Source organism: Pelobates fuscus, chromosome 5, assembly GCF_036172605.1.
Source record: "Pelobates fuscus isolate aPelFus1 chromosome 5, aPelFus1.pri, whole genome shotgun sequence".
NCBI classification, from domain to species: domain Eukaryota; kingdom Metazoa; phylum Chordata; class Amphibia; order Anura; family Pelobatidae; genus Pelobates; species Pelobates fuscus.
The window spans coordinates 3,692,837-3,764,925 of NC_086321.1; the positions used below are offsets into that span (position 1 = coordinate 3,692,837).

At 45.9% G+C, this 72,089-nt stretch overlaps 2 protein-coding genes across 3 annotated transcripts; both read right to left on the reverse strand.

The window, feature by feature from the left end:
• Nucleotides 1–6,327: 6,327 nt before the first annotated feature.
• On the reverse strand, nucleotides 6,328–26,079 carry LOC134612342 (macrophage mannose receptor 1-like). Of its 2 annotated transcripts, none has more exons than XM_063456679.1 (3): nucleotides 25,723–26,079; nucleotides 11,068–11,241; nucleotides 6,328–6,731 (listed from the first exon to the last, which is right to left on the reverse strand). In XM_063456679.1, the coding sequence occupies exons 1-3, from the start codon at nucleotides 26,048–26,050 to the stop codon at nucleotides 6,373–6,375; spliced, it is 861 nt and encodes a 286-aa protein (XP_063312749.1). In that variant the 5' UTR covers nucleotides 26,051–26,079; the 3' UTR covers nucleotides 6,328–6,372. The 2 variants fall into 2 exon arrangements, with proteins under 2 accessions (XP_063312749.1, XP_063312751.1); XM_063456681.1 differs by lacking the exon at nucleotides 6,328–6,731 and adding an exon at nucleotides 7,404–7,493.
• On the reverse strand, nucleotides 26,067–49,849 carry LOC134610517 (IgGFc-binding protein-like). The gene is made up of 3 exons (XM_063453484.1): nucleotides 49,799–49,849; nucleotides 26,129–26,931; nucleotides 26,067–26,087 (listed from the first exon to the last, which is right to left on the reverse strand). The coding sequence occupies exons 2-3, from the start codon at nucleotides 26,879–26,881 to the stop codon at nucleotides 26,067–26,069; spliced, it is 774 nt and encodes a 257-aa protein (XP_063309554.1). The 5' UTR covers nucleotides 26,882–26,931; nucleotides 49,799–49,849.
• Between the last annotated feature and the right edge of the window lie 22,240 nt (nucleotides 49,850–72,089).

Here is a 72,089-nt window from a genome sequence, read left to right on the forward strand (position 1 = left end):
GAAAGACTTGATTAGCATATATCACATGTGGCATAGTCTTGTTAAACAATGATTTTAAACAATGATTTTTATTTGAGCAGTAACATGCCCCTGTAAATCTAAGATTCTCCTTAATAGTAAAAAAGTGTGGCAAGTCTACTGCGAGGATAGAGAACCTAGTCACATTGCATCAGACATCATAGTAGCTGCAGTTGTGAGCTGTGAGAGTGCCTCACTGGGATAAAACCCAGTTTAGACGATAATCCCCTTTACCATAGACCAGCAGCTACTGTAAGCACCAATTTCCCGAACTCCAAACTGCACGTATTCACCGACTCTCGAACAGCAGACACACAAACCCTGGAAGCAGCCGAACAGGAAAAGCTTACACTCCTGGCAGTCGACTGCCAGGAGTGTAAGCTTTTCCTGTTCGGCTGCTTCCAGGGTTCGTGTGTCTGCTGTTCGAGAGTCGGTGAATACGTGCAGTTTGGAGTTCGGGAAATTGGTGCTTACAGTAGCTGCTGGTCTATGGTAAAGGGGATTATCGCCTAAACTGGGTTTTATCCCCTTTTGAGCAAAACGGTCCGTTACAACCCCTAAACTAGTACATAGCATCAATATTAGGGTACCGCCAGGTAGCCCTGATCTGGGTGAAGAATATATCCAAAATTCACCCAGATCGGACCAGGGGTTCGGTAGTTAGGTGGAGGGTGAAGTTTGAACGACCGCACACGAGGTCTCCGTTCGGCAGTAAAAACATACAGTAATCCTAGTCATCCACGCTTAAATTCACCTGTATTATAGTTCTCTCGTTCGGTACTTTGTTTCTACCGAATGGGGATTTGTTAGGTCCCTCCGTTCGGTAGTTACGGAGCTCTGGAGGTCTCAGCGGTGTTCGGTTGGCTGAGTGTCTGATTTGAGTTCCAGACACTCGACGACCAAACACCGCTGAGATTTTGATGCGTAAGATGGCCTCCGCACGTGGTTCGTATACCGAACAGCGACCACCCAGGCATCAGTAACTACAATTCAAGTTGCGGTTTTGTGAGAAGTGTGAACGCCTAACGAGGCGCACACTTCTCACTGGGGTGGTCCAATGGTTCGGTAGTTTAATTCCCATGAAACTACCGAACCCACATACGAAAGCATACAGAAACACATGAATACAATAAACGAATAGAGTCAAATATGCAGGTTATGGGACAGACTTAATACATTCCGCTACATAAAGTAACCCAGAATAACAATAAATCAGATGGCCTTAGGTTCTCCTGCAAAATGTCTTGATAAACTTGGGAATTCATTTTCCCTTCGATGATAGCAATCCGTCCAGGCCCTGATGCAGCAAAGCAGCCCCAAACCATGATGCCCCCACCACCATACTTCACAGTTGGGATGAGGTTTTGATGTTGGTGTGCTGTGCCTCTTTTTCGCCACACATAGTGTTGTGTGTTTCTTCCAAACAACTCAACTTTGGTTTCATCTGTCCACAGAATAATTTGCCAGTACTGCTGTGGAACATCCAGGTGCTCTTGTGCAAACCGTAAACTTGCAGCAATGTTTTGTTTGGACAGCAGTGGCTTCTTCTGTGGTATCCTCCCATGAAATCCATTCTTGTTTAGTGTTTTACGTATTGTAGATTTGCTAACAGGGTGTTAGCATTTGCCAGTGACTTTTGTAAGTCTTTAGCTGACACTCTAGCACTCGCTGGTCCACTAGTCTCCTTACCTTCTTACTAGCAGGCAGAAGTTCCTGGTATACAGTCTCGGACAGAGTAAAGGTGTATGTAGTGAATGTAGTGAGTGTAGAAGAAAGAGGACATGCCACAGTGTTAGAGAGACCAATGTCTGCATTACCTAAACTAATTTTATTGTCAGCCAGTCCACACAAGTTTTGTTCCCATACATCCCTCTTAAGCTTCCAAACTTAAAGGGACACTATAGTCACCAGAACAACTACAGCTTATTGTATTTGTTCTGGTAAGTAGAATCATTCCATTCAGGCTTTTTGGAGTAAACACTGTCTTTTCAGAGAAAATAACTCCACTGGCCGCTCCTTAGATGGCTGTTAGAGGTGCTTCCTGGAGCAGTACTGCCTAGTGTGCAGCACTGCCATTCAGTGTCTTCATCCTCTGCATGCAGACACTGAACTTTCCTCATAGAGATGCATTGATTCAATTTATCTTTATGAGGAGATGTTATTGGCCAGGGCTATGTTGGACTTGTGCTGGCTCTGCCCCTGATCTGCCTAGTTGACAGTCTCAGCCAATCGTATGGGGAAATATTGTAATTTGCTCAGACCACCACTTCTGATGATGTCAGCAGACAGTCAGTTCAGAGGCAGAGCCAGCAGCTGCAGACTTGAATACAAGTAATATTTTACTATATTTAGGGAGGCAAGAAGGAGCCAGGGGGAGATACATGATTGTGTTCCTGACCCTATAGTGCTCCTTTAAGCAAGAGTATGTGAAGAGTAGTTAAGGGTGCCACCTTTCTTAGAAAAAAATACCAGCCTTAATCATTTGTATAATTAATTAGTTATGCGTGACATCACATGATGTAAATCACAAGGAGTGACATCAGAGAAAATTCTGTAAAATCACCAACAAACTACTCACAGTTTGATTCTACTGTATAGATGGATTGCTCCCAGTGTCTCCCTGTCTCCCAGTGTCTCAGTCCCGCAAGTCACCCAGTGTCTCAGTATCCCTATGTATCACAGTGTCAATGTCCCCATGTCGCCCAGTCCCCTAGTCTCCCAGTGTCTCAGTGTCCACATTTCTCCCAGTGTCCCAATGTCTCAGTGTGTCCCCATGTCACTAGGATACTGGGGACACAGTGAGACCCGGGGACACTGAGAGACATGGGGACACTGAGACATTTAGGGAAACAGGGAGAAATGGGGACACTGAGACACTAGGGACACAGAAACTGGGAGTGTGACGAGAGCAATCTCGCCACATTGCATTGGAGAAGTCTGGTTGCCCGCCTGCTGCCTTTGGACTATGGACCGGCAGTTAAACAGTTAATTTTACTGTGCAGAAAGGTTTGTTCATGCCTTTCTGCACAGCCGTTCGGTAGATTCTGTCTAGCGCACGAACTGCCTTCTGTTAGCCTCCCCAGAGCCGTGGGGAGCCGGCAGGCGCTGTTAATTGGCCACCTAGAAGCTAGCGTGTGCCTTCAATCTACCTCCCTGAAGTCGCGGTTAACCGCAGCTTAATTGACTGTTACTGGGTGGCCGCAATTACACTTAGCGGCCGCTAGGTGGCGGTGTTATGGAGCTTCCCGGACGGCCAGCGGTGCTCAGCTCGGAATCAGTGCACTAAAAGCGGATACTTTTACGTGCAGGCACCGCTGAGCCTCCAGCCCCCTGGTTCCTATTCGTGCGATTTAGCCGAACACCGGTTAATTCGGTAGTTTGTATATGTGAATGTGTTAACCCAGATAGCTATGCCATGGAGCCAATTCGTGTAATTAAAGACTCTGGCTCCATGGCAATTGAACTGTGTGAATAGGATCTGAGCGCTATTCGGTAGTTTTGTGCGCTCAGATCCCAGCTATCTGGGGATATGTGACATGTCTGTGTTTTATGTATAAAATTTAATATTATATGTTTTAATGTATTTTACTGTATTTGGGTCCCCACGTGTATAATGGAGTTTGCCTCTGTCCTGGGAGATAATTGAATTACTTCTCAATTATCTCCAGGATAGAGGGAGGGAAATTAGGATGCATTGTGGGGATGTCGTACTTCTGTGTGTTTGAAATGTGATAACTGTCTGTCTGTGTTACAGTCTTCCATCTGGTCCCCTAGGGGAGTGTCCACCAGGTGGGAGACCTGCATAAATAGTGGGCGAGTAGCCCTGAATAAACCAGACCACTGCTTGACCCTCAACACGGAGCCTTGTCTTGTTCTTGGGGGGAATTACTGTATGCTGATAGAGACTGCTTGCCAGGAGTGTAAGCCGCTTGGCAGCTTTTCCTGTTTGTCTGCTAGCAGCTATTCGTGAGGCTTCAGTTCGGGAGTTTGGAGTGCTACCTTATTCCCTTGTATGCAGTTCGGGAGTTTGGTGCATTCACTTGTATTCAATTCGGGAGTTTGGTGTTCTACAGTAGCTGCCTTTATATCTGAAAGGGGAATATCGCCTAAACGGATTTTAACCCCTTGTCTGCTGAAACGGTCCGTTACAGGGAGACATGGGGACACTGAAACATTTGGGGACAGTAAGACACTAGGGACACAGAGACTTGGGAACACAGACACTGGCAGACTAGGGGACACTGGGAGACATGGGGACAGTTGTGGACATAGACATGGGGACTCTGGGACATACAGGGACACTGGGAGACATGGGGACACTAGGCACACTGAGACACTAGGAACACAGACACTGAGAGACATGGGGACACTGAAACATTTGGGGACACTAAGACACTAGGGACACAGAGACATAGGAACACAGACACTGGGAGACTAGGGGACACTGGGAGACTAGGGGACACTGGGAGACTAGGGGACACTGACTGGGAGACAGACACTTGGGGACACTGGGAGACATGGGGACAGTTGTGGACATAGACATGGGGACACTGGGACATATAGGGACACTGGGACACATGGGGTCACTAGGCACACTGAGAGACATGGGACACAGACACTGGGAGACTTGGGGACACTGAGACACTAGGGACACTGGCTGGGGGACATGGGGACACTGGGAGACATGGGACATAGTGTCTCCGTGTCCCAATGTCTCAGTGTCTCCCAATGTCCCTATGTCTCACAGCGTTCCCATGTGTCTCAGCATCCCCATGTGTCCCAGTGTCCCCTAATGTCTCGGTGTCCCCAGGTCTCCCAGTGTCTGTGTCCCCATGTGTCTCAGTGTCTGTGTCCCGTAGTGTCTCAGTGTCCCCATATGTCCCCTAGTGTCTCAGTGTCCCCTAGTTTCTCGGTGTCCCCATGTTTTCCAGTGTCCCCAAGTGTCTCAGTGTTCCCAGGTCTCCCAGTATCTGTGTCTCAGTGTCTTCATGTGTCCCTGCTGCCTTTCCCCCCATCCCTCACTTACCTGAGCTGTAGAGCTGCTGTCTGGACTCTGTGCTGTGTTGCTGCTCCCCCACCGATCAGTGAGCAGTAGAGAGAGGCAAGGATATGCTTTAACTTCCTATCCCTGTCTCCACACAAAGTGACCCCTACTTCCCGGTGCTGGTATTGCAGAGTAATCTCCATTTATTCTGAGAAAAATATCTGCATTTGTATTGCTGGTATTACTGCAATACCAGCACGGCCAGGCAGCCTCAAATACCGGCTGTGGCCGTAAAATACCAGTCAGGTGGCAAACCTAAGAGTAGTGTGTAAAAAAAAAAAAAAAAAAAAAATGTTTTTTTTTTTTTTTTAATGGGCCTATTCCATGGGCCTGGGCCTGGAGCTGCAGTTCCATCAGCCCCTATGTTAATACGGCCCTGGACATGGTGACGGTTAATGTAAGATTGATATCGGTAAGGGATACAGTGATGGTTAAGGTAAGATGTATAATGTAAGATTTATTTTGCGAAGTGATATGGTGACGGTTAAGGTAAGATTTATATCGGTAAGTGATACGGTGATGGTTTATGTAAGATTTATATTGATGACAGATATGGTGATGGTCAATGTCAGATTAATATCGGTAATGGGTACTGTTACAAACTGCCATTCATAACTGGCCCTTTAAATGACAAATTGCCCTGCTTCCCTGGGTTGTGGAGAAGCCTATTTGCCAGCCTCCTTCCTCATGACTATGGCCCCTGGAAGATTGTACCCTTGAAAACTGATGGACTTTTATTTAAGAACCGGCTGGGGACATATTGTGACTTTGCTGAACAATACCCCTTTAAGACTATGTCCCCAGACCTGTAAAATAACTTGTTCCTGGCTTTCTCCCACTTGGTTCAGTAAATAGGGCTTACTGAACCAAGTACCACACAGGCGGACCACCCAGAAGCTAAAGTGTGCAGGCAATTTACCTCCCAGTCTGCTGACATCATCAGAAGTGGTAGCCTGATCCAATCACAGTGCTTCCCCATAGGATTGGCTAAGACTGACAAAGAGGCAGATCAGGGGCAAAGCCAGCATGATTCAAACACAGCCCTGGCCAATCAGCATCTCCTCATAGAGATGAATTGAATCAATGTATCTCTATGAGGAAAGTTCAGTGTCTGCATGCAGAGGGAGGAGATACTGAATGTTTGGATGCATTTTAGGCAGCCATGACCCAGGAAGGATCTCTAACAGCCATCTGAGGAGTGGCCAGTGAAGTTATCACTAGGCTGTAGTTGTTCTGGTGACTATAGTGGCTCTTTAATATAAGATTAATATCGGTAACAGATAGAGGGGCAGTTATCGTATACAGTTATATTAATAACAGATAAAACCGAATTTCGTGTCACAGCAGGCATCGTTCCATGTGAAGTTGTTTGTTTGTGACATTATTGTACACATGTCTGACACAGGGTCACTGGGCTCCCCATCCCCCCAGTTTATGTAGCTTACAGCCTCCCCATCTGTCCAGTAGAGGTACCCCCACACTTGATGCCGACGGAGTCCAATCCACAGTCCCTGGGCAGTTATATTTCTAGAGACTCTGGCTGCTAACTCTTGGGTCTTGCTGTTCGGGATGCTGAGTAAGTCGCTGTAATTATGGCGGCAATAATGCAGAGCATCCCACCAGCTTAATGGCGTCATCACCAGATGGATATCATCCTGGTCACCCGGCACTAAAACAGAGCAATATTAATAACATTAAATCCGAGATCCCAAGGCATCAGATAAAACCTAGCTCACATGTCCTAATCCCATTTCCCAGAATGCCTTGCTAATGCTTTGATGGATGGTGGAAGCATCAACATCTATTTTAGTCATAAAACAATAGAGCCTACCTAAAGATAGCACGGCCAGTTACACTTATATCCTGAAGTAAGTCTCCACGTAACATGATGACTTGTGTATTAATGTTGTCAGACATATTATGAAAGAAATATTAGAATTATTGTATTATTCACACTGCAGACACCAACTAAGAAAAAACGTATCATAGTCACTTCTGTAGCCGTTGAAACAAAATAGTGGACAATGTTTTTGTGACATTGAAAAGAGCTGAGGAAGCAGTTATAACCTGAATGCTTTATTAGACAATGGTCTAATTCTATTTACAACTTAAAACACTTTAACTAAGACAGTAAACAAATATATTTAGTTGACTCTGCCCAGTTACAAAAGTAGCATGTGTTAACTCGAACAATAGAGAGACTTCTAACTCATATAACAAGACCTCTGGTCAGAAATATAAAAAGGCGATTTAATATTGAATTGTCTGACTGATTAAATCAGAAGGATATAGATTTCAAAGTATATCTGCAAAATATTAGTTTTAATATTCTGCCCCACCAATTATTTCTACAATGTAATCTCCTGTGTCGCTGACCGAGGAGATAACCTTTTAGGGGGAAGTGGAGATGACTCATCCGACATGGTCCACACTGCAAAAAAAAACAAATAGCGAGCTAAAAGTTAGCTGTTGGTTGTGCTAAACTAATTTTAACATTCTTTATAGTTTATTTTAATTTAGTTTGTATGCTTTGCCAGTCAAATCCTTTCAAAGTTTTCAATATATAGTGGAACCTCAGTTTAAAAACGCCTCGGTTAACATAATTTTTGGTTTACAAATGAAAATCCATTGAAAATAATGCCTCGGTTTACAATTTTTTTTCGCAATACAGAGCACGTTTCCCCAGGATGCATTGCACCTGAGAGGTTTATACCACCGCCCCCTGCATGCTGGAGCCCGTGGGTAGCATGTGACGTCGAGTGTGGATGTGTTGGAGCGGCTTTTGCATTGAGTTTTGGAGCCATTCTGGAAATTGTTTGCAGTTGTTTTGGGACTTTTCGGTGCATTTTCTCAAAAAGTTCATGTTACCTTCCCAGCATAATTTGGCAAACTGTGTTTGCACGATTTGGTGCCCACACTGCTTCTGGTCTTTTTGGAACTGGAGAAGCTGGCTATCAGTTTTGGTTAGTTCAATTTGTTCGTTGCTCAGCCTTTGCTATCAGCCAGTGAATGGACAACCACATGGGAGTCTGGCCAGACTCAGGTAATGGTCAAACCGAGCTAAAACAGTTTGACCGATTATGCTGGGACTGCAGCCCCATGGAGACTAATAGGCAGAGGAGGGTCTTGAGAGTTAGTACTGAGCAAGGCAGTAGGGATTGGTAGAGAGGGTGAGGGTGAGGGTTAGTAGAATGAAGGGTATATAGGGGCTGGGGACCCCTTACACAGCAGCCATTTTATTGTTAAATCTGTCAATCTATCTCTTTTGATCTGTTCTTTTCTGTTTTGTTTTCTTGTTGTATCTGTCTTCTGTGCTGTCCCACTTGGTTCCTTTCTGTCTCTCTTTTTCTTGGTATCTTAGTCCTCTCTATGTGTGTTCTCTGTCCCCTTGTTGTGTGGCTCTTGTCCTCCCTGAAATATATTTTGTGACAGACCCTCTGTCCCTGAATTATAAACTTTCAAACTCTTTGTTCGTCTAACAGTTCGCCTGGAAAAGATTCATATTTATTTTACTAATGGCCGTTCGAATAACAAATTATCTACCGAACAACTGACCACCCAGACCGAAGCGTGGTGCTTGTTAACCTCAATGCCGTTATTAACACCTCTAAACCACGAACATCCCTAACATTCTAAGTGATCAACTGGGTGGTCGGCGTTCGGATGCACGAACACGTGGCAGCGGACATCTTGGGATACGAATGCGGTCAGCTGTGTTTTGTCATCGAGTGTATGGAACTTAAATCGGAAACTCGACAGTACGAACACCGCTGAGACTTCCAATCCTCGTTATGTTCGACAGTTATTGCGCGAACAGAGCGCCGTTCGTTAGATACAATGTACCGAACCAGTTATATCCAATGCTCATGTGCCCGAACAGCCACATTCGACTATATTAATGGATTTTGACTGTATGAAAGAGACCGACCACACAGCCTAATCCTCTTTAACTATTTTGAGCATGAAAACATGCGTGCGATCGATCAAAAGAGACTTCCACCTAACTCTTGAACCCCTGAATTGATCTGGGTGATTTTGCAATATGTTGTTCCCCAATATAAGGGCTATCAGGGGATATGTGTTTTATGAGTTTCCCATATGTTTTAGGGGTGTTTGCAAAATTGGGTAAAAACTTGTATTTTTCATTTGGAGATAATTGAGTTGATACAGTAATTAACTCCCAAACAGAGGGGAGGGCTTGTGTACAGTATCTGGGAATGTTTAAGTGTAAAACTGTGTTTTCATTGGATTCTGAATTTCATGTCCTGTGCCCCACAAGGTCCACCTGGGTGGTAACCTTGTGGGGAAAAACTGTATAAAAGACCAGATGTGCCATTACACCTTCAGTTCTTACTTTACCCTCAATCTAGAGTCTTGTCTCTTATTGGGGGAAACTGCTATAAAGCTATCACAGTAGCTCTTGTAAGAGCTTCTCTACTGGATTACTGCTGGAATGCTGTGAATACCCCTCACACTTGGGAGAAGGACACCCTCTAGCAGTGGAAACCCCTCTACTCATCGGGCTTACCGCTACATATTTAATGTAGGATTTAATCTTTGTAATATGAATATTATAATTTTTGTATTAGTTGAAATTAAAGGGAAACTATAGTCACCTGAACAACTTCAGCGCTCTGAGAAAATACAGTGTTTACATTAAAAGCTAGGAACACCTCCAGTTGCAGTCACCCAGAGTGACTTCAGAGTTGATGGAGGCATAATATGCCTCCATCCATTCAGATCTGCTCTCAGCAGAGCACAGGGCAGCACTGTGCACAGCATCCTGTGATTCAGTATCTCCTCCCTCTGCATGCAGACACTGGACTTTCCTCATAGAGATACATTGATTCAATTCATCTCTATGAGGAGATGCTGATTGGCCAGGGCTGTGTTTGAATCATGCTGGCTCTGCCCCTGATCTGCCTCTTTGTCAGTCTCAGCCAATCCTATGGGGAAGCACTGTGATTGGATCAGGCTACCACATGTCAGCAGACTGCTTGTTTTTCTGAGTCTAACAGCATGCAGATTTACAGCTTCAGGTTTGAATACAGTAAGTTTTTTTTACTATATTTATGGAGGCATGAGTGGTCCGGGGGGGGGCTAGGTGGTGGTTTTAACACTATAGGGTCAGGAATACATGTTTGTAACTGCTGATGGTGTCTGGTGGAGTGCTTGGAGGCCTCGGTGAGCACTAGGAGCATTCCTCGGCGGAGGTACCCAACCAGGGTAAATGAAGCTCTGTTAGGAAACTGAAGGGGATAGTGGTAAGGCATCGCCCACTAGAGGGCGACAGGACCGGCATACGTGCTGCCGATGTGGTAAACTTGTTAGGTCTTGTTTGGGACTTACAGGAAGGGGTAGAAAATGCCTTGTTTTTGAAAGGTGGGGGAGCCCGAGCAGAGTAAGGGGTCATCTGCTAGGGCAGTGGTAGAAGCTTGCTCCTTGGATGGTCGATGGCCTCACAATGAGGATTTGGTGATAGCCTAATCTAGGCTTGGTGAGAGATTGTGAGCCAGAAGAGGGGCTCGCAGCCTATTTGGGGGCTGGGCAGGAGGTTCTGTCCCAGCAGTTGGAGCGGTTTTAACATAAGGGAACCTGGGAGCAAGCTGGGTGCTGGAAAAGGTTAAATTGTTATGTTAATTGTGTTAATTATTGTATGCAAGTTATTCATGGTTATGTTAACCCTGTGGTGGTCATTGCCTAGGTTATTAAAGGTTCAATGTATATGTAATGTTATCTGAGCAAATTTTGCAAATTCAATAATTAAATAAATAAAATGGCTGTGGCCTTTTCTACCCACTATGTCTGTGCCATGTGGTTTGATTTATGGTAGATACAGCCTGGTAGTAGAAGCTACTACTGTCAAGCATGACAGCCCTTCCTTGTTACCAAGAGAGGATTGGAACCGTACAGTGATTGATTTTTATTTTTTAATTCTCAACACTCTATTTAAAGCATAATCTTCTTAAAGTATTGATAGTATTACATGGTATCAGACACCTTACCGGTTGTTGATGTCACATTAGAGATCGGTTTAGAGATTGAGGTCTTGGAAGTTGTAAAGACAGAGCTTGTGGTGATGTAGTTTGTGCTTATTAAACCGCAGGAACAGTCAGAATGTATTCCAAAAAAGGACAATGAGTTATTTCCAGCTATTTGTGAAGAATTCATCATGTTGCCTGTGAAAGGTAGAGGATTACAATCACCAAACACAGAGTAAATTAAAATCTACCACCTGTAAAACATATAGCTAGCCATGGATATTTAATTTTATATAATATATTTACCACTTCTTACCTCGTGTATTTCAACCCCAATACGTCACCTTATAGTCACCACTTCTTATATCTCAACCTCAATACCTTGTCCTATCTCAGGTAAGAAGCTAAATCCAGCCGCTTACATCTCAAAAACATAGCTTGCATCGGCCCGCAGCTAAGGTGCTGGTCCATGCCGTTGTTCTCTCTCGCCTTGATTACTGCATTCCCCTTCGCAGTAGTCTTGCGTGTTCCCTGATTGTACTGCTGCAATCTATAATTAATGCAGTAGCAAAGCTCAATTTCCTGTCCACCCGCACCTCCACACCTCCCGCCTCTGTCAGTCCCTACATTGCCTTCCAGTTAGATATAGGGCTAAATTTAGGATTCTGGTGCTTGCTTACAAGTCCCTACATAATGCTGCTCCAACATATCTATCCTCCCTAATATACAAGTATGTCCCGTCGATACCCCTCCCCTCTGCCGAACACCCATGTTTATCTGTCCGTACTCCCACATCTGATGCTAACCTTCAAGACTTCTCAAGGGCTGCACCTTTTCTGTGGAACTCCCTTTCCTTCTCCGTTAGACTTTCACCCAGTCTCCACTCCTTCAAAAAAATCCTTCAAGCTATCTCTTTAAATTTTACCGCAACCTTTTTTGAAGTTTCCGGCCGCGGTGTTGGAAGCGTGGAGAGAATATTGGTGTGCAGATTGGTGTGCTCTCCCAGCCCAGCACGGTTCGATATGAACAGGGTCCATTCAGGGGCGTACCTAGAGCATTTGGCACCCGGGGCGGGTCCTATTTTTGGCACCCCCCTGCCCCCCCCCAAATTTAAATATAAAAACAACCAATTTTTTTTAAATGTATTTAGCACTAAGCAGTGTTTGTGTGTTTGAATGTATGCATGTTTTTGTATGGAGTATATGTTAGTGAATGTAGCGGTGTGTTTGTATGTAGTGTTGGCGTTTGAATGCAAGCATGCATTTGTGTGTTGTGTGGTATTTGAATGCAGTGGTATGGTTATATATAATGGTGGGGTGTGTATGTAGTTTTGACGTTGAAATGCATGAGTGTATTTGTGTGTAGTGTTGGCGAGATTGTTAGATGTCTGCACATATACACATATACGGACATACCCACATGCAGATACATATACACACAAACACAGTCACACACAGATACACATTGACACACATGCAGACATCGTGGCGACTCTAGGAACAATATATATGGGGGGGCACATAAGATACCACAGTCAAAACAGGAGGGGGAGGGGGAGCAGTAAAACTTCTCACTAGGGGATGGGGTAATATGCTGCCATTGGCTGTCTGATGCCAGCATGCTGTGTTCTGCATGCTGGCATCTGACTACACATTTGCATATTATTCACATTAGCCACCCAGATTTCTTGTTGTGGGCTGGCTGACAACTCTTAATTTCAATCTTTGTTTAGCAGATAACTCCTATTTGCTATCCTTTGTGGGATTGCCATATTTAAGGACACCAAATAAGGTGCTATCTGCTAAACTGCACCCTCATTTAGTATCTTTAAATATGGAAATCTCACATACGGGCACCAATTCAGGGAATGATCTACTAAACAGATAAAGGATAAAAAAATGCCCTTTTCTTATTTTCAGTTGTTTAGCAGATAAATCCCTTATTTGTTATCCTTATGTGGGATTGCAATATTTAAGGACAGGAAATAAGGGAGCTATCTACTAAACACATACGCAGAGATACACACAATCACACATAATCACAGATTTACACAAACACAATCACTGACCCACAATCACATACACACACACAAATATTACATACATACACACATTTAATCATTAAGAGGTCCACCCAGCCTCCCTACCTTGCTCTAGAAGGGCTGGAGTGGATCCTCAGTCCCTGGTGGTCAGTGGTTGCTGCTGGGATCTCTGTGCTCTTTCTGCACAGGTCCATCGCACGCCCTGTAATGATGCAGAGGCCGCGATGACATCATATCCTGGCTGCCGGCTCACTGCAGGGCGAAGACCGTCAGACACAGTCACTCACACACAGTTACAGGCAGACAGTCAAACACGCAGGCAATCACACAGGCAGACAGTCACACATACACACACAGATTCACAGACAGTCACACCCACAATCACAGGCAGACAGTCACACATACACACAACATAATCACAGACAGTCACACACACATAATCAAAGACGGTCACAATCACAGTTACACACTCACACACAGTCAAAGACAGTCACAATCACACTTACACACTCACACACAGTCAAAGACAGTCACAATTACACACTCACACACAGTCAAAGACAGTCACAATCACAGTTACACACTCACACACAGTCAAAGACAGTCACAATCACAGTTACACACAGCACACACAGTCAAAGACAGTCACAATCACAGTTACACACAGCACACACAGTCAAAGACAGTCACAATCACAGTTACACACAGCACACACAGTCAAAGACAGTCACAATCACAGTTACACACAGCACACACAGTCAAAGACAGTCACAATCACAGTTACACACTCACACACAGTCAAAGACAGTCACAATCACAGTTACACACAGCACACACAGTCAAAGACAGTCACAATCACAGTTACACACTCACACAGTCAGACAGTCACAATCACAGTTACACACAGCACACACAGTCAAAGACAGTCACAATCACACTTACACACTCACACACAGTCAAAGACAGTCACAATTACACACTCACACACAGTCAAAGACAGTCACAATCACAGTTACACACTCACACACAGTCAAAGACAGTCACAATCACAGTTACACACAGCACACACAGTCAAAGACAGTCACAATCACAGTTACACACTCACACACAGTCAGACAGTCACAATCACAGTTACACACAGCACACACAGTCAAAGACAGTCACAATCACAGTTACACACTCACACACAGTCAGACAGTCACAATCACAGTTACACACAGCACACACAGTCAAAGACAGTCACAATCACAGTTACACACAGCACACACAGTCAAAGACAGTCACAATCACAGTTACACACTCACACACAGTCAAAGACAGTCACAATCACAGTTACACACAGCACACACAGTCAAAGACAGTCACAATCACAGTTACACACAGCACACACAGTCAAAGACAGTCACAATCACAGTTACACACTTACACACAGTCAGACAGTCACAATCACAGTTACACACAGCACACACAGTCAAAGACAGTCACAATCACAGTTACACACTCACACACAGTCAGACAGTCACAATCACAGTTACACACAGCACACACAGTCAAAGACAGTCACAATCACAGTTACACACAGCACACACAGTCAAAGACAGTCACAATCACAGTTACACACTCACACACAGTCAAAGACAGTCACAATCACAGTTACACACAGCACACACAGTCAAAGACAGTCACAATCACAGTTACACACTCACACACAGTCAGACAGTCACAATCACAGTTACACACAGTCAAAGACAGTCACAATCACACTTACACACTCACACACAGTCAAAGACAGTCACAATTACACACTCACACACAGTCAAAGACAGTCACAATCACAGTTACACACTTACACACAGTCAGACAGTCACAATCACAGTTACACACAGCACACACAGTCAAAGACAGTCACAATCACAGTTACACACAGCACACACAGTCAAAGGCAGTCACAATCACAGTTACACACAGCACACACAGTCAAAGACAGTCACAATCACAGTTACACACAGCACACACAGTCAAAGACAGTCACAATCACAGTTACACACTCACACACAGTCAAAGACAGTCACAATCACAGTTACACACAGCACACACAGTCAAAGACAGTCACAATCACAGTTACACACTCACACACAGTCAGACAGTCACAATCACAGTTACACACAGCACACACAGTCAAAGACAGTCACAATCACAGTTACACACTCACACACAGTCAGACAGTCACAATCACAGTTACACACAGCACACACAGTCAAAGACAGTCACAATCACAGTTACACACAGCACACACAGTCAAAGACAGTCACAATCACAGTTACACACTCACACACAGTCAAAGACAGTCACAATCACAGTTACACACAGCACACACAGTCAAAGACAGTCACAATCACAGTTACACACAGCACACACAGTCAAAGACAGTCACAATCACAGTTACACACTTACACACAGTCAGACAGTCACAATCACAGTTACACACAGCACACACAGTCAAAGACAGTCACAATCACAGTTACACACTCACACACAGTCAGACAGTCACAATCACAGTTACACACAGCACACACAGTCAAAGACAGTCACAATCACAGTTACACACAGCACACACAGTCAAAGACAGTCACAATCACAGTTACACACTCACACACAGTCAAAGACAGTCACAATCACAGTTACACACAGCACACACAGTCAAAGACAGTCACAATCACAGTTACACACTCACACACAGTCAGACAGTCACAATCACAGTTACACACAGTCAAAGACAGTCACAATCACACTTACACACTCACACACAGTCAAAGACAGTCACAATTACACACTCACACACAGTCAAAGACAGTCACAATCACAGTTACACACTTACACACAGTCAGACAGTCACAATCACAGTTACACACAGCACACACAGTCAAAGACAGTCACAATCACAGTTACACACAGCACACACAGTCAAAGACAGTCACAATCACAGTTACACACAGCACACACAGTCAAAGACAGTCACAATCACAGTTACACACAGCACACACAGTCAAAGACAGTCACAATCACAGTTACACACAGCACACACAGTCAAAGACAGTCACAATCACAGTTACACACTCACACACAGTCAAAGACAGTCACAATCACAGTTACACACAGCACACACAGTCAAAGACAGTCACAATCACAGTTACACACTCACACACAGTCAGACAGTCACAATCACAGTTACACACAGCACACACAGTCAAAGACAGTCACAATCACAGTTACACACTCACACACAGTCAGACAGTCACAATCACAGTTACACACAACACACACAGTCAAAGACAGTCACAATCACAGTTACACACAGCACACACAGTCAAAGACAGTCACAATCACAGTTACACACTCACACACAGTCAAAGACAGTCACAATCACAGTTACACACAGCACACACAGTCAAAGACAGTCACAATCACAGTTACACACAGCACACACAGTCAAAGACAGTCACAATCACAGTTACACACTTACACACAGTCAGACAGTCACAATCACAGTTACACACAGCACACACAGTCAAAGACAGTCACAATCACAGTTACACACTCACACACAGTCAGACAGTCACAATCACAGTTACACACAGCACACACAGTCAAAGACAGTCACAATCACAGTTACACACAGCACACACAGTCAAAGACAGTCACAATCACAGTTACACACTCACACACAGTCAAAGACAGTCACAATCACAGTTACACACAGCACACACAGTCAAAGACAGTCACAATCACAGTTACACACTCACACACAGTCAGACAGTCACAATCACAGTTACACACAGTCAAAGACAGTCACAATCACAGTTACACACTCACACACAGTCAGACAGTCACAATCACAGTTACACACAGCACACACAGTCAAAGACAGTCACAATCACAGTTACACACAGCACACACAGTCAAAGACAGTCACAATCACAGTTACACACAGCACACACAGTCAAAGACAGTCACAATCACAGTTACACACAGCACACACAGTCAAAGACAGTCACAATCACAGTTACACACAGCACACACAGTCAAAGACAGTCACAATCACAGTTACACACTCACACACAGTCAAAGACAGTCACAATCACAGTTACACACAGCACACACAGTCAAAGACAGTCACAATCACAGTTACACACAGCACACACAGTCAGACAGTCACAATCACAGTTACACACAGCACACACAGTCAAAGACAGTCACAATCACAGTTACACACAGCACACACAGTCAAAGACAGTCACAATCACAGTTACACACAGCACACACAGTCAAAGACAGTCACAATCACAGTTACACACTCACACACAGTCAAAGACAGTCACAATCACAGTTACACACAGCACACACAGTCAGACAGTCACAATCACAGTTACACACTCACACACAGTCAGACAGTCACAATCACAGTTACACACAGCACACACAGTCAGACAGTCACAATCACAGTTACACACAGCACACACAGTCAAAGACAGTCACAATCACAGTTACACACAGCACACACAGTCAAAGACAGTCACAATCACAGTTACACACAGCACACACAGTCAAAGACAGTCACAATCACAGTTACACACTCACACACAGTCAAAGACAGTCACAATCACAGTTACACACAGCACACACAGTCAGACAGTCACAATCACAGTTACACACTCACACACAGTCAGACAGTCACAATCACAGTTACACACAGCACACACAGTCAGACAGTCACAATCACAGTTACACACAGCACACACAGTCAGACAGTCACAATCACAGTTACACACAGCACACACAGTCAGACAGTCACAATCACAGTTACACACAGCACACACAGTCAGACAGTCACAATCACAGTTACACACAGCACACACAGTCAGACAGTCACAATCACAGTTACACACAGCACACACAGTCAGACAGTCACAATCACAGTTACACACAGCACACACAGTCAGACAGTCACAATCACAGTTACACACAGCACACACAGTCAGACAGTCACAATCACAGTTACACACAGCACACACAGTCAGACAGTCACAATCACAGTTACACACAGCACACACAGTCAGACAGTCACAATCACAGTTACACACAGCACACACAGTCAGACAGTCACAATCACAGTTACACACAGCACACACAGTCAGACAGTCACAATCACAGTTACACACAGCACACACTCTCTCTCTCTCTCACTTACAGTAAGCTTGGGCTGGAGTAGGAGTGGATCCAGTCCCTCCTGTGCTGTAGTTGGGGAAGCAGGGACTCCTTCCTGCTTCCCCTCTGTGTGATCAGTAAGTAGCTCCGCCCCCGCATCCGGCTTGGCTCCGCCCCCACGGCCGTTTTAGCTCCGCCCCCAAATCTCCGTGCAGGTTTCCTGCTTCCAGCCCCTGCGTGTGAGCTGTGTCGGCTGCCCGGCGCCCTGCTGCTATGGCACCCGGTGCAGCCACACAGCTCACAGAATAGCAAGCCTGGCCAGCCCTGGTGGCACCCCCCTGCCTGATGGCACCCGGGGCGGACCGCCCCCCCCGCCCCCCCCTTAGTACGCCACTGGGTCCATTGTCTGTGCCACTAGCCTCCCTCCCATACAAGAGGTTTGGCTGCGGCAGATTCTCTGTCTCTGTTGGAGTCCCCCAAGGCTCCGTCCTTGGTCCCCTTCTATTTTCTCTTTATACTGCCTCTCTTGGCAAACGTATTACCTCTTTTGGATTACACTACCACCTGTGCGCTGATGACCCTCAGATATACCTCTCCTCCCCGGACCTCTCCCCTGCCGACCTGCAACGTGTCACTGCTTGCCTTTCTTCCATCTCTGACTGGATGTCCTCCCGCTTTTTGAAACGTAGTCTCTCTAAAACTGAGCTCCTTGTCTTTCCTCCTTCTAATACTGATTCACTTCCTTCACTCTCCCTTCAAGTTAGTGGCACCCACATCAGTCCATCCTTGCAAGCGCGCTGTCTTTGTGTTACATAGTTACATAGTTACATAGTTAGATAGCTGAAAAGAGACTTGCGTCCATCAAGTTCAGCCTTCCTCACATTTGTTTTTTTGCTGTTGATCCAAAAGTAGGCAAAAAAAAACAGTTTGAAGCACAATTTTGCAACAAGCTAGGAAAAAAATTCCTTCTTGACCCCAGAATGGCAGTCAGATTTATCCTTGGATCAAGCAGTTATTACCCTACATTGAAAGATTATATCCTTGAATATTCTGTTTTTGCAAGTATGCATCTAGTAGCCGTTTGAACATCTTTATGGACTCTGATAAAACCACTTCTTCAGGCAGAGAATTCCACATCCTGATTGTTCTTACAGTAAAAAAACATTTCCTTTGCCTTAGACAAAATCTTTTTTCTTCCAGTCTAAACGCATGGCCTCGTGTCCTATGTAAAGTCCGGTTTGTGAATAGTTCCACACAATGGTTTGTATTGGCCCTGAATATATTTGTATAATGTTATCATATCCCCTCTCAGAGACGTTTTTCTAAACTAAATAGGTTTAAATTTGTTAACCTTTCTTCATTGCTGATATGTTCCATTCCTTTTATTAATTTTGTAGCCCGCCTCTGCACTTTTTCTAGTTACATAATATCCTTCTTTAGAACAGGTGCCCAAAATTGCACAGCATATTCAATATGTGGTCTTACCAGTGATTTATAGAGAGGCAAAATGATATTCTCGTCCCGAGAATGAATGCCCTTTTTCATGCATGACGATACCTTACTGGCCTTGGCCACTGCTGATTGACATTGCGCATTGTTGCATAGTTTGTTGTCTATAACAATTCCCAAGTCCTTTTCGTGTGTTGTTATTCCTAATTCGCTTCCATTAAGGGTATATGTTGCTTGTGTATTCTTTACGCCGAAGTGCATAACTTTGTATTTTTCAACATTAAATTTCATCTGCCATTTTAGTGCCCTGTCCCTAGTCTAAATCCCTCTGCAGCAAAGTAATATCTTGCTCACATTGTAAGTTATGTGCAAGTGTCATGTGCAAACACTGAAACATGACTTTCAATGCTGTCTTCAAGATCATTTATAAACTTGATTCTGGCCTCACATTTGAGCCTCCCATCCAGTCTGTTAACAAATCCTGTAGATTCCACCTTCCAATATAGCCCACATCCGCCCCTTTCTTACGCAAGATGCTACTAAGGAGCTTGTCCATGCTCTAGTAATCTCTTGCATAGCTTATTGTAACTCTCTCCTAATAGGTCGTATTGGCCCGCTACAGTCTGTAATGAATGCTGCAGCTAGACTGATTTTCCTCTCCTGTCACTCCTCTCACACCTCTCCCCTCTGTCAGTCCTTACATTGACTTTCTGTATCCTATAGAAGTCAATTCAAAGTGCTAACCTATATCTATAAAGCATTGACCAATTCTAGCCCCTCCTATATCTCTTCACAGATCCATAGGTAGGCACCTTCTCTGTCTCTCCGCTCTGCCTGTGACTGTGGCGGAACCAGCCACCTATTTGGATTATGTACTGTTCTTTTAAATCAGGGACTTATCTGGTTCGACAATTGGGGCCCACCGAACAAGTTATAGCTATATTGTTTTTATACCGAACAAACTCCTGAACAGTTAGACCCCACAGGGGAGTCGTGTGCTGCCAATTGACCCTATTAACTTTATTCACACTTAGAAACCGCAAGGTTCTAGGCGGTCGGCTGGGTGGCCGTCGTTCTTATGACCGAACACATACTGCAGGGTTTGGTCATCAAGTGCATGGAACTATAGTCAGACACTCGACGGCGTGAACACCGCTGGAACTTCCACCTCTACGTGCTCGGTTCCATTCACCTGAGAAGAGCGGCATTCATGGAGAACAAACAAGGGGCATACAATCAACTGATATACAAACGGTAACATTCATTATTTTATTGTGTTTCGTACTCCCAAAAGAGACCGACCGCACAGCCTGATTTCATGGAACTCTTTTAGGTAGGCGCCTTGTGTGCAGTCGGTCTAAACTATAACCCAGTGGCGTTTCGGCTACGTTCGTGGGATCTAAGTGCTTTCAGGATTTGTTGAACACTCAGATCCAGGCTACCCGGGGATATAGTACTTGAGGAGGTACCGTATTGTTAAAGGGGTGTTTATTAATGTACATGTCATGGACCTGAGAGGTAAAATAATTATGTTGTGTGCCGGGCAGTACCTGACGAGGACAGGAAGAACTTCAACCAGGTAAAACAAGCTATATTAGCGCGATATGCCATCACACCAGAGGCATACCGCACTGATTCCAAGAGCTAAAGAAGCAGGAGAAAGATTTGCACGTGGAGTGGACTTACAGACTTTAAAGAGCCACCAGGGGATGGGTCCAGGCTAACCAACTATGGAGGAACTGTTCCAACTTATCCTCCTGGATCAGTTCTTCAATGGGCTAGTACTGGAAGTACAGGAGTCGGTAAGGGACTGTAACCACCTCACCCACACAGACGCCACCTGGCAGATGAACAATACGACGTCAGGCGCCACCACCAACCACCACCCCACTTATTTTCCAGACCAGCTGTATCTACACCAGCACCACCTGCACCAGCCCTACAGCATCATGGTAATGTGTTTAACCCCGTAGCCCCTAGGCTTCAACCTCGTTCCAACATTAGGTGCCATCTATGCCAACAGTTGGGACAGGTACAGAGGTAATGCCCCCAGAACCATAACCGCAATGTGTGGGTTTGTCCTGGTCAACCACCTGTAAACAGAGCAGCATCCCATTACTATCAAACAGAGAACGTTACCCGCGATGCAGTCTCTGACTACACTGAGGAACAACTGGGTGTCTTGCACATAGTTGACCCAATCCAGGCTGCATCTGACAACCGACAGCACCACAGGCAAACAGTATGTCTCATCTTATGTCCCACTTATTCTTACCTTGTATATTTCAACCCCAATACATCACCTAATATCCACCACTTCTTACCTAATATATCACAACCCCAATACCTCACCTTACCTCACCTTATAGCCACCACTTCATATCTCAATTCTATATCTCATCTTATATCCACCACTTCTTACCTCATATATCGCAACCCCTTTACCTTACCTCATGTGGCAAACCTTGTAAACTTCCCTAGGGTTGCCCGAACCTATCTTCAAGTTTCCAAAACGTATGAGTATCCCCCTGTTCGTGAACCAAACCGATATGTGGTCTCCCTTTTTATTAGCTTAGAACACCAACCGCCCCTAGCTGTTAACCTCATTTAAGGGATTAACTCAAGTGATTTCCCTGGGTGACTGACATTCATATAACCAAATGCAAGTGGTCCAGTGCCATTTTGTCTCCCGAACACACGCAGCGGTACTTGGTCGTCGAGCGCGTGGAACTCATTTCGGCTACACAATCTCGCGATCCCTGGCAAACATTGTACCGCTGCCCGTCCAACTTCTCGACCAGCTAGATGAACGACGTTCGGGAGATAGGAACTACCGACTGGGGGAGCATTCGTTGGTCAGTGTTTGTACAGGAACCCCCTGAAAGGAGACCGGCCGTTGCCCTCGATTCTCTGGAACTATTTGGGGTCATCACCTTGTGGCAGGCCGGTCAAAACTTTAAAAAACTTTTAATGGTGATTCCACTGTACCGAATGGATCTGAGTGCTATTTGGACAACTTGGGCACTCAGACCTGGGCTATTCAAGGATATAAGAATTGTGGTCATGGGCGTCCGCAGGGGGGGGGGGGTAAGGGGAGTTCTCTCTCCTGACTGAAACCGCAGCGGAGCAGCACATGCAGCCAGCAACTCCCAGACTGCAGAGACAGCCTACAGATCAGGTAAGTGAGGGACGGGGTGTGGGGGGGAGAGATGAGACAGCCTATAGATCAGGTAAGTGAGGGATGGGGGGGAGACAGCCTATAGATCAGGTAAGTGAGGGATGGGGTGGCAGCCTATAGATCAGGTAAGTGAGGGATGGGGTGGCAGCCTATAGATCAGGTGAGAGATGGGGTGGAAGCCTATAGATCAGGTAAGTGAGAGATGAGGTGGCAGCCTATAGATCAGGTAAGTGAGAGATGAGGTGGCAGCCTATAGATCAGGTAAGTGAGGGATGGGGGGTGCAGCCTACAGATCAGGTAAGTGAGAGATGGGGGGATCCACCTACAGATCAGGTAAGTGAGGGATGGGGGGTGGATCCTACAGATCAGGTAAGTGAGAGATGGTGGGATCCACCTACAGATCAGGTAAGTGAGGGATGGGGGGGGGGGGGAGACAGACTATAGATCAGGTAAGTAATGGATGGGGGAGACCATGCCTGAAGTCAATCTGCACTTCCTGACACTCCGTTTCAGAAGCCGAATACCACTGAGCAACCTGGAGATTTGGAGCTTGAGGAAGTCTTTGGGGTTAAAACATTTAAGAGCACCTTTAATGGTACCCCTTAAAGGAATGAGAGCACCCAGGGGCTTCCTGGCATAATAGCGTTTTCCTTTAGATGAAGTTGTTATGCTGACCAGAATGTTCCTTTAACCCCTTAAGGACCAAACTTCTGGAATAAAAGGGAATCATGACGTGTCACACACGTCATGTGTCCTTAAGGGGTTAATTTGCTTAAAGGAACACGTTAGTGTCAGGAATTCAAACATTTATTCCTGACACCATAGTTGTGAAAACACTATTCACCCTGGCTTTATGTGATATGACTATGCCGCTTCCCTTTCATTACACTGTCAAAAAGGGACCAAGCATAGATGTCATTACAAATATGCCCCCCCACCCCTTAGAAAAATTCCTGCGGATGCCCATGATTGTGGGGTTCCTGTATAATTTTTATATGTTTTTGGGGTATATTGTGCAAAATTGTATGGCTTCCTGTAACTGAGAGATAAATGCATTAGCCTTCCATTAACTCAATTATCTCTCAGACACAGAGACCCCTGGGAGCAGTTTGTACTGTTTTCTATGGAGACCCCATGCTGGGGGTCAGTGCATAAAAAGCTGAGTGTGGCACAAAAAAACTCTGTTGACTCCCAGAACTGTGTGTCGGCCAGTTACTGGGGGAATGAACTATAATTACTGAACATTGGTTTTTTTCAGCTCCAGAGGATTAGAGCTGAGATATTCAGTCTCAGGATTGCAGCTCTGCTACACCTCATATCATATTAACCACATACATAATGCAATATTTCATACCCACTGGGGATCTACTGATATGAATTTATTATGGGCCGATACTGATATTCTTCCCCTCTCACTGCCTAGTACCTGTGTGTCACGATTCGGGGAACCTAACACGCTAACACACACACACACACACAGAAAAGGTGCAGTACCGGACCTTAGAGTGGCCGGGCTAAGCACACACAGAATAGTCAGGAGACAAGCCGAGTAAGGGGAACCAGAAGACAGAATAACGAGAAACAAGCCGAGGTCAAAGGGTAGGAGAAAGTCACAAAGTCAGTTTAACAAGCCAGAGAGTACGTAACCAGAAAACACAAGTTCAGTATCAATACTAGCAAGCAAAGACCACAACAGGGCAGGGAGGAACAGGAAAGGTTAGTATTTAGTATTTATAACTTCCAATCAGAATTAACAATCACACGTGGGAGATATCTAAACCTCCCACTGTGATTGTCGTACTGTGTCTTTAACGCCGGGTCAGGTGGATGACCGCGGCGTGTATAAGAGTGGGCGGTCCCCCAGCATTCAGCGTCATGCATGCTGCTGCTGGGGGACGGAGAGGAGGACGCGGGCGGCATCCGAGGCTGGGAGGATGCCGCCCAGCGAGCGAATGCCGGGAAAGGACCCGCGGACGGCTGGAGGGTGAGTGCCACGAGCGGACTGCAGCCTCCCCTCGCAGCCGCCCGCGGGATCCTGACACTGTGGCCACGAAGGGGGGGGGGGGGAATTACTCCTTGGTGGTCCATTGGCTGGGACTATGCTGGCTTCTTGGGGTACAGTGAGGGTGTAGTACTGTATGGTTGATGTATAGGTGGCAACAGAGACTTTGAGGGGTTAGCAGTGTCTGGTTGATATATAGTTGGCTGGTCTACACTGGGTGCCACTCACTTGTATACGGGGAGGCCAGGACCCAGCACACGCTTTCTTTCTCTCTCTCTCTCTCTCTCTCTCTCTCTCTCTCAAAGACCCCCTTTACAATGTGAGTGGCACCCGGGGTCCATTGCCCTCTCCCCTCTTGTATCAGCAAATATCAGTATCATTTGAGCCAATAATGATATTTGCCAAAATGGTGGAATAATCAGTCGATCCCTATTTCCCACCTCTTCTTACCTCATATATCTCATCCACCATACCTTACCTGTTATCCTGTCTCATCTCTCTTAATTCTCATCCCATACCATAGAGCTCCAGTATCTAACCTTGGAAACCTCACATCTCACCCTGTATACCAAAATCTCTTACTTAATATCTCATTCTAAATCCCAAGCTGTCACCTCAACCTATATCCAAAATCCTCCTGTCACATTCTTAAACATTTTCATATTTTCTTATTTCCAAATGTGTGCAATCTACCCAATGTTTTCCATCCCCTCAGTTTCCTATATTATATCCCATCTCAGCTTACACTCCAGAGCTAAAATTCTCATCTCATACTTGTTTACTTTATAATTTTGATCCGCTCACCATATATACTGTAGGTCATCGCCCATATATTTTCATCAGCCAATTGTTCAATGTAGTGAGAACCTTCATTAATGGAAATCTCTACCCATGAATACTTCCAATCCATGAACACATTGTTATCCCATGTAACATTAAGCTGGACTCCATCCACAGCAACGATGATGGGTTTGTCCGAATATGTCATCATGAGAAACCGTGTAAAGAGGCCAGGGGGAGCATTGACCACTTGAGACAACAGGAACATATCAGTTGGAATTACCATGGACATATAGGGCTTTAGCGATAGGTTTGCATTTGTGGAAGTTCCAGCACAAAGATAAATGACCATCACATCATGATCCGTGTTAATTCGAAGACCGTATGTGCTGACAGACTGCTGGAGCACTTCTCCTTGAGCCAGATTTACATCAATAAGAAGAAAGGATTTATTATACACTCTGACGCGTGTCTTCTCAGCTGCAATTACTTCAACTGTATCATTTTTCCGTTGAGATATGGAAAGTGGAGGTACAAGGAAAGAACTGCCCCAGACAGATGTAGGTATCAGCTGCTCATATGTATAGCCGTAGTTATAAAGGGGATATTTCTGAGTTATTTGGTGACCACTCAGCACAGCCACTGGTTGGTTAGCTGACACAGTAGACCCAGACAGGTCTCCATCCAACTGAAACTGTGCACATCCATAGGGTGCGAGATTCACCGTCACCGAACTCCCAGCAGACATATAAGACCCATTAAACATAATAGGACCATTCTTTAAAGTGACCGTGAGCGAGGTAGTTGTATTTAGGTTAACCACAGCAAACTGAGCAAAGCCAGGAATAGCAGAAGTAGGTGTAAGAATATAGTATTGCTTCCCGAGTATGTCTGTTGGGTACACATATGATGAATCAAAACCATTGTCGGCGCTGACCCGGGAGATAACACAAATGTTTTTATCAGAAGTTACTAGGATCGTGCCGGCAGTGAAGGTCGAAGTTCCAGAGAGGATAGTGTTGGTGGGCATAGTGACATTTACCATCTCTCCCTTCTGAAGGGTGTAGGTTTGGGAGAAGTATGTTCCTATCACCATAACATTAACTCGAGTACAACATTCAAGTCCATGCAGGATGATCTCTAGCTGTGTATTAAAGATTCCCAGTGACGACACTTCCATCATAGCTGTAACAAAAACTTGTCCAGAAAACAGAGGGAGTGTGTCCGATGAATCTGCATGACATTTGCACAGACGTTATTCGGCATGTGCTAAACTTTTATATAAACCTTTGTACAGACGATATTCGTATGTACTATAACCTTAAACTGAATAAGACACGGACACAGTTAATTCTGTTGGAGTATAAAGTCCACAGCTTTTATTAATTAAATTATTAATTAAATTATCATAAATTAACATAATTTGGGGTCATTGTCCAACTATACATTAACTTACTATACCCCCCACACAGTACCCCTGACAATGACCCCACCAATTGAACAATATATAACAAATAACAATTCACTTGAAACACGGCCTACCAAAGAGGCCCCACATCATATTGTTAACTGTAGGGGTGTACCTCAGACACCCCTACACCCACAGGTTCGTCGCCACCGAAGAGCTAGAACCAACCAGTCCTTAATTCCATCAGGCCTACACCTCGGCCTGTCCAGTCCAAACTCTACGCCAAATTCCAATTTCTACTATGCCCTGTTCCGCCGCTGTGACTGAAACGGAACTGCTAAACCTAGGGAGGGTGGGTGGGACAATTTACAGGTAAGAAAGGCTCTGGTTAAAATGGCCCCTATTCTAAAATGGCTGCTCTTTATACTCCCTGTCTCCGCCCCCAAGCTCCATTAAACTAATCCAACCCCCAAACACTAGCACCTGCCCACTTCCTGGCTCTGTCAAGGCCCACTCCTCCTACTGCGTTGTTCCATGGGCTTCAGGAGAAATACACCAGATACAGTAACAGAGAGGACACAGGAGGAGACCTCAAAAAAGGTGATTCTGTTATACTGGGTCTCTTAATTTCTAACTATGAAAGGCATCCGGTTAACCCCTTAAGGACACATGACGTGTGACATGTCATGATTCCCTTTTATACCAGAAGTTTGGTCCTTAAGGTGTTAAAGGATTGAAATCCTCCATTGTACCCCTATAATAAAGGACAGACTGATTCTCAGAGAGGAGGATACTGCTGGGTCAAACTGACACAGTAGACCCAGACCTATCTCTATGTCTTTATGTCTCTATGGGCTTTGCATTGGTTAGTTTTTTATATATTTAAAATTATTCTAAACTTTAAGAAAAACAATAATCACATCTCTGTGTACACCTGGATATTACTAGAGCAAAATAGGGGGTTTCTGTCGTTCATCTTTAACCCCTTAAGGACACAGGACATGTGTGACATGTCATGATTCCCTTTTATTCCAGAAGTTTGGTCCTTAAGGGGTTAAAAATGTGTGTGCACCTTTTTGTAGTGAGTTCCATTTTCTTATGTATTATATACCTGTACATATACCCGTATTCCAAAATTTGTAATCCTAAATATTAATACTGAATGTGAGAAATATCTCACTATTTCTGCACTTTGACTTGCTCAGTCTACGGCAGTCACTCTCCCTCCCAGGTGGCATCAGCCCCAGCCACCCTCTTGCACTCAAAAGGTAAGAAACAGGGTGGCTGACAAAATGAGCTGCATGTGTGGGTCTGTGTGTCATTATGTATGACTGTGTGTCTGTCAGTATGTATGTGTGTCAGTATGTATGTCTGTGTGTCTGTCAGTATGTATGTGTGTCAGTATGTATGTCTGTGTGTCTGTCAGTATGTATGTGTGTCAGTATGTATGTCTGTGTGTCTGTCAGTATGTATGTGTGTCAGTATGTATGTCTGTGTGTCTGTCAGTATGTATGTGTGTCAGTATGTATGACTGTGTGTCTGTTAGTATGTATGTCTGTATGTGGGTTTAGGTATGTGTGTCAGTATGTATGTCTGTGTGTCTGTCAGTATGTATGTCTGTGTGTCTGTCAGTATGTATGTGTGTCAGTATGTATGTCTGTGTGTCTGTCAGTATGTATGTCTGTGTGTCTGTCAGTATGTATGTCTGTGTGTCTGTCAGTATGTATGTCTGTGTGTCTGTCAGTATGTATGTGTGTCAGTATGTATGTCTGTGTGTCTGTCAGTATGTATGTGTGTCAGTATGTATGTCTGTATGTGGGTTTAGGTATGTGTGTCAGTATGTATGTCTGTGTGTCTGTCAGTATGTATGTCTGTGTGTCTGTTAGTATGTATGTCTGTGTGTCTGGCAGTATGTATGTGTGTCAGTATGTATGTCTGTATGTGGGTTTAGGTATGTGTGTCAGTATGTATGTCTGTGTGTCTGTTAGTATGTATGTCTGTGTGTCTGTTAGTATGTATGTGTGTCAGTATGTATGTCTGTATGTGGGTTTAGGTATGTGTGTCAGTATGTATGTCTGTGTGTCTGTTAGTATGTATGTCTGTGTGTCTGTCAGTATGTATGTGTGTCAGTATGTATGTCTGTATGTGGGTTTCAGTATGTGTGTCAGTATGTATGTCTGTGTGTCTGTTAGTATGTATGTCTGTATGTGGGTTTAGGTATGTGTGTCAGTATGTATGTCTGTGTGTCTGTTAGTATGTATGTCTGTGTGTCTGTCAGTATGTATGTGTGTCAGTATGTATGTCTGTATGTGGGTTTCAGTATGTGTGTCAGTATGTATGTCTGTGTGTCTGTTAGTATGTATGTCTGTGTGTCTGTCAGTATGTATGTCTGTGTGTCTGTCAGTATGTATGTGTGTCAGTATGTATGTGTGTCAGTATGCATGTATGTCATTATGTATGACTGTGTGTCTGTCAGTATGTATGTGTGTCAGTATGTGTGTCTGTCAGTATGTATGTGTGTCAGTATGTGTGTCTGTGAGTCAGTATGTGTGTGTGTCAGTATGTGTATGTGTCAGTATGTATGTCTGTGTGTCTGTCAGTATGTATGTGTGTCAATATGTGTGTGTGTGAGTCAGTATGTATGTCTGTATGTGGGTTTCAGCATGTGTGTATGTCAGTATGTGTGTCTGTGAGTCAGTATATGTATGTGTCAGTATGGCTGTCAGTATGTATGTATGTGTGTGTGTCAGTCTGTGTGCCAATATGTATGTGTTAGTATGTATGTGTGTCAGAAATGTATGTGTGTCCTTTTGTATCAGTGTGTGTCTGTGTTGTGCCTGTGTGTGTATGCTGTGTCTGTGTGTATGTGTGGCTGTATCTGTGTGTGTAACTGTGTCATTGTGTGTGTTAGTGTGTGTAACTGTGTCAGTGTGTGTCTCAGTGTATTTGCATGTGTGTTAGTTTGTGTGTCTGTGTATAAGTGTGTGGAAGTGTATACACCACACACAAACGCACGCATGCATTCAAACACCAACATTCCCACACATACTCCATACAATAGCATGCTTACAATCAAACACAGATTGTGTGTGTATATACCATACCATATACACACACTGCATCCACTCCCACACAATTAGAAAAAAACTGTCAAAGTTTAAAAAGAAATGCGGGGAGACGGGAAAGTCGGGAGGCTTTATATTTGAAGAAAGGCCTGGGGTGGAGTGCGAGCTCTTTCTCCAGCGCACTCCAGGTTAATGGGCAAATTCCTGAGGTGAATGTGCAGATTCTCAGAATCTCAATGTGAATGTGCAGATTCTCAGATCTCAAGGTGAATGTGCAGATTCTCCGATCTCAAGGTGAATGTGCAGATTCTCAGAATCTCAAGGTGAATGTGCAGATTCTCAAATCTCAAAGTGAATGTGCAGATTCTCAGAGTGAACATGCAGGTTCTCAGATGTCACGGAGAATGGGCAGATTCTAAAGATTGTGAAGGAGACAGATCGGGGCAGAGCCAGCACAAGTCAAACACAGCCCTGGCCCAATTAGCATCTTGTTATAGAGATACATTGATCCAATGTATAAGGCGAGTTTAGTGTCTGCATGCAGAGGGTGGAGATACTGTCAGTCACACTGCGCGGCACTGCCCCAGGAAGCACCTCTAGTAGCCACCTGAGGAGTGGTCAGTGGAGGTATCCTTAGGTTGTAATCAGGGCTGTCTTTAACGCGGGGCAAACAGGGCAGCTGCCCTGGGCCCAGTTACTCCTGAAGGGCCAAAGGCAGCTGGCCAGGGGCCCTGCTGCCTCAACAATGTATTTCTCCCCCAAAGGCCCGCACACCAAGCAGGCCCACCGGGTCGGCGTTTGTAAACAGGGGCCCAAGAAAATGCTTTTCCCAGGGTCCTATTAATAATATAGACTGCCCTGGCTGTAATGTAAACACTGCATTTTCTCTGAAAAAAAAACAGTGTTTACTGCAAAAAGCTATAGTAGTGAGGGGTTAAGGGGAGATGATTTGAGGGGATATAGCAGTGAGGGGTTAGGGGGAGATAATTTGAGGGGATATAGCAGTGAGGAGTTAGGGGGAGATGATTTGAGGGGATATAGCAGTGAGGGGTTAGGGGGAGATGATTTGAGGGGATATAGCAGTGAGGGGTTAGGGGAGATGATTTGAGGGGATATAGCAGTGAGGAGTTAGGGGGAGATGATTTGAGGGGATATAGCAGTGAGGGGTTAGGTGGAGATGATTTGAGGGGATATAGCAGTGAGGGGTTAGGGGGAGATGATTTGAGGGGATATAGCAGTGAGGGGTTAGGGGGAGATGATTTGAGGGGATATAGCAGTGAGGGGTTAGGGGGAGATGATTTGAGGGGGTATAGCAGTGAGGGGTTAGGGGGAGATTATTTGAGGGGGTATAGCAGTGAGGGGTTAGGGGGAGATGATTTGAGGGGATATAGCAGTGAGGGGTTAGGGGGAGATGATTTGAGGGGGTATAGCAGTGAGGGGTTAGGGGGAGATGATTTGAGGGGATATAGCAGTGAGGGGTTAGGGGGAGATGATTTGAGGGGATATAGCAGTGAGGAGTTAGGGGGAGATGATTTGAGGGGATATAGCAGTGAGGGGTTAGGTGGAGATGATTTGAGGGGATATAGCAGTGAGGGGTTAGGGGGAGATGATTTGAGGGGATATAGCAGTGAGGGGTTAGGGGGAGATGATTTGAGGGGATATAGCAGTGAGGGGTTAGGGGGAGATGATTTGAGGGGGTATAGCAGTGAGGGGTTAGGGGGAGATTATTTGAGGGGGTATAGCAGTGAGGGGTTAGGGGGAGATGATTTGAGGGGATATAGCAGTGAGGGGTTAGGGGGAGATGATTTGAGGGGGTATAGCAGTGAGGGGTTAGGGGGAGATGATTTGAGGGGATATAGCAGTGAGGGGTTAGGGGGAGATGATTTGAGGGGGTATAGCAGTGAGGGGTTAGGGGGAGATTATTTGAGGGGGTATAGCAGTGAGGGGTTAGGGGGAGATGATTTGAGGGGATATAGCAGTGAGGGGTTAGGGGGAGATGATTTGAGAGGATATAGCAGTGAAGGGTTAGTGGGAGATGATTTGAGGGGGTATAGTAGTGAGGGGTTAGTGGGAGATGATTTGAGGGGGTATAGTAGTGAGGGGTTAGTGGGAGATGATTTGAGGGGATATAGCAGTGAGGAGTTAGGGGGAGATGATTTGAGGGGATATAGCAGTGAGGGGTTAGGGGGAGATGATTTGAGGGGATATAGCAGTGAGGAGTTAGGGGGAGATGATTTGAGGGGATATAGCAGTGAGGGGTTAGGTGGAGATGATTTGAGGGGATATAGCAGTGAGGGGTTAGGGGGAGATGATTTGAGGGGATATAGCAGTGAGGGGTTAGGGGGAGATGATTTGAGGGGATATAGCAGTGAGGGGTTAGGGGGAGATGATTTGAGGGGGTATAGCAGTGAGGGGTTAGGGGGAGATTATTTGAGGGGGTATAGCAGTGAGGGGTTAGGGGGAGATGATTTGAGGGGATATAGCAGTGAGGGGTTAGGGGGAGATGATTTGAGGGGGTATAGCAGTGAGGGGTTAGGGGGAGATGATTTGAGGGGATATAGCAGTGAGGGGTTAGGGGGAGATGATTTGAGGGGATATAGCAGTGAGGAGTTAGGGGGAGATGATTTGAGGGGATATAGCAGTGAGGGGTTAGGTGGAGATGATTTGAGGGGATATAGCAGTGAGGGGTTAGGGGGAGATGATTTGAGGGGATATAGCAGTGAGGGGTTAGGGGGAGATGATTTGAGGGGATATAGCAGTGAGGGGTTAGGGGGAGATGATTTGAGGGGGTATAGCAGTGAGGGGTTAGGGGGAGATTATTTGAGGGGGTATAGCAGTGAGGGGTTAGGGGGAGATGATTTGAGGGGATATAGCAGTGAGGGGTTAGGGGGAGATGATTTGAGGGGGTATAGCAGTGAGGGGTTAGGGGGAGATGATTTGAGGGGATATAGCAGTGAGGGGTTAGGGGGAGATGATTTGAGGGGGTATAGCAGTGAGGGGTTAGGGGGAGATTATTTGAGGGGGTATAGCAGTGAGGGGTTAGGGGGAGATGATTTGAGGGGATATAGCAGTGAGGGGTTAGGGGGAGATGATTTGAGAGGATATAGCAGTGAAGGGTTAGTGGGAGATGATTTGAGGGGGTATAGTAGTGAGGGGTTAGTGGGAGATGATTTGAGGGGGTATAGTAGTGAGGGGTTAGTGGGAGATGATTTGAGGGGATATAGCAGTGAGGAGTTAGGGGGAGATGATTTGAGGGGATATAGCAGTGAGGGGTTAGGGGGAGATGATTTGAGGGGATATAGCAGTGAGGGGTTAGGGGGAGATGATTTGAGGGGGTATAGCAGTGAGGGGTTAGGGGGAGATTATTTGAGGGGGTATAGCAGTGAGGGGTTAGGGGGAGATTATTTGAGGGGGTATAGCAGTGAGGGGTTAGGGGAGATGATTTAAGGGGATATAGCAGTGAGGGGTTAGGGGGAGATGATTTGAGGGGATATAGCAGTGAGGGGTTGTCAGGATCGGGACAGGGATCCAACACGCAGAGTACAGAGAGTGGAAAGGTACGTATACCGGGCCTTAGAATGGCCGGACTAACGTACCGAGAGTAAAGAATAGTCAGAGACAAGCCGAGGTCGAGGGAACGAGAAGACAGATAAGCGAGAGACAAGCCGGGTCAAGGGATAACAGAGAGACAGGGTAGTACAACGAGCCGAGTCAAAACCAAAAGAGCAAACTAGAATACCAGAGCACTGAGTGACTAGACAAGCTAGAACCACGACAGGGCAATGAGCTGAAGTAAGGAGTAAGCTTAAATACCCTGGCTCTGGATGGAAATCACGCCTCCGACAAGTACCGATTGGATATCGGACACTTGAGTGACAGATAGCTCGTGATAGCGTCATGACGTCACGTATTGAGCGTCCTGCTAGAAAAGGACGTGGATTCCTCGCGGCCGGTGTTTAAGTGACTGGATGAACCGCGAGGAACGGAGGAAACAGCTCGCCTGGACGGATACACCACCAAGTCTCTACCTCCCTTAGAGGTAGAGGCCTCAGGTACCCTGACAGGGGTTAGGGGAGATGATTTGAGGGGATATAGCAGTGAGGTTAGGGGGAGATGATTTGAGGGGATATAGCGGTGAGGGGATATGATTTGAGGGGATATAGCAGTGAGGGGTTAGTGGGAGATGATTTGAGGGGATATAGCAGTGAGGGGTTAGGGGGAGATGATTTGAGGGGATATAGCAGTGAGGGGTTAGGGGAGATGATTTGAGGGGATATAGCAGTGAGGGGTTAGGGGAGATGATTTGAGGGGATATAGCAGTGAGGGGTTAGGGGATATGATTTGATGGGATATAGCAGTGAGGGGTCAGGGGGAGATGATTTGAGGGATATAGCAGTGAGGGGTTAAGGGGAGATGATATGAGGGGTGTAGCAGTGAGGGGTTAGGGGGAGATGATTTGATGAGGGTATAGCAGTGAGGGGTCAGGGGGAGATGATTTGAGGGGGTATAGCAGTGAGGGGTTAAGTGGAGATGATTTGAAGGGATATAGCAGTGAGGGGTTAGGGGGAGATGATTTGAAGGGATATAGCAGTGAGGGGTCAGGGGGAGATGATTTGAGGGGATATAGCAGTGAGGGGTTAAAGGGAGATGATATGAGGGAGTGTAGCAGTGAGGGGTTAGGGGGAGATGATTTGAGGGGATATAGCAGTGAGGGGTTAAGGGGAGACGATTTGAGGGGATATAGAAGTGAGGGGTTATGGGGAGACGATTTGAGGGGATATAGCAGTGAGGGGTTAGGGGGAGATGATGTGAGGGGATATAGCAGTGAGGGGTTAGGGGGAGATGATTTGAGGGGATATAGCAGTGAGGGGTTAATGGAAATTGTTTGAGGGGATATAGCAGTGAGGGGTTAAGGGGAGATGATTTGAGGGGGTATAGCAGTGAGGGGTCAGGGGGAGATGATTTGAGAGGATATAGCAGTGAGGGGTTAGGGGGAGATGATTTGAGGGGATATAGCAGTGAGGGGTTAGTGGAAATTATTTGAGGGGATATAGCAGTGAGGGGTTAGGGGGAGATGATTTGAGGGGATATAGCAGTGAGGGGTTAGGGGGAGATGATTTGAGGGGATATAGCAGTGAGGGGTTAGGGGGAGATGATTTGAGGGGATATATCAGTGAGAGGTTAGGGGGAGATGATTTGAGGGGATATAGCAGTGAGGGGTTAGGGGAGATGATTTGAGGGGATATAGCAGTGAGGGGTTAGGGGGAGATGATTTGAGGGGATATAGCAGTGAGGGGTTAGGGGGAGATGATTTGATGGGTTATAGCAGTGAGGGGTTACGGGGAGACGATTTGAGGGGATATAGCAGTGAGGGGTTAGGGGGAGATGATGTGAGGGGATATAGCAGTGAGGGGTTAGGGGGAGATGATTTGAGGGGATATAGCAGTGAGGGGTTAGTGGAAATTATTTGAGGTGATATAGCAGTGAGGGGTTAGGGGGAGATGATTTGAGGGGATATATCAGTGAGAGGTTAGGGGGAGATGATTTGAGTGGATATAGCAGTGAGGGGTTAGGGGAGATGATTTGAGGGGATATAGCAGTGAGGGGTTAGGGGGAGATGATTTGAGGGGATATAGCAGTGAGGAGTTAGGGGGAGATGATTTGAGGGGATATAGCAGTGAGGGGTTAGGGGGAGATGATTTGAGGGGATATAGCAGTGAGGGGTTAGGGGGAGATGATTTGAGGGGATATAGCAGTGAGGAGTTAGGGGGAGATGATTTGAGGGGATATAGCAGTGAGGGGTTAAGGGGAGATGATTTGAGGGGATATAGCAGTGAGGGGTTAGGGGGAGATAATTTGAGGGGATATAGCAGTGAGGAGTTAGGGGGAGATGATTTGAGGGGATATAGCAGTGAGGGGTTAGGGGGAGATGATTTGAGGGGATATAGCAGTGAGGAGTTAGGGGGAGATGATTTGAGGGGATATAGCAGTGAGGGGTTAGGGGGAGATGATTTGAGGGGATATAGCAGTGAGGGGCTAGGGGGAGATGATTTGAGGGGATATAGCAGTGAGGAGTTAGGGGGAGATGATTTGAGGGGATATAGCAGTGAGGGGTTAGGGGGAGATGATTTGAGGGGATATAGCAGTGAGGGGTTAGGGGGAGATGATTTGAGGGGATATAGCAGTGAGGAGTTAGGGGGAGATGATTTGAGGGGATATAGCAGTGAGGGGTTAAGGGGAGATGATTTGAGGGGATATAGCAGTGAGGGGTTAGGGGGAGATAATTTGAGGGGATATAGCAGTGAGGAGTTAGGGGGAGATGATTTGAGGGGATATAGCAGTGAGGGGTTAGGGGGAGATGATTTGAGGGGATATAGCAGTGAGGAGTTAGGGGGAGATGATTTGAGGGGATATAGCAGTGAGGGGTTAGGGGGAGATGATTTGAGGGGATATAGCAGTGAGGGGTTAGGGGGAGATGATTTGAGGGGATATAGCAGTGAGGGGTTAGGGGGAGATGATTTGAGGGGATATAGCAGTGAGGGGTTAGGGGGAGATGATTTGAGGGGGTATAGCAGTGAGGGGTTAGGGGGAGATTATTTGAGGGGGTATAGCAGTGAGGGGTTAGGGGGAGATGATTTGAGGGGATATAGCAGTGAGGGGTTAAGGGGAGATGATTTGAGGGGATATAGCAGTGAGGGGTTAGGGGGAGATGATTTGAGGGGGTATAGCAGTGAGGGGTTAGGGGGAGATTATTTGAGGGGGTATAGCAGTGAGGGGTTAGGGGGAGATGATTTGAGGGGATATAGCAGTGAGGGGTTAGGGGGAGATGATTTGAGGGGGTATAGCAGTGAGGGGTTAGGGGGAGATGATTTGAGGGGATATAGCAGTGAGGGGTTAGGGGGAGATGATTTGAGGGGGTATAGCAGTGAGGGGTTAGGGGGAGATTATTTGAGGGGGTATAGCAGTGAGGGGTTAGGGGGAGATGATTTGAGGGGATATAGCAGTGAGGGGTTAGGGGGAGATGATTTGAGAGGATATAGCAGTGAAGGGTTAGTGGGAGATGATTTGAGGGGGTATAGTAGTGAGGGGTTAGTGGGAGATGATTTGAGGGGGTATAGTAGTGAGGGGTTAGTGGGAGATGATTTGAGGGGATATAGCAGTGAGGAGTTAGGGGGAGATGATTTGAGGGGATATAGCAGTGAGGGGTTAGGGGGAGATGATTTGAGGGGATATAGCAGTGAGGGGTTAGGGGGAGATGATTTGAGGGGGTATAGCAGTGAGGGGTTAGGGGGAGATTATTTGAGGGGGTATAGCAGTGAGGGGTTAGGGGGAGATTATTTGAGGGGGTATAGCAGTGAGGGGTTAGGGGAGATTATTTAAGGGGATATAGCAGTGAGGGGTTAGGGGGAGATGATTTGAGGGGATATAGCAGTGAGGGGTTAGGGGAGATGATTTGAGGGGATATAGCAGTGAGGTTAGGGGGAGATGATTTGAGGGGATATAGCAGTGAGGTTAGGGGGAGATGATTTGAGGGGATATAGCGGTGAGGGGATATGATTTGAGGGGATATAGCAGTGAGGGGTTAGGGGGAGATGATTTGAGGGGATATAGCAGTGAGGGGTTAGGGGAGATGATTTGAGGGGATATAGCAGTGAGGGGTTAGGGGAGATGATTTGAGGGGATATAGCAGTGAGGGGTTAGGGGATATGATTTGATGGGATATAGCAGTGAGGGGTCAGGGGGAGATGATTTGAGGGATATAGCAGTGAGGGGTTAAGGGGAGATGATATGAGGGGTGTAGCAGTGAGGGGTTAGGGGGAGATGATTTGATGAGGGTATAGCAGTGAGGGGTCAGGGGGAGATGATTTGAGGGGGTATAGCAGTGAGGGGTTAAGGGGAGATGATTTGAAGGGATATAGCAGTGAGGGGTTAGTGGGAGATGATTTGAAGGGATATAGCAGTGAGGGGTCAGGGGGAGATGATTTGAGGGGATATAGCAGTGAGGGGTTAAAGGGAGATGATATGAGGGAGTGTAGCAGTGAGGGGTTAGGGGGAGATGATTTGAGGGGATATAGCAGTGAGGGGTTAAGGGGAGACGATTTGAGGGGATATAGAAGTGAGGGGTTATGGGGAGACGATTTGAGGGGATATAGCAGTGAGGGGTTAGGGGGAGATGATGTGAGGGGATATAGCAGTGAGGGGTTAGGGGGAGATGATTTGAGGGGATATAGCAGTGAGGGGTTAATGGAAATTGTTTGAGGGGATATAGCAGTGAGGGGTTAAGGGGAGATGATTTGAGGGGGTATAGCAGTGAGGGGTCAGGGGGAGATGATTTGAGGGGATATAGCAGTGAGGGGTTAGGGGGAGATGATTTGAGGGGATATAGCAGTGAGGGGTTAGTGGAAATTATTTGAGGGGATATAGCAGTGAGGGGTTAGGGGGAGATGATTTGAGGGGATATAGCAGTGAGGGGTTAGGGGGAGATGATTTGAGGGGATATAGCAGTGAGGGGTTAGGGGGAGATGATTTGAGGGGATATATCAGTGAGAGGTTAGGGGGAGATGATTTGAGGGGATATAGCAGTGAGGGGTTAGGGGGAGATGATTTGATGGGTTATAGCAGTGAGGGGTTACGGGGAGACGATTTGAGGGGATATAGCAGTGAGGGGTTAGGGGGAGATGATGTGAGGGGATATAGCAGTGAGGGGTTAGGGGGAGATGATTTGAGGGGATATAGCAGTGAGGGGTTAGTGGAAATTATTTGAGGTGATATAGCAGTGAGGGGTTAGGGGGAGATGATTTGAGGGGATATATCAGTGAGAGGTTAGGGGGAGATGATTTGAGTGGATATAGCAGTGAGGGGTTAGGGGAGATGATTTGAGGGGATATAGCAGTGAGGGGTTAGGGGGAGATGATTTGATGGGTTATAGCAGTGAGGGGTTAGGGGGAGATGATTTGAGGGGATATAGCGGTGAGGGGAAATGATTTGAGGGGATATAGCAGTGAGGGGTTAGTGGGAGATGATTTGAGGGGGCATAGCAGTGAGGGGTTAGGGGGAGATGATTTGAGGGGATATAGCAGTGAGGGGTTAGGGGGAGATGATTTGAGGGGATATAGCAGTGAGGGGTTAGTGGGAGATGATTTGAGGGGATATAGCAGTGAGGGGTTAGGGGAGATGATTTGAGGGGATATAGCAGTGATTGGTTAGGGGAGATGATTTGAGGGGATATAGCAGTGAGGGGTTAGGGGAGATGATTTGAGGGGATATAGCAGTGAGGGGTTAGGGGAGATTATTTGAGGGGGTATAGCAGTGAGGGGTTAGGGGGAGATTATTTGAGGGGGTATAGCAGTGAGGGGTTAGGGGAGATGATTTGAGGGGAAATAGCAGTGAGGGGTTAGGGGGAGATGATTTGAGGGGATATAGCAGTGAGGGGTTAGGGGGAGATGATTTGAGGGGATATAGCAGTGAGGGGTTAGGGGAGATGATTTGAGGGGATATAGCAGTGAGGTTAGGGGGAGATGATTTGAGGGGATATAGCAGTGAGGGGTTAGGGGAGATGATTTGAGGGGATATAGCAGTGAGGGGTTAGGGGGAGATGATTTGAGGGGATATAGCAGTGAGGGGTTAGGGGAGATGATTTGAGGGGATATAGCAGTGAGGGGTTAGGGGAGATTATTTGAGGGGGTATAGCAGTGAGGGGTTAGGGGGAGATTATTTGAGGGGGTATAGCAGTGAGGGGTTAGGGGATATGATTTGATGGGATATAGCAGTGAGGGGTCAGGGGGAGATGATTTGAGGGATATAGCAGTGAGGGGTTAAGGGGAGATGATATGAGGGGTGTAGCAGTGAGGGGTTAGGGGGAGATGATTTGATGAGGGTATAGCAGTGAGGGGTTAGGGGGAGATGATTTGAGGGGATATAGCGGTGAGGGGAAATGATTTGAGGGGATATAGCAGTGAGGGGTTAGTGGGAGATGATTTGAGGGGGCATAGCAGTGAGGGGTTAGGGGGAGATGATTTGAGGGGATATAGCAGTGAGGGGTTAAGGGGAGATGATTTGAAGGGATATAGCAGTGAGGGGTTAGTGGGAGATGATTTGAAGGGATATAGCAGTGAGGGGTCAGGGGGAGATGATTTGAGGGGATATAGCAGTGAGGGGTTAAAGGGAGATGATATGAGGGAGTGTAGCAGTGAGGGGTTAGGGGGAGATGATTTGAGGGGATATAGCAGTGAGGGGTTAAGGGGAGACGATTTGAGGGGATATAGAAGTGAGGGGTTATGGGGAGACGATTTGAGGGGATATAGCAGTGAGGGGTTAGGGGGAGATGATGTGAGGGGATATAGCAGTGAGGGGTTAGGGGGAGATGATTTGAGGGGATATAGCAGTGAGGGGTTAATGGAAATTGTTTGAGGGGATATAGCAGTGAGGGGTTAAGGGGAGATGATTTGAGGGGGTATAGCAGTGAGGGGTCAGGGGGAGATGATTTGAGGGGATATAGCAGTGAGGGGTTAGGGGGAGATGATTTGAGGGGATATAGCAGTGAGGGGTTAGTGGGAGATGATTTGAGGGGATATAGCAGTGAGGGGTTAGGGGGAGATGATTTGAGGGGATATAGCAGTGAGGGGTTAGGGGGACATGATTTGAGGGGATATAGCAGTGAGTGGTTAGGGGGGATGATTTGAGGGGATATAGCAGTGAGGGGTTAGGGGTAGATGATTTGATGGGTTATAGCAGTGAGGGGTTAGGGGAGATGATTTGAGGGGATATAGCAGTGAGGGGTTAGGGGTAGATGATTTGAGGGGATATAGCAGTGAGGGGTTAGGGGTAGATGATTTGAGGGGATATAGCAGTGAGGGGTTAGGGGGAGATGATTTGAGGGATATAGCAGTGAGGGGTTAAGGGGAGATGATATGAGGGGTGTAGCAGTGAGGGGTTAGGGGGAGATGATTTGATGAGGGTATAGCAGTGAGGGGTCAGGGGGAGATGATTTGAGGGGGTATAGCAGTGAGGGGTTAAGGGGAGATGATTTGAAGGGATATAGCAGTGAGGGGTTAGTGGGAGATGATTTGAAGGGATATAGCAGTGAGGGGTCAGGGGGAGATGATTTGAGGGGATATAGCAGTGAGGGGTTAAAGGGAGATGATATGAGGGAGTGTAGCAGTGAGGGGTTAGGGGGAGATGATTTGAGGGGATATAGCAGTGAGGGGTTAAGGGGAGACGATTTGAGGGGATATAGAAGTGAGGGGTTATGGGGAGACGATTTGAGGGGATATAGCAGTGAGGGGTTAGGGGGAGATGATGTGAGGGGATATAGCAGTGAGGGGTTAGGGGGAGATGATTTGAGGGGATATAGCAGTGAGGGGTTAATGGAAATTGTTTGAGGGGATATAGCAGTGAGGGGTTAAGGGGAGATGATTTGAGGGGGTATAGCAGTGAGGGGTCAGGGGGAGATGATTTGAGGGGATATAGCAGTGAGGGGTTAGGGGGAGATGATTTGAGGGGATATAGCAGTGAGGGGTTAGTGGAAATTATTTGAGGGGATATAGCAGTGAGGGGTTAGGGGGAGATGATTTGAGGGGATATAGCAGTGAGGGGTTAGGGGGAGATGATTTGAGGGGATATAGCAGTGAGGGGTTAGGGGGAGATGATTTGAGGGGATATATCAGTGAGAGGTTAGGGGGAGATGATTTGAGGGGATATAGCAGTGAGGGGTTAGGGGGAGATGATTTGATGGGTTATAGCAGTGAGGGGTTACGGGGAGACGATTTGAGGGGATATAGCAGTGAGGGGTTAGGGGGAGATGATGTGAGGGGATATAGCAGTGAGGGGTTAGGGGGAGATGATTTGAGGGGATATAGCAGTGAGGGGTTAGTGGAAATTATTTGAGGTGATATAGCAGTGAGGGGTTAGGGGGAGATGATTTGAGGGGATATATCAGTGAGAGGTTAGGGGGAGATGATTTGAGTGGATATAGCAGTGAGGGGTTAGGGGAGATGATTTGAGGGGATATAGCAGTGAGGGGTTAGGGGGAGATGATTTGATGGGTTATAGCAGTGAGGGGTTAGGGGGAGATGATTTGAGGGGATATAGCGGTGAGGGGAAATGATTTGAGGGGATATAGCAGTGAGGGGTTAGTGGGAGATGATTTGAGGGGGCATAGCAGTGAGGGGTTAGGGGGAGATGATTTGAGGGGATATAGCAGTGAGGGGTTAGGGGGAGATGATTTGAGGGGATATAGCAGTGAGGGGTTAGTGGGAGATGATTTGAGGGGATATAGCAGTGAGGGGTTAGGGGAGATGATTTGAGGGGATATAGCAGTGATTGGTTAGGGGAGATGATTTGAGGGGATATAGCAGTGAGGGGTTAGGGGAGATGATTTGAGGGGATATAGCAGTGAGGGGTTAGGGGAGATTATTTGAGGGGGTATAGCAGTGAGGGGTTAGGGGGAGATTATTTGAGGGGGTATAGCAGTGAGGGGTTAGGGGAGATGATTTGAGGGGAAATAGCAGTGAGGGGTTAGGGGGAGATGATTTGAGGGGATATAGCAGTGAGGGGTTAGGGGGAGATGATTTGAGGGGATATAGCAGTGAGGGGTTAGGGGAGATGATTTGAGGGGATATAGCAGTGAGGTTAGGGGGAGATGATTTGAGGGGATATAGCAGTGAGGGGTTAGGGGAGATGATTTGAGGGGATATAGCAGTGAGGGGTTAGGGGGAGATGATTTGAGGGGATATAGCAGTGAGGGGTTAGGGGAGATGATTTGAGGGGATATAGCAGTGAGGGGTTAGGGGAGATTATTTGAGGGGGTATAGCAGTGAGGGGTTAGGGGGAGATTATTTGAGGGGGTATAGCAGTGAGGGGTTAGGGGAGATGATTTGAGGGGATATAGCAGTGAGGGGTTAGGGGGAGATGATTTGAGGGGATATAGCAGTGAGGGGTTAGGGGGAGATGATTTGAGGGGATATAGCAGTGAGGGGTTAGGGGAGATGATTTGAGGGGATATAGCAGTGAGGTTAGGGGGAGATGATTTGAGGGGATATAGCAGTGAGGGGATATGATTTGAGGGGATATAGCAGTGAGGGGTTAGTGGGATATGATTTGAGGGGATATAGCAGTGAGGGGTTAGGGGGAGATGATTTGAGGGGATATAGCAGTGAGGGGTTAGGGGAGATGATTTGAGGGGATATAGCAGTGAGGGGTTAGGAGAGATGATTTGAGGGGATATAGCAGTGAGGGGTTAGGGGATATGATTTGATGGGATATAGCAGTGAGGGGTCAGGGGGAGATGATTTGAGGGATATAGCAGTGAGGGGTTAAGGGGAGATGATATGAGGGGTGTAGCAGTGAGGGGTTAGGGGGAGATGATTTGAGGGGGTATAGCAGTGAGGGGTCAGGGGGAGATGATTTGAGGGGGTATAGCAGTGAGGGGTTAAGGGGAGATGATTTGAAGGGATATAGCAGTGAGGGGTTAGTGGGAGATGATTTGAGGGGGCATAGCAGTGAGGGGTTAGGGGGAGATGATTTGAAGGGATATAGCAGTGAGGGGTCAGGGGGAGATGATTTGAGGGGATATAGCAGTGAGGGGTTAGGGGAGATGATTTGAGGGGATATAGCAGTGAGGTTAGGGGGAGATGATTTGAGGGGATATAGCAGTGAGGGGATATGATTTGAGGGGATATAGCAGTGAGGGGTTATGGGAGATGATTTGAGGGGATATAGCAGTGAGGGGTTAGGGGGAGATGATTTGAGGGGATATAGCAGTGAGGGGTTAGGGGAGATGATTTGAGGGGATATAGCAGTGAGGGGTTAGGGGAGATGATTTGAGGGGATATAGCAGTGAGGGGTTAGGGGATATGATTTGATGGGATATAGCAGTGAGGGGTTAAGGGGAGATGATATGAGGGGTGTAGCAGTGAGGGGTTAGGGGGAGATGATTTGAGGGGGTATAGCAGTGAGGGGTCAGGGGGAGATGATTTGAGGGGGTATAGCAGTGAGGGGTTAAGGGGAGATGATTTGAAGGGATATAGCAGTGAGGGGTTAGTGGGAGATGATTTGAGGGGGCATAGCAGTGAGGGGTTAGGGGGAGATGATTTGAAGGGATATAGCAGTGAGGGGTTAGGGGGAGATGATTTGAAGGGATATAGCAGTGAGGGGTTAGGGGGAGATGATTTGAGGGGATATAGCAGTGAGGGGTTAAGGGGAGACGATTTGAGGGGATATAGCAGTGAGGGGTTATGGGGAGACGATTTGAGGGGTTATGGGGAGACGATTTGAGGGGATATAGCAGTGAGGGGTTAGGGGGAGATGATGTGAGGGGATATAGCCGTGAGGGGTTAGGGGGAGATGATTTGAGGGGATATAGCAGTGAGGGGTTAATGGAAATTATTTGAGGGGATATAGCAGTGAGGGGTTAAGGGGAGATGATTTGAGGGGGTATAGCAGTGAGGGGTCAGGAGGAGATGATTTGAGGGGATATAGCAGTGAGGGGTTACGGGGAGACGATTTGAGGGGATATAGCAGTGAGGGGTTAGGGGGAGATGATGTGAGGGGATATAGCAGTGAGGGGTTAGGGGGAGATGATTTGAGGGGATATAGCAGTGAGGGGTTAGTGGAAATTATTTGAGGGGATATAGCAGTGAGGGGTTAGGGGGAGATGATTTGAGGGGATATATCAGTGAGAGGTTAGGGGGAGATGATTTGAGGGGATATAGCAGTGAGGGGTTAGGGGAGATGATTTGAGGGGATATAGCAGTGAGGGGTTAGGGGGAGATGATTTGATGGGTTATAGCAGTGAGGGGTTGGGGGAGATGATTTGAGGGGATATAGCGGTGAGGGGAAATGATTTGAGGGGATATAGCAGTGAGGGGTTAGTGGGAGATGATTTGAGGGGGCATAGCAGTGAGGGGTTAGGGGAAGATGATTTGAGGGGATATGGCAGTGAGGGGTTAGGGGAGATGATTTGAGGGGATATAGCAGTGAGGGGTTAGTGGGAGATGATTTGAGGGGATATAGCAGTGAGGGGTTAGTGGGAGATGATTTGAGGGGATATAGCAGTGAGGGGTTAGGGGAGATGATTTGAGGGGATATAGCAGTGAGGGGTTAGGGGAGATGATTTGAGGGGATATAGCAGTGAGGGGTTAGGGGGAGATGATTTGAGGGGATATAGCAGTGAGGGGTTAGGGGAGATGATTTGAGGGGATATAGCAGTGAGGGGTTAGTGGGAGATGATTTGAGGGGATATAGCAGTGAGGGGTTAGGGGAGATGATTTGAGGGGATATAGCAGTGAGGGGTTAGGGGAGATGATTTGAGGGGATATAGCAGTGAGGTTTTGTGGGGAGATGATTTGAGGGGATATAGTGGTGAGGGGAGATGATTTGAGGGGATATAGCAGTGAGGGGTTAGGGAGAGATGATTTGAGGGGATATAGCAGTGAGGTTTTGTGGGGAGATGATTTGAGGGGATATAGTGGTGAGGGGAGATGATTTGAGGGGATATAGCAGTGAGGGGTTAGGGGGAGATGATTTGAGGGGATATAGCAGTGAGGTTTTGTGGGGAGATGATTTGAGGGGATATAGTGGTGAGGGGAGATGATATGAGGGGGTATAGCAGTGAGGGGTTAGGGGGAGATGATTTGAGGGGATATAGCAGTGAGGTTTTGTGGGGAGATGATTTGAGGGGATATAGTGGTGAGGGGAGATGATTTGAGGGGATATAGCAGTGAGGGGTTAGTGGGAGATGATTTGAGGGGATATAGCAGTGAGGGGTTAGGGGGAGATGATGTGAGGGGTTATAGCAGTGAGGGGTTCGGGGAGATGATTTGAGGGGATATAGCAGTGAGGGGTTAGGGGGAGATGATGTGAGGGGATATAGCAGTGAGCGGTTAGGGGGACATGATTTGAGGGGATATAGCAGTGAGTGGTTAGGGGGGATGATTTGAGGGGATATAGCAGTGAGGGGTTAGGGGTAGATGATTTGATGGGTTATAGCAGTGAGGGGTTAGGGGAGATGATTTGAGGGGATATAGCAGTGAGGGGTTAGGGGTAGATGATTTGAGGGGATATAGCAGTGAGGGGTTAGGGGTAGATGATTTGAGGGGATATAGCAGTGAGGGGTTAGGGGGAGATGATTTGAGGGGATATAGCAGTGAAGGGTTAGGGGGAGATGATTTGAGGGGATATAGCAGTGAGGGGTTAGGGGGAGATGATGTAAGGGGATATAGCAGTGAGCGGTTAGGGGGACATGATTTGAGGGGATATAGCAGTGAGTGGTTAGGGGGGATGATTTGAGGGGATATAGCAGTGAGGGTTTAGGGGTAGATGATTTAATGGATTATAGCAGTGAGGGGTTAGGGGAGATGATTTGAGGGGATATAGCAGTGAGGGGTTAGTGGGAGATGATTTGAGGGGATATAGCAGTGAGGGGTTAGGGGGAGATGATGTGAGGGGATATAGCAGTGAGGGGTTAGGGGGAGATGATTTGAGGGGATATAGCAGTGAGGGGTTAGGGGGAGATGATTTGAGGGGATATAGCAGTGAGGGGTTAGGGGGAGATGATTTGAGGGGATATAGGAGTGAGGGGTTAGGGGGAGATGATTTGAGGGGATATAGCAGTGAGGGGTTAGGGGAGATGATTTGAGGGGATATAGCAGTGAGGGGTTAGGGGAGATGATTTGAGGGGATATAGCAGTGAGGGGTTAGTGGGAGATGATTTGAGGGGTTATAGCAGTGAGGGGTTAGGGGAGAATATTTGAGGGGATATAGCAGTGAGGGGTTAGGGGGAGATGATTTGAGGGGATATAGCAGTGAGGGGTTAGGGGGAGATGATTTGAGGGGATATAGCAGTGAGGGGTTAGGGGAGATGATTTGAGGGGATATAGCAGTGAGGGGTTAGGGGAGATGATTTGAGGGGATATAGCAGTGAGGGGTTAGTGGGAGATGATTTGAGGGGATATAGCAGTGAGGGGTTAGTGGGAGATGATTTGAGGGGATATAGCAGTGAGGGGTTAGTGGGAGATGATTTGAGGGGATATAGCAGTGAGGGGTTAGGGGGAGATGATTTGAGGGGATATAGCAGTGAGGGGTTAGGGGAGATGATTTGAGGGGATATAGCAGTGAGGGGTTAGGGGGGGATGATTTGAGGGGATATAGCAGTGAGGGGTTAGGGGGAGATGATTTGAGGGGACATAGCAGTGAGGGGTTAGGGGTAGATGATTTGAGGGGATATAGCAGTGAGGGGTTAGGGGGAGATGATTTGAGGGGATATAGCAGTGAGGGGTTAGTGGGAGATGATTTGAGGGGATATAGCAGTGAGGGGTTAGGGGGAGATGATGTGAGGGGTTATAGCAGTGAGGGGTTAGGGGGAGATGATTTGAGGGGATATAGCAGTGAGGGGTTAGGGGAGATGATTTGAGGGGATATAGCAGTGAGGGGTTAGGGGAGATGATTTGAGGGGATATAGCAGTGAGGGGTTAGTGGGAGATGATTTGAGGGGATATAGCAGTGAGGGGTTAGTGGGAGATGATTTGAGGGGATATAGCAGTGAGGGGTTAGTGGGATATGATTTGAGGGGATATAGCAGTGAGGGGTTAGGGGGAGATGATTTGAGGGGATATAGCAGTGAGGGGTTAGGGGAGATGATTTGAGGGGATATAGCAGTGAGGGGTTAGGGGGAGATGATTTGAGGGGATATAGCAGTGAGGGGTTAGGGGGAGATGATTTGAGGGGATATAGCAGTGAGGGGTTAGGGGGAGATGATTTGAGGGGATATAGCAGTGAGGGGTTAGGGGGAGATGATGTGAGGGGTTATAGCAGTGAGGGGTTAGGGGAAGATGATGTGAGGGGTTATAGCAGTGAGGGGTTAGGGGAGAATATTTGAGGGGATATAGCAGTGAGGGGTTAGGGGGAGATGATTTGAGGGGATATAGCAGTGAGGGGTTAGGGGGAGATGATTTGAGGGGATATAGCAGTGAGGGGTTAGTGGGAGATGATTTGAGGGGATATAGCAGTGAGGGGTTAGGGGAGATGATTTGAGGGGATATAGCAGTGAGGGGTTAGGGGAGATGATTTGAGGGGATATAGCAGTGAGGGGTTAGTGGGAGATGATTTGAGGGGATATAGCAGTGAGGGGTTAGTGGGAGATGATTTGAGGGGATATAGCAGTGAGGGGTTAGGGGGAGATGATTTGAGGGGATATAGCAGTGAGGGGTTAGGGGAGATGATTTGAGGGGATATAGCAGTGAGGGGTTAGGGGGAGATGATTTGAGGGGATATAGCAGTGAGGGGTTAGGGGGAGATGATTTGAGGGGACATAGCAGTGAGGGGTTAGGGGGAGATGATTTGAGGGGATATAGCAGTGAGGGGTTAGGGGGAGATGATTTGAGGGGATATAGCAGTGAGGGGTTAGTGGGAGATGATTTGAGGGGATATAGCAGTGAGGGGTTAGGGGGAGATGATGTGAGGGGTTATAGCAGTGAGGGGTTAGGGGAAGATGATGTGAGGGGTTATAGCAGTGAGGGGTTAGGGGAGAATATTTGAGGGGATATAGCAGTGAGGGGTTAGGGGGAGATGATGTGAGGGGATATAGAAGTGAGCAGTTAGGGTGAGATGATTTGAGGGGATATAGCAGTGAGGGGTTAGGGGAAGATGATTTGAGGGGATATAGCAGTGAGGGGTTACGGGAGATGATTTGAGGGGATATAGCAGTGAGGGGTTAGGGGGAGATGATTTGAGGGGATATAGCAGTGAGGGGTTAGGGGGAGATGATTTGAGGGGATATAGCAGTGAGGGGTTAGGCGGAGATGATTTGAGGGGATATAGCAGTGAGGGGTTAGTGGGAGATGATTTGAGGGGATATAGCAGTGAGGGGTTAGGGGGAGATGATGTGAGGTGTTATAGCAGTGAGGGGTTAGGGGGAGATGATGTGAGGGGATATAGAAGTGAGCAGTTAGGGTGAGATGATTTGAGGGGATATAGCAGTGAGGGGTTAGGGGGAGATGATTTGAGGCGATATAGCAGTGAGGGTTTAGGGGGAGATGATGTGAGGGGTTATAGCAGTGAGGGGTTAGGGGAAGATGATGTGAGGGGTTATATCAGTGAGGGGTTAGGGGAGATGATTTGAGGGGATATAGCAGTGAGGGGTTAGGGGGAGATGATGTGAGGGGATATAGAAGTGAGCAGTTAGGGTGAGATGATTTGAGGGGATATAGCAGTGAGGGGTTAGGGGGAGATGATTTGAGGGGATATAGCAGTGAGGGGTTAGGGGGAGATGATTTGAGGGGATATAGCATTGAGGGGTTAGGGGGAGATGATGTGAGGGGATATAGAAGTGAGCAGTTAGGGTGAGATGATTTGAGGGGATATAGCAGTGAGGGGTTAGGGGAGATGATTTGAGGGGATATAGCAGTGAGGGGTTAGGGGGAGATGATGTGAGGGGATATAGCATTGAGGGGTTAGGGGGAGATGATGTGAGGGGATATAGAAGTGAGCAGTTAGGGTGAGATGATTTGAGGGGATATAGCAGTGAGGGGTTACGGGAGATGATTTGAGGGGATATAGCAGTGAGGGGTTAGTGGGAGATGATTTGAGGGGATATAGCAGTGAGGGGGATACAGGGGAAATTTGAGGTCACCTTGTAAAGTCGGAGTGATATGCTGTCCGAGGAGGAAGAGGAGAATGAGGCGCATTGTCAGTCTATCTCTTGAGGAAATGATTTCAGTATTAGAGAGTGAAATAATCAGTTTACCGGGAACGTGTGAACATACAGAAATGCGCTTGTTTATGCAAAGTATGTGGACCTCGGAGCCTGCCTCTTCCAAATCAGGAAAAATAAACAGGTAAACAAACAACAATCAGAACATGGCAGAGCGGGCGACACAATGCCAGCATTCAGACTGCTATTGTACTTACTAATGACAAACCCACAGAAATTTGCTTATTCTTCGTCGTTCCGTGCTGTGGGATGTCAGTGATTTGCCTAGGTGAATCTGACGTAAAATAGTGGGTTTGCATATTTATCGAACAACAACTTTTAGAAAGATTTTCTCAAAATGAATTCACCCGCACTGCCCATTAACAGCTCAATCAGCCAGCAGTGCCCACATAAAGGGATTGCCCAAATATAATACAAAAATTAAAGGGACACTATAGTCACCAAAAATTTTAGCTTAATTAAGCAATTATGGTGTATGTATCATACCAAGTTTAGTCTCACTGCTTAATTAACAGTCATTTAGGAGTTAAATCTCTTTTGCTTCTGTTTATGCAGCCCTAGCCACACCTCCCCTGGCTGTGACTGACACAGCCTGCATGACAACAAAATGGCTTTATTTTCAATCAGATGTTACTTACTGTAAAAAAAAAATGTATCTCCTGTTCTGTAAATTGAACTTGCCTACAGGGGGCTCCTGCAAGTCTAGCATGCTATTAACAGAGCAGAGAGATACAGAATTACAGAATTTGCAATAAAGCAAGTATTAACATTAGATGTGTCATGTCTTAATTACCGGTATTACATTGTCTCTTCTGGGTTGACGGAGCTTAGCCACACCCCCTTCTCTGACGCGGTCTCCCCACGCTACATAATGAGACCGCGCCAGATTCAAGACGCTGGATTATTGAAAAGCGTTACCGCAAGATCAAAACGGGCTAGCAAGATTCCTCTAAACCATTTCTTTGTGCACCGAACCCGGACTGGAAAACTATCGACCCTCCTTCTCCTCTCCTCGACCACGGCTAGTAACTGGACCTTCCTCATCCTGCTTACAACTTCCCTCCCCGGAGGAGAACTTAGGGAAACCTGATCTTTCACCATTGAAAGCTAAGTCATATTTTGAATCCGTAATAAGAGATTACCTGCTCTCAAGCCTGCTAATCGTTCCTGCTGCAGCCTGCTCTCAAGTCTGCTAAATCATTCCTGCTGCAGCCTGCTCTCAAGCCTGCTTACCTCGAACTCCAAAACTAATCATTCCTGCTGCAACTTAAATTCTTACTTTACTCCGTTTCCATGAACTTGCAAACTCCAATGTGCTATACTGCATGCATACCAGAAGCTGCTTACTCCGTTTAAACAAACAGCTAAGTAATTAAAGATACAGTACCTGTGTTATACGTAATTAAAGATACAGTACCTGTGTTATACTCTAGTATCCTAGTCATCAATCCAAGTCCTAAGAGATCTGCAGTTGTTTTCCATCTAATGAACTTAGGAGCACGTTCACCCGGTGAGTCCTCAAAAGAAGACCCACCAGGTTCTGAGCCGCCCACCGACCAGCTCTAAACTAACCAAACATAATACCAACAGTATAAACTATCTCCCTGACCAGATGCCTTAAAACTATCCCGTCCTTTTACAACTAAAACCTTTTACCCCCTAATATTACTCTTACTAACCTCGCCGCTGTGATAAAACAGGGAATTACTGACGCCAAACCCCAGGGAGGAGGGTCAAACTCAGTCAGATAAGTGAAATTTATAGTGACATGTATAAAATTGCAGCCCCTATTTATACAAGCCCAGCCCCTGCCAATTTACCACCTATCACAACCTAACTCCACCTAGACCTGCCTCCTAGCCCTGTCATGGGCCCTATCCACTAAGCTGTGTTTGTTACATGGGGGTACAATAGTGTTTGGTAAATATATATTATAATGTAATTTATAAAATGTGTCTATATATGTTTAAACTTAACATTCCACTGGGGGATACAATTTATTTATATTTTAAGTATTTAGGGCATTTTCCTCCCATCTTTACTGAGTATAGAAAGGCAGAGATAGCTATAGATAGTGTGATTGTTCCCTGTGACATCACCGTGACATCATCCTTGCTGAGCACAGTTCAGTCAGTAGACATTGCAAGGCAGAGATAGCTATAGATAGTGTGATTGTTCCCTGTGACATCACCGTGACATCATCCTTGCTGAGCACAGTTCAGTCAGTAGACACTGCTTAGACAGTAGACACTGCTTAGCTGCTGTGGTGATAACGTAGCTAAAGATGGGAGATAGTAGAACTATTTTATCGTGTTTTTCATGTGCACGCTGTGATGTAAGTAAAAGACTTGATTTTCTGTATAAGGTTCCAGTTCTACATATTATTATCTGCGAGTTTTATCATGTTAAATCCCCAGTGTAGTCTAAGATGGGATATAAAGAGAATACAGATGGGACCCTTTATATGAATATTAATGGGGAACACTGGGGGGTTACACACAGATCTATCATTTTATTCTTTCCTCAATATTTAACCCTTTCATGGCTCAGTATTTACTGTCCCAAGCACAGTGACGGCATATGGTTACTGTGTCAGTTTTCGTGGTATGAACTCCTTGCCCTTTATTCATTTCAGTTACGGGTATGTCATGTGGAAGTATTATAGTGTATTGTAATTAAGATGCTCCTGATTCAATTATTACACACATGTATATCAGCATATAATAAATAGATATCAGGACTGAGATACAGCACTGAGACAGTAATCCTAGCATCACAGGAACAGGCACTCAGCACCAGATCAATAGAAGTGGGGTCTACCACACCTGACAGAGTCCTCCCAGACAATCCAGCACATAGTAACCGGGTACAAGATGTTAGCAGGGACAGCACACACTGACAGACACAACCAAGTTACTGAGATTGTGTATTGAAATACCTGCACTGAATATGGGCTGGACCTTCCAAAGTCCAGATGGGATATACCACAAAGGTAGATGAGAATGACAAAACTAAAGTCCTGTGGGATTTTCATATCAAAACAGACAAGCAAGTACTGGCAGACCAACCTGACATTGTGGTGATTGACAAGGAACGGTAGATTGCAATGGTGGTGAATGTGGCAATACCCAATGACCATAACTTTAAGAAACATGAAAAGGAGGAAAAATACTGGCCTTAGCATGGCTTCTCTCCTACTCCCTATTCTGAGCTGTCTGGTGGATCAGAGGTCCAGAGACACAAGGTCGAGGAGATTGGAAAGTGCACGTTGCAATTTTATTCCCATTTGTCCGGCCAGACTCTGCTCTGTGAATAACATACATTGTTATTGGGTGCAGTCATCAACATTCCCTCGTTACTTCGTATTACAGTCCAATCACCACGATGAGCCAGCGCTAAGTTTACTGTAATATTTGGAATAGATAAGAAGAGCCTCAGTAGAGGATCTTCTTCTGGCAAAGACCTGATGGTTTACTGATCTTTTTATTTCTGCCTTTTCAGGTCAGCGGAACGCAAGTTATCGATGTTATCGAGCAAGGAGCAGGGGAACATCCAGGTACATTAAAACACTCTGTGTGTGTGTTATGTATATATGTAAATGTGTAACCATATGTCACATCCATATCACATAGCCCATTAAAGCTACCAGATTGCCATATTTTTATTAAACAACCACTCCACACTTGAAAAAACAGGAAAAAGTAAGATACAGTGGGAATGCAGCTATGATTCATATGTTATTTCTTACATTATTTGTAAATACTGTTTAACCCTTTAGTGACCGCGGACAAACCGGGTACATCAGCCAAAAAACTGTTGTTAACGACCGCTGGCGTTCCATGTACGTCCGCGGCCAAAATGAACTCTGCCGGGCACCTAAATGATTTTTCCCCCCGGAGTGATCACTTCCAGGTTGCCACACGTGGCGCCCGGCAGTGGGGAGCAGAGCATCAGAAGCCTTCAGGCAGGCTTCCGATCCTCTGCCTGTGCTGAGTGCCTCATGGGGTCGAGGCACTCAGTAATAGTAAAAAAATAATAATTATTATTATTTTAAAAAAATTACAAAATTAACCCTCTAATTTCCATTCTATGTATATCTCCTTAACGACCGTGGACGTACTGAGTGCATCCGACAAAAACGGTCATTAAGGACCGCAGATGTACCTAGTATGTTTGCGGCAAATATGAGCACTGGACTTACCTGGACGGGTGATCCGCGGCGATCACGGTCGGGAGGGACTTTTGGGGGGTATAGGTGGACACGAACACGTGGAGGCGGCCATCTTTATTCATTCGCACGCGGTCAGCGGTGTGTGCAGCCAAATCTATGGAACTGTTTTCAGCTACCCAATTGCACGAAGACCGCTGACCTGTACCTTCTCCTTCACTTTAACACTGCGGCTGGAGACTAAGTCCTGTTCGGCGATTTGAACACACGTGCAGCCCAAATCTATGGAACTCTTTTGGGCATGAAAATGTGCTTGTGGTCGGTCACAAAGGACTTCCAGCTAACTTTTTAACCCCTGGAAGGAATGGCCTGAATTTTGGATATGTTTATATTTAAAGTGTGCTGACTAATAATATTTTGTGGAGATTGAATGTATAGTTTTAAAGTTACAGTACATGTATAAAAAGTATATTTTTCCTGCCTGTGATAATTACATTAACCCATTGTGTACAGTAATTATATTACAGGCAGAGGGGTGGATTTTGTGGGAATGAATGGGAGTGTTTTACTGTATATTATGTGTTTGATTGGATGTTCCACAAAACCCTGTGGGTGGTACTTTATGTGTATGTGACAGACCCATCCCGCTGGACTAAACCTATTGGGTTCGTCTGATTTGCCCAGCACTTATGGTCCCTGCGAGATCCTGCGGAGAGTTGTGACTTTGCACAACTGACAGTTCGAATACAGCCAAAACCAACGAAGCGCTAAAGCTATCAAAGCCTCGTGGTGGCCGACATCGGACAAAGGGCCACGTGGCGGCGGCCATTTTACCTTCGAATCCGCCGACCCGTACTATCGACGATACTTCGACAGTACAACGTAGTCGAAGTACCGATCCACTTCGAACAGGACGTAGACATTTTCAGGCCAACAAGTGACCGACCGTATAGCCCGAATCCAGGGAACTCTTTTAGGCACGAAACGGTAGCTGCGGTCGGTCATAAACGGACATTCGAGTAACTTTGGATTCCCTGGAGGGATTGGTGTGATTTTTGAGACTGTTTATGATTTAAGTATGCTGAATCTGAATATGTGCCTTTTATGTGAATATGATGGATGGATTTGGAGTTATGAAAGTTGTATAAAAATATAGTCTAAACTGCCTGTATAATAAGATTATGTGTCACACCAAGGGGAGGGAATGTGTGGGATGTACCATCGATGCCAGTGGTTGTTTTATGCCTCCCCTTGGGTGTGGCCTGTGTGTGTGAAATGCAAATAAAAGGCAGGCTGGCTGTTCCAGTCCTCAGTTCATGTTTTACCCTCATAATGGAGCTTGGTCTCGTTATTGGGGGAACCGGGAATACAAGTGACTAACGACTGTGTCTGGAGCTCGGAAGGTGGTACCGTAACAACTGGTGGCAAGCGACGGGATGATCTTCAACGCCCAAAGAAACCGCTACGACCAAGAATAAAATGGAACTACAATACCAAAACCTGAGAAGAGCTACCTTAAAAGACTTATTGGAACAAAGGGGCGGACAGGCCAGTAACCTCAAGAAGAGGGACATTATTGCTTTATTGCTGGAAATGGATGGAGTACCAGCGGCAGAGGGAACCAATGGACCCAGCCCAGACGACAGAACCCCCGAGGAGGCAAGGTTTGACCGGGCGGTAAAAATTCGGCTGGCCCATTATGGCCCCAACCCCTCCGCGGAGATCGTCACCCAGGTTCAAGCCGCTGTGGAGGCCAGCCTGCTACGCCAAAACGGTACTGCAGCGGCCCCAGTCACAGCAAACCCAGGGGACAAACAGAAAGTGCCGTTTGCGGCCTTCAAAGCCTTCAGTGAGAGATTGACGGGTACCTTGCGGATTTTGAGCGGCAATGTGCTCTGCACAAGGTACCCCCGGCAGACTGGGTTGCTATACTGTCCGGCAAGTTATCCGGCCGGGCCAACGACGCTTTTCGGGCTATTCCGGATGAGGAGATCGGGGATTATGTTACCGTCCGGGAAGCTTTACTTGCCCGGTATGCCGTTACACCCGAGGCATACCGGAGGAGGTTCCGGGACACTGCAAAAACAACTGGGGACTCATACGTGGAATGGGCCTGCAAGGTACATCGCACAGCCGCCCACTGGATGGCAGGGTGCCAGGCGGTGTCGGGAGAAGAGGTGCTGCAGATGTTTTTATTGGAACATTGTTTCGACAAATTGCCGACAGGGGTCAGAGAGTGGGTACGAGACCGTAAGCCTTCCACTCTACACGAGGCGGCTCGTCTGGCCGATGAGTACACTGACGCTCGCAGACTGGACAATTCCATCACCAAGGCCACAGCCAGAGCGGAATACCAACCAGCCGCTGCCACGTATCAGCCTCCCATAAACAGACCATCCGCACCCCCTCCGGCTGCCCAGTACCAACGTCCACCCCGGTTTAACGCCCGAGAGTACTCTGAACCTCTTCGGTGCTTCCTGTGCAATCAGCTAGGGCACAGGCGACAGGAGTGCCCGATGAACCGTGCCAACAGGAACCAGTCCTGGAGGAAACCCACGGGGGCCCCTTCCCCAGCACCTCTTCCAGCCGTCCACTGTGTAGAGGAAGAGGAATGCTGGGGCATATTACATGAGGCGGACCCTGTTCAGGCTGCCCACCAGGACAATCGACAACACCACAGACAGAGTGTAAAGGTCAACGGAAAGGAAGCCAGTGGGCTACGAGACACTGGTGCAACCCTGACTTTGCTCCAAAAGCACCTAGTGTCCGAAGCGCAACATACCGGGGATACCGTGGCAGTACGAGTAGCCGGGGGTGCAGTATTTCGTCTACCCGTGGCCCGGGTACATTTGGATTGGGGAGTGGGCGCTAGACACGTGAATGTGGGGGTCATTAAGGATTTACCCGCTGATGTTCTTCTTGGCAACGACTTGGCCCCCCTGGTTTCGGCCTTTGCTCCCATGGGCCCCGCTGCAGTGGACGCTGTTACGACCCGTGCCCAGACCCGTGCCACTGAGGCCGGCCCACCTGCTGTTGAGACCCAGGTAAGACTCTCTACCCCGACTTGTACCTTAGACCAGGCCCCGTTCGGCTGGGATACCCCAGAGATGTACGGGAAAGAAACTAGGGAGGACCCGACGTTAGCCAAGTACAGAGCCAGGGCCGACGCTGGGGAAGAAGGAGTGGGTGGGGAACACTACGAGTGGGTGGGGGATAGGCTGTACAGGATCCCGAAACCTTCCCCGAAACCGAATGCCCCTTCGCAGAAGCGACAACTAGTAGTACCTGCAAAGTATCGGCAGGAGATTCTGCGGATTGGGCATGACGTGCCCTTAGCAGGTCATCTAGGTTCCCACCGCACAGCTCATAGAATCACCCAAAACTTTTTCTGGCCCAATTTTAACCGAGATGTGCGGATGTATTGTAGCACGTGCGACACTTGTCAACGGGTAGGTAAGCGGGGAGATCATCCAAAAGCTAGGCTACAGCCGATGCCTATCATTGGAGAGCCTTTTTCCCGCATAGCCGTTGACATTGTGGGTCCACTGGCCAGGGCTAGTCCATCCGGTAAGAAATATATTCTTACTGTGGTAGACTACGCCACCCGTTACCCAGAGGCAGTAGCGCTGTCTAATATAGAGGCAGAGACGGTTGCTGATGCCCTGGTTAAAGTCTTTACTAGGGTCGGGTTCCCGCAGGAGATCCTCTCTGATCAGGGAACCCAATTTACCGCTGTGCTCACCCAGCAGCTGTGGAAGGTGTGCGGCATCAACCCGCTACTTAGTTCACCCTATCACCCACAGACTAACGGTCTCTGCGAGCGATTTAATGGTACCCTCAAACAGATGCTGAGGACCTTTACTGACACTTGCAGAGACTGGGAGCGATTCCTGCCTCATCTGCTATTTGCATACAGAGAGGTGCCCCAGGAATCAACTGGGTTCTCCCCCTTTGAGTTACTCTATGGGAGAAGGGTTCGTGGACCCCTAGATCTCATTAGAGGACACTGGGAGGGGGAGACGGAGCAAGAAGGGACCCCCATAGTACCGTATGTGCTGGAACTCCGGGACCGTATGGAGAAACTATCCCTGATGGTAAGGGAAAATCTCCGGGCGGCCCAGGGGAAACAGAAACGATGGTACGATCGGGGTGCTCGCCAGCGGGTCTTCCAGGTTGGGCAGAAGGTCCTAGTGCTCAAACCTGTGAAGGCAAACAAGATGCAAGCATCTTGGCAGGGCCCGTACAAGGTGTTAGCTCAGGTATGCGATACTACCTATCTCATAGCCAGCTGTTCGGATGAAAGGGTACAACGATCCTTTCATGTGAACATGCTCAAGGAGTATCAGGAACGACCCGAAGATGTTGCAGCAGTTTGTGCCCCAGCTACCGACGACACCGAGAACTTACCTTTACCGGACCTGTTAGAAAGGGATCCCCAGACCGACCTTACTAGCCTCGTACAATTAGGTGACCGACTAAGCCCGGCCGAGAAAACCCAGGCAAGACAGCTTCTGTGGGAGAAGCAGGCGACATTCTCCCAAGAACCCGGGTACACCCCCCTAGCTATACACAAGGTCGAGACACCCGGACAGAACCCCCTACGACAACCTCCATACCGCATCCCGGAAGCAGTCCGAGAAGGAATGCGGAAGGAGATACAGGAGATGACCCGGCTGGGGGTTATTGAGCACTCCGATAGTCCGTGGGCGTCGCCCGTAGTCCTAGTACCCAAGAAAGATGGGACCACCCGGTTCTGTGTGGATTACAGGCGGCTCAACGAGCGGACTACCACGGACGCCTACCCGATGCCCCGGATAGACGAGTTATTAGACCGCATTGCCGGGGGGCGCTACCTGACCACCATTGACCTATGTAAAGGGTACTGGCAGATCCCCCTGGCCGAGGATGCTATCCCCAAGTCGGCCTTCGTCACCCCGTTTGGCCTATACCAGTTTAGGGTTATGCCATTCGGGATGAAGAACGCTCCGGCTACCTTCCAGCGTATGGTGGATAGGCTCCTAGATGGCTTCCAGGGATTTGCATGTGCATACCTGGACGACATCGCGGTTTACAGTGAGTCTTGGGAAGACCACCTAGTACACGTAGGGGTAGTGCTGGACAAAATTCGGGCCGCCGGCCTGACTCTGAAACCAGACAAGTGCCATTTAGGCATGGCAGAAGTGCAGTACTTGGGTCACCGGGTGGGTTGTGGGAGCCAGAGACCCGAACCGGCCAAGGTGGAAGCAGTAGCTAACTGGCCCACACCTATCACCAAGACCCAAGTACTTGCCTTCCTAGGGACAGCGGGTTACTATCGACGTTTTGTCCCCGACTACAGTACGATTGCCAAGCCCCTAACTGATTTGACTAAAAAGAATTTACCTAGGCAGGTCCTGTGGTCTCCAGCTTGTGAAGCCGCGTTTCAAGCCCTGAAGCAGGCTCTTGTGAATGCCCCTGTCCTGGCTGCCCCAGTCCCTAACAAACGTTTTCTTGTCCACACAGACGCTTCCATGTATGGACTGGGGGCTGTGCTGAGCCAGGTCGGGGAGGATGGCGGAGAACACCCTGTCGCATATCTCAGCAGAAAGTTACTACCTCGAGAAGTGAGTTATGCGGCAGTAGAGAAAGAGTGTTTAGCCCTGGTCTGGGCACTGAAGAAACTGAGCCCCTACCTATACGGACAAGAATTTTCCCTCGTAACAGACCACAACCCCCTCGTCTGGCTTAACCGGGTCTCTGGAGACAATGGCAGACTGCTGAGGTGGAGTTTGGCCTTGCAGCCTTATAATTTCACTATCAGCTACCGACCCGGTAAGCAGAATGGGAATGCGGATGGGTTATCCCGGCAAATAGACGTCCCTATTCTCTCTAAGTCCGGTCATCCCCAAGTTGACCCGCCACAGGGTCAAGCCGGGTCTGCCGGAGTGTTCCACAAGGAGGGAGCCATGTGACAGACCCATCCCGCTGGACTAAACCTATTGGGTTCGTCTGATTTGCCCAGCACTTATGGTCCCTGCGAGATCCTGCGGAGAGTTGTGACTTTGCACAACTGACAGTTCGAATACAGCCAAAACCAACGAAGCGCTAAAGCTATCAAAGCCTCGTGGTGGCCGACATCAGACAAAGGGCCACGTGGCGGCGGCCATTTTACCTTCGAATCCGCCGACCCGTACTATCGACGATACTTCGACAGTACAACGTAGTCGAAGTACCGATCCACTTCGAACAGGACGTAGACATTTTCAGGCCAACAAGTGACCGACCGTATAGCCCGAATCCAGGGAACTCTTTTAGGCACGAAACGGTAGCTGCGGTCGGTCATAAACGGACATTCGAGTAACTTTGGATTCCCTGGAGGGATTGGTGTGATTTTTGAGACTGTTTATGATTTAAGTATGCTGAATCTGAATATGTGCCTTTTATGTGAATATGATGGATGGATTTGGAGTTATGAAAGTTGTATAAAAATATAGTCTAAACTGCCTGTATAATAAGATTATGTGTCACACCAAGGGGAGGGAATGTGTGGGATGTACCATCGATGCCAGTGGTTGTTTTATGCCTCCCCTTGGGTGTGGCCTGTGTGTGTGAAATGCAAATAAAAGGCAGGCTGGCTGTTCCAGTCCTCAGTTCATGTTTTACCCTCATAATGGAGCTTGGTCTCGTTATTGGGGGAACCGGGAATACAAGTGACTAACGACTGTGTCTGGAGCTCGGAAGGTGGTACCGTAACAGTGTAAAATGTGTATAGAAAGCCAATAAAACTACAGCTAAGTCTGTTCCTGTTTGACCCTCAACATAGAGCCTTGTCTCATGATTGGGGGATACGACTGCATCTACACTGGGGGATTGCTATACACTACATACTCCCCTAGCTATAATCACTAAGCTCATTTAAGAGCTTGTTCCAGATTCGCTCTCTGCAGGAAGAGGGGTTCGGTCTGCAGTACTTATGGTGTCTGGAGAAGTGATTGGAGCCCTCTGGAAGCACTAGGAGCATCCATCAATGGAGGTACTCGGTCGGAGTACTAGGAGCTCTGTTACAGATACATTGTTGCAATTTCCACCGCAGTGGTCTAAGTGTTCATCTGGGTGGCCGCAATTCCTATGGACCACCACGAGGTGGCGGCCATCTTGTTCGCATGGACCAAAACCGCGAATAGACTTCAGGGGGACTTAGCCGGGAATGTCCAGGATCTATTTTCGGCATTAAAAGTTCACGGTTCCCGGTCGGTCCACCAGCGGCACTTAGCCGCAATTCTAAGGAGCCATATTTGGCTATGGGGCCATGAATGCGGTTGGTAAAATCTATGACTTGGATAAAATTTCTGAACCCCTGAACTGATCTGGGTGATTTTGGATATATTGGTCACCGAGATCGGGGGGGATGTAACATTTGTGGGGTTTTATGTATTTTTAGGGTACTTTTGGGGTTTAAAAAAAAAAAAAAAAGTGTGGTTTTTCTGTGCTTGGAGATAATTGGATTAGAATTAGTACAGTTACTGATCCAATTATCTCCCAAACAGGGAGGAGGGACTGTATATTTGTCATGGAAGTGTCGGGCATTTAATCACTGTTCTTATTGGTCTGTGTCTCTGTGTTGGAGTCCCCATCAAGGTCCATGTGGGCGTACCCCTTGCATGGAGATTGTCATAAAAGGCCAAGTGTGGCTCCCATTCAATTGTAATTTGTTTACCCCTTCATGAAGTCTTGGCTCATGTTTGGGGGATTGGAGAACTACATTCACTCTGGTGATTGCTATATCACAATACTCCCCTGAGTATAATCACTAGTTCTTATAAGAGCTGTTCCTGCTATGCTCTCTGGTAGGCATGTGCACGGGGGACATTTTCAGTTCGGTTCGGCATTCCGAAATTCAGGATTTTCGCAATTCGGTACTTCAACACTTCGGAACTTCGGCACTTCAGCACTTCGGAACTTCGGCATTTCGGCAGTTCGACACTTCGGAAATTCGGCCACTTCGGAACTTCGGCACTTTGTAACTTTGTAACTTCGGCCACTTCGACACTTCGGAATTTCGGAACTTCGGAATTTCGGGACTTCGGCACTTCGGGACTTCTATTGCAGCCGCTTAGTAGATAACTCCCTAATTCCCACGGTATTAGGGAGTTATCTACCAAAAGGCTGAAAGACCTAAATTGGTCTTTCAGCCAAATTTACTAATACTAAGTAAAAATTACTTAGTATTAGTAAATTTTGCCCCTACTCGCTATACCGCAAGTAGGGGCATGTCTAGTAACTCATGTCTAGTAGGGGCATGTCTAGTGACTCATAACTCTCTGATTGGTGGATTAAGTAACCAATCAGAGTGTTATGAGTCAAATTACACAGCGTGGGAAAATTCCAAAGAACTTTCCCACGCTGTGTAAAATGACACAGAGCACTCTGATTGGTGGATTTCAAACCAACCAATCAGAGTGGTGCTGTGACAGGTAAATGTAGAGACTTACCTGTCAGTCTCTTCATTTACCTGTCAGAGCACTCTGATTGGATGGCTTAAACCCACCAATCAGAGTGCTCTGAGCCTAATTGCAGGGTGGGGCAAGGCTTTATAAGCCTTCCCCCGCCCTGCAGAGTTCAGTCTGCACGGAGCCCTCCATGGGTGAATAAGGATTATTTTTTTTGCGCTGTTTTTTTTTGTTTGTTTTTTAAATTGCGTTGGTTATTATCGTATTTTATTTGGCCTTTTCGGGGCTGAAGATTTTAGAAGAAAGAAAACATTGAATGGTAAGTTTTATTTTTTTTACAGGTACTTAGTTAAAGGTCCCCCCTCATTATTTTTAGGGTGAGGGGGTACAGGTAGGGGGTTAATTTTTTTTTGGGGGGGGAGGGGGTGACTAGGGGTTTGGGGACCCCTAGTCACCTGGGAGGGGGGGTTAACATTTTTTTAGGGCCCCCACCCACCGCTCAGGGGTGGGGGCCGGGAGGGGGGGACATCCTCCCCCCTTATTTTACTGTAGGGCCCCCACCCATTGCTCAGAGGTCATTAGGTCCCCCCCTTATTTTACTGTAGGGCCCCCACCCACCGCTCAGGGGTTGGGGCCAGGGGGGAGGACATTAGGTCCCCCCCTTATTTGTATTTAAGGCCCCCACCCACCGCTCAGGGGCGGGGGCCAGGCGGGAGGGGACATTAGGTCCCCCCTTATTATAATTCAGGGCCCCACCCACTGCTCAGGGGTCAGGGCCAGGGGGGAGGAAATTATGTCCCCCCTATTCTGATTTAGGGCCCCCACCAGCCGCTCAGATGTGGGGGCCCGGGGGGAGGACAGTAGGTCCCCCCCATTATTTTACATTAGGGCCCCCACCCACCGCTCAGGGGTGGGGGCGGGGGGAGGCAATTGGTCCCCCCTTTAGTTTAAAAGCGCAGGTGGGTGCTCAGGAAGGGGGACTTTTTTTTTAACAGTGCTGCTCACTGTTTAATAGACATACCCCTACTCGCGGTAGAGTACTTGTGAGCACCCTTTTTTATTTTGAAAAGTTTTTTTCTCACATAGTGCTAACACGTTTGTTATTTTGTTACATTGTATATGTGAAATTAGGACATTTCCAATGTGTTTTTAGCTGCTTGTGTTTATTTATTTTATTTATCTTCTAATTTGTTACCAGTAATCTGGTTATTTATTGATTTTTTTTGCGCTCTCTTGTTTTTATATATTAATACCTTAGGTTGTCTTATTTTAAAAAATCTATACATGTGAATGGTTATTCAGGGATTCCTGACAGATATCAGCGTTACAATGTAACTTGCATTAATTTTGGGAAAAAAATGATTTGGAAATAGCAAAGTGCTACTTGTACTTAGTGCCCTGTAACTTTCCAAAAAAGGTAAGAACATGTGAACATTGGGCATTTCTAAACTCAGGACAAAATTTTGAAACTATTTAGCCGGGTGTTTTTTATGGGTTGTAGATGCGTAACAGATTTTGGGGGTCAAAGTTCAAAAAAGTGATTTTTTTAATTTCTTTTTAATCAGATTTTATAATTGTTTTATAGTAAATTATATGATATGATGAAAATAATGGTATCTTTAGAAAGACCATTTAATGGCGAGGAAAACGTTATATATAATATGTGTGGGTACAGTAAATGAGTAAGAGGAAAATTACAGCTAAACACAAACACCGCAGAAATGTAAACACAGCCCTGGTCCCAACGGTAAGAAGATTGAAAAGTGGTCTGGTCACTAAGGGGATAAATAAAAACCTTACGAGATGATTTATTACATAATGGGTGTCTAACCTGTCCCTGTAAATATAGTTTGTGTATGAAACAGAGCCTGATACATAATGAAATATGCAGAGAAACCTTATAGAAATTAACTGTTTAGTACACTGACACCTGAAACTGTCGCTTCCTTTTTACCGTTGACATAATAAAATGTATTCATTTGTCTCCCAGCAACACCTGCTTTAAGCATATTGGAGAAACGCATTGAGGAGCTCGGCCACCGATTTGTGATCGAGCGTGCCGTGGCTGAAGGAGCCAAACGTGCCATCAAGGCATTAGATCATGGAAAGCCACTTGCTGAGGTCAGTTATAAAGTGTATTCTTTTAGCCATTTTATCCCCAGAATGAAGAATGGGCTTTCAGTGTCTGTCCGGGGTTTATTATTATTATTATTATTATTATTATTTATAAAGCGCCAACAATTTCCGCTTGATAAATAATATACAAATTCCACATTTATATTATCTTTTCTGAGACTTTCATTGTTTGAAGTCTTTGTGGGACCATTTGTTCTGTATTTTATTCTGTCTCTATAATGCTTTATTTACAATTCTTCCAATTGTTTAATTCCTATTCATTTTATTAAAAGCTAATAACATGTTGTATGTTCTGTATTGATCTGTCGTTATATGCACATCAATCTATGAAAATCCCTGCTAGCCGGTCTTTTGTTCTCCATTCAGGAATCAAGAAATGTACATGTTTTTTCAATAAGTTCTGAATTATAGAGAATTAAAATGTGAATTACAAGACTGAGACAGACATAGACATGCTGTGACTAAAGCCGAGATGGAATTTTTCACGATTCACTAATTTTAGTTTAAATATCTGCAGTCCAGACTTTAGTGATTAATCCTGTAGGGTTTTTATACCTTGAACTTGATGTAGAATAATAACCATTTCTAAATGCAATGCAAGGACGATCCTCATTCTTAGGAACTGTGTGTCTAACCTTGGATATCAGCTCGTATTGGACAGCAACTTCCAGACATATTTGCCAGCAGATAAAGTCTAATCTTCTGTTGATCCTTCATCTTTTTTCCATTTCTTTTTTTTAACAGGCTCAGTCAATACTAGAGGAGTCAAATGAAAAACTTGACCTCCTTAAATATTCCTTGGAAGAACGAGTTAAAGAACTTCCTGATGGCCATCCCAGGAAGAGTATTGCCACCGAGGAAATGTTCCTTGACTCAGTCGAATCCAAGCCCATAGCACTAACGGGTAAGTTCTTTTGTCTCTGAAAGGAAACATATTTAAAGGACCACTATTTTGCCAGGGAAACAAACTCGTTTTCCTGGCTCTATAGGGTCTTTAGGTCCCCCCCACCCTCAGGGTCCCATTCCGGTCAGGCTCTAGGGGGCTGAAGGGGTTAATCACTTACCTTTCTCCAGCGCCGTGCTCCCCCGACGGCATCCGATGAATGCGCATTCAATCAGTCCATAGGAAAGCATTTCTCAATGCTTTCCTATGGACATCAGCATCTACTTACTGTGATTTTCACAGTGAGAATCGCGGAAGCGCCTCTAGTGGCTGTCAATGAGACAGCCACTAGAGGCTGGATTAACCCTAGTGTAAACATAGCAGTTTCTCTGAAGAGCTGCAGGGTTAACCATAGATGGACCTGGCACTGATTGAGCTGAAGTGGTCTGGGTGCCTATAGTGGTCCTTTAACACTGAAGTATTAGAGCATGTTTCCATCTCTGTGAGGTCTGATTGGAGGGATCTCGCAGTTAGTCTACCGATATTCCAGCAGGATTTATTCTGCATGGCGTGTATGCAAGCTTAAAGGTGACCGCTGACATTTCACATGATAACAATATGAAACCAGCATGAGAAACTCTCATCATTTTTAAATATTTAATATATCAAGATTAGTATAAATTCACTCTCATGTCACAGCTTTCTTTTTAACAGACAGTCAGGGTATTTCTTTCAGATGAACTGAGCTAGCTTTGCGTGTATCTTGTTATTGAGTGAATTAATAGGATAAAACACAAGGTAAGCATTAGACTTAGAGAATAATTCACTAATGGGACATTAGATAAATGACTTTCCTTACTGTCTAAGTCACCGGGTATAATAATCTGAATATGTGTAATTTACATGTTACTGAGGATTTGCCCATTCTCGGTATTCTCATGAATTCTGTTTTACTTTATTGGCATAATCTTAGTATCTCCCTAAATGTAATGGTTAATGGTGGACTCCTTGTTCACTTTGCATAGAGGGGTTTTAGCTTGTATAAGGTGGGCTTGTTGCATTCTGGTTCTGAATTACTCTTGTGTGTTTACAAATATCTGATAATACAAATAGTATACGTTTCCTATCTAATGGCACAAGTGAGAAAAAACTTGTTTGAGGATCGAGCAGGGACTAAGTGAAGCTACTGAGTTTTTATCTGCGTGTCAATTCTGTTTTGATTGGTTAATATCCGATAAAGATGTAAAAGCTGCCTTATTATTGAATATTCTGTGTGTGCTACTTAGACCAGCCATGAAGTTCCCTGTAACATAAATGGTATATTTCATGGTTGCTGAAGGTCTATTTCTTTCTATAAATATGCCGGTTTACAGAGATGATAGAGGGGTGGTGGAATCCATAAGGGAATCTGATATTTGATTATTGTAGGAAATGTATTGAGTGAACATTTGGTGAGAGGAGAGTGAATATATTCCTGTGATGACACAAGTGAAAATGTAATAGTCATTGTTACAATATAAATTCTGATTGTTTGACAGGTACCCTGAAAGTGCGAGTAAAGGGTTGTCACAATATTCTAGAGAATGTACCTGGGAGAGTAAAAGACCCGCCAGTTGTTCTCCCAGGAAAGAGGACACGCCAAAGAAGACTCTCATTAATGAGCCGGATCAGACGAAACAACCGTGTCGGCAGTCAGAAAATCCAAGAGACTGTTGGCTTTTCCAGTACAGTGATTTTTATCTTATATTTCCCATTATGTGTCCAGTGATGCTCAATAATAGAACTCAGTATCTGGGATATCGAACCTTTACCCTCCAACAAATGCTAAACTTTCCCACTATTTACTGACAGAATTGGGATTCAGAGTCCAAAACATCTAACGGGTCACGGTTGGACAAAATACAAAACAAAGGAAACAGTGCTAGAAAAACCAATACTATAAAATAATGATATAGAAGGTAGCAAACCTAGAGTAGGGTCACCTCTCAGCCCTACTAGCAAGAATAATACAGAAGGTAAAAAGAGGTTGCGCCAAAGAAATAAACTAAATACTAAAACTATATATCTAAAAAGAGTACAATATCAAATTCAAACCACAAAAAACGCCCCAAAAGAAGTCCTAACACAAATCTTGCCAGAGGGATAATCAACAGTCTTCGGGAGTAATGTACTCTGTAGGAGCCGGATGGGAACAACTTGTGGGATCCGTATGTGAAAAAAAATAAAGGATGATAGTGCAATAAGTCCAATAAAAATCGGATTAAAGAGCAACAGGTTCTAATTCTAATGTAGTCCTACTCACTTTTAATAGAGCTATAAACCAGCTCTAGTATGAATGGCATACAGCGGTACAATCCCCACTTATAGGATATGTGATGAGATGTTAATATCGCAGTAGTTTGTAGACCATAAAAGGGTAAAAAAGGGGGGACAACTAATAGTGCTCACTGTATAAAATTTTGATATCCCTCCGGCATGATTTGTATTAGGACTTTTTGGGGGCATTTTTTGTGGTTTAGATTTAATATTGGACTCTTTTTAGATATATATTTTTAGTATTTCGTTTTTTGTTTTTTTTTGGCGCAACCTTCATCTTTTTACCACGGTTGGACTACATATTTATTGGAAACTTGGATCCTTTAACTCTGTTATGTTCCTGTTTGGGGAGAATGGAGGTAAAATACAAATATTATCTAATAGTATTATCTGTCCTTCTGGAAGACCCTGCCAATTAATCACATTACTGCATGCGTTGTCAAGGAGATACGTTTTACAAAACATATTTCCACATTTTTATCTTTGATTGCCTTTTTCCACCAACTTATTTTACATATTGGTCTCTAAACTTCAAAAATCAAGGAAATACAAAGATTTCTCAAGCTGGAAGTCCTATCTGTCAACTTTCTCTCCTCCTCTAAACAAGTTACAAGTTGCCTTTTGAAATGTCCTTGTGGTCCATGTGGAGAATGTTGGCTCATATTATCCCTTACATGATTATCGTCTTAGCTAATCAATAGACCAGATCTGGACTCCTTGCCACATTGCTTATTTTCAATGTTTCTTTGGGATTACGGTTTTACTATTCCGAGACTTGATCCCAGCTGACAGCCTGACTTTGATTATGATTGTCTGTTAATGCTGATTATTAGTTAATTCTGATAACATTTCCGACTCTTTGTTAATGCAATGTTTCGGGGTATTTTTATCATCCATTTCATTCCCTTTAAAATATTATTAATACATGTATCTAACAATGAGATTGTGATATATAACACTACATTATTATGTATGCCGGTAAATTTACATCCACTAAAATCTGTTGAATCAGGACTTTAGAGTGATAAACCTGCTCTAAGCTACGTCCTGTCTCTGTTGGAGTCCCCCAAGGCTCTGTCCGTGGTTCCCTTCTATTTTCTCTTTATACTTCCTCTCTTTGCAATTGTATTACCTCACATGGATTCCAATATCACCTGTATGCTGATGACACCCAAATATATTTCTCCTCCCTGGACCTCGGCAACGTGTCACTGCTTGCCTTTCTTCCATCTCTGACTGAATGTCCTCCCGCTTTCTGAAACTCAATCTCTCTAAAACGGAGCTCCTTGTCTTTCCTCCTCCTAATACTGATCCTCCTCTTTCGCTCTCCCTTCAAGTTAGTGATGTCCAAGTTGGCCATCCTTGCAAGCGCGCTGTCTTGGTGTCATACTTAATATCTTTGAGCCTCACATCCAGTATGTTACCAAGTTCCGTAGATTCCATCTTAAAAACATAGCGCGCATCCACCCCTTTCTTACGCAAGATGCTACCAAGGAGCTTGTCCATGCTCTAGTAATTTCCCGTATGGATTATTGTAACTGTGGCAAAATTAACATCGCCACTTGGGCCTGGAGAGGACTAATGGCTAGCCTCTTGCCTTCTGACTATGGCCCTGATGTGTATGGCCCTTTAAGAACCGTCTGGGGATAGGTTGAATGTGGGGGTTCTGTTCAGTATGATAGGAATTATGTATTTTTGTGTATTTTTGCTGTCCTGGGAGAAGAGAGGACTGCCCACTGGAAGCTGGATCCTGGCCTTGGATCCAGGGTGGTTAAAAGACGGCGAGACCCCAGCGCAGCTGCATCGCTGGAAGTGGGGTCTGCAGTGCTGATGGTGTCAGTTGGAGTGCTTGGAGTCCTCGGCAAGCGCTAGGAGCATCGATTGGCGGAGGTACTCGGTCGGAGTGCCAGCGTTCCGTCACATTAGCGTCTCCTGATTGGTCTTCGCAAAAAAGTATTGCCCCACTACAATGAATGCTGTAATGAATGCTGCCGCCAGACTGATTTACTCTCTAGTCGGTCCTCTCACACCTCACCCCTCTGTCAGTCCTTACATTGGCTTCCTGTATCCTATAGAAGTCAATTCAAAGTGCAATATCTATAAAGCAGGGCTGCCCAACAGGTAGATCCCCAGATGTTGTAGAACTACAACTCCCATAATGCTTTGCCTGTTGGGCAGCCCTGCTATAAAGCATTGACCAATTCTAGCCCCTCTTATATCTCTTCACAGATCCATAGGTATGCCCCTTCTCGGTCTCTCTGCTCTGCCCGTGACCTACTCCTGTCCGCTGCTCGAACCCATACGGCCAACTCACGCTTGCGTGGGTGGCTTCCTTCCTATGGAATAGCCTGCCTACCGCCATCAGACTCTCCCCTAGTCTTCAATCATTTATGAAGTGTCTTAAAACCCATTTCTTTAGGAAAGCTTATGGCCTCCCAGAGTAACCTCTACCTTACATACCTGTCTCTTGCTCTCTCCTAAAGGGCAGCACTCTACTCTCTCGTCCAGCTCTGCTTCACTCCCACCTTATTTGATTGCTATTTCCTGTCCTAATGTGTTTTATACCCCACTTCCTATAGACTGTAAGCTCGTTTGAGCAGGGTCCTCTTCATCCTATCGTTCCTGTAGGTTTTCTTGTAATTGTCCTATTTATAGTTAAATCCACCCTTTCATAATATTGTAAAGCTCTACGGAATCTGTTGGAGATATATAAATGGCAAAAATAATAATAATAATAGACAAATAACAAGCCTTGTTCATTTTCAGGGAACTTTATATAACTACTCATGGCCCCAATATATTCATTATCTACATTATATATCTACCCATGGCACCGATATATTCATTATCTATATTATATAACTACTCATGGCCCCGATATATTCATTATCTATATTATATAACTACCCATGGCCCCAATATATTCATTATCTATATTATATAACTACTCATGGCCCCGAAATATTCATTATCTATATTATATAACTACCCATGGCCCCGATATATTCATTATCTTTATTATATAACTACTCATGGCCCCGATATATTCATTATCTATATTATATAACTACTCATGGCCCCGATATATTCATTATCTATATTATATAACTACTCATGGCCCCGATATATTCATTATCTATATTATATAACTACCCATGGCCCCGAAATATTCATTATCTATATTATATAACTACTCATGGCCCCGATATATTCATTATCTACATTATATAACTAGCCATGGTCCCGATATATTCATTATCTATATTATATAACTACGCATGGCCCCGATATATTCATTATCTATATTATATAACTACTCATGGCCCCGATATATTCATTATCTATATTATATAACTACTCATGGCACCGATATATTCATTATCTATATTATATAACTACTCATGGCCCTGATATATTCATTATCTATATTATATAACTACCCATGGCCCAGATATATTCATTATCTATATTATATAACTACCCATGGCCCAGATATATTCATTATCTATATTATATAAATACTCATGGCACCGATATATTCATTATCTCTATTATATAACTACTCATGGCCCCGATATATTCATTATCTACATTATATAACTACCCATGGCCCCGATATATTCATTATCTATATTATATAACTACTCATGGCCCCGATATATTCATTATCTATATTATATAACTACCCATGGCCCAGATATATTCATTATCTATATTATATAACTACCCATGGCCCCGATATATTCATTATCTATATTATATAACTACTCATGGCACCGATATATTCATTATCTACATTATATAACTACCCATGGCACCGATATATTCATTATCTATATTATATAACTACTCATGGCCCAGATATATTAATGATCTATATTATATAACTACCCATGGCCCTGATATATTCATTATCTATATTATATAACTACTCATGGCCCAGATATATTCATTATCTATATTATATAACTACCCATGGCCCCGATATATTCATTATCTATATTATATAACTACTCATGGCACCGATATATTCATTATCTCTATTATATAACTACTCATGGCCCCGATATATTCATTATCTACATTATATAACTACCCATGGCCCAGATATATTCATTATCTATATTATATAACTACCCATGGCCCCGATATATTCATTATCTATATTATATAACTACCCATGGCCCAGATATATTCATTATCTACATTATATAACTACCCATGGCCCAGATATATTCATTATCTATATTATATAACTACCCATGGCCCAGATATATT

Coding starts and splice junctions, on each gene's coding strand:
- LOC134612342 (XM_063456679.1), bottom strand. CDS start 26,050: ATGGTCATTTATCTTTGTGCTGGAACTTCCACAAATGCAAACCTATCG. Junction 11,242..25,722: donor GATGACCTACAGTATATATG/GTGAGCGGATCA, acceptor TACCTTTCACAG/GCAACATGATGAATTCTTCA. Junction 6,732..11,067: donor TAATGTGACATCAACAACCG/GTAAGGTGTCTG, acceptor GCTCTGTTTTAG/TGCCGGGTGACCAGGATGAT.
- LOC134610517 (XM_063453484.1), bottom strand. CDS start 26,881: ATGATGGAAGTGTCGTCACTGGGAATCTTTAATACACAGCTAGAGATC. Junction 26,088..26,128: donor AATCCTTTCTTCTTATTGAT/GTAAATCTGGCT, acceptor GCAGTCTGTCAG/CACATACGGTCTTCGAATTA.